This window comes from Pseudophryne corroboree, chromosome 1 (genome assembly GCF_028390025.1).
Source record: "Pseudophryne corroboree isolate aPseCor3 chromosome 1, aPseCor3.hap2, whole genome shotgun sequence".
Classification (NCBI taxonomy): Eukaryota; Metazoa; Chordata; class Amphibia; order Anura; family Myobatrachidae; genus Pseudophryne; species Pseudophryne corroboree.
The window spans coordinates 114,891,456-114,963,544 of NC_086444.1; the positions used below are offsets into that span (position 1 = coordinate 114,891,456).

The 72,089-nt window shown below is 46.2% G+C and overlaps 1 protein-coding gene across 1 annotated transcript; it reads right to left on the reverse strand.

The window, feature by feature from the left end:
- Positions 1-8,853: 8,853 nt before the first annotated feature.
- Positions 8,854-52,618, reverse strand: LOC134972877 (granzyme A-like). Its single transcript, XM_063946504.1, has 5 exons — positions 52,554-52,618; positions 48,752-48,911; positions 44,205-44,349; positions 42,397-42,669; positions 8,854-9,334 (listed from the first exon to the last, which is right to left on the reverse strand). Exons 1-5 carry the CDS (start codon positions 52,606-52,608, stop codon positions 9,170-9,172), a joined length of 798 nt encoding a protein of 265 aa, XP_063802574.1. The 5' UTR covers positions 52,609-52,618; the 3' UTR covers positions 8,854-9,169.
- Between the last annotated feature and the right edge of the window lie 19,471 nt (positions 52,619-72,089).

A 72,089-nucleotide genomic window follows, 5' to 3' on the forward strand; every position in this document is an offset into this window, starting at 1 on the left:
GTCCCTCCGCTAGGGGCCTTTGATACTAATCTCGGGGGTTGGGACGTGCCTACTGCTGTTTCTGATATGGTGGCTGCTAGAGAGAGCGCCGATATTGTTGCCGATTCGTCCTCTTGATCACACTCCTGGGGAAAGTTTAAAACAGGGTACAACTTGCACGGGTTAATACTTGCATTACTCATCTTATTCATATTATCCTTAACATTTATACAGTTACTAAGTGCCTGTTTATTACACATTAGTGCGTCATTCTCCGCAACCAACTTCTCTCCCGTTATGTAAGGTGGCGGTGGTGCCGTAGCTATCAGTTTCCTGATGGGGTTAGATCCCGCTGCCTGAGCCAATCCTCTCTGTATTTCACCCTCCTGTTGCCATAACTGTAAATAATCATAATGTTTGATCCGTCTCTTTGCTGATTTAATGAGACATATCCTTCTCCTTAGATTTAGTAACACATCTGGGCTAAAGCTGCCTACTCTTGGGAACTTCTCCCCGTCATGTACAGTCATTCTTTCCCATTCATCACATAAAACCTCTGTGTGTGAACCGTATTTTTCACACATTACATACCTTGCCGACCCGATTGGTCGGTTTACTGAATCAACCCGAACCGAGGTTGATCGCCCCCTACCTGAACAACTGGCCCCCATAACTTGCAGGTGTTGCTTTCACTACCTCTGACCTTAATCAGGGTCTTCAGCGAACCCTTACAAAAACCAAGATGTTCAAGATAGGCCGACGGTGGCGGTTTACCGAGTACCCCACTCACTCGCCCACGCCGACCAATATGCCCACACACTGCCTTAGCGCTGGCGTACTCGACCTAGGGCCCCTATGAACCTTTATTTACTGGAACATGTGATTGTGTGCTCCGCAGAGCATTGACCCTTTCCAGTAACTATTAGTTGTTGGATAGTCCTTGAGTGACCAGCGAACCTCCCTTAAAATAAAAAAAAATTCACAAATCACGTTAAAATGTACAAATAGCGTTTATGACCCCTCTAGCGTACGCAAATGGTACTGGGTCAAATTACTAACTAATGCACACAATTACGTGCGGTACAATCGTTCGGCACATAAGCAACTAATCTTATGTGCGGAGCGACCAGTGGAATCGAAAATTGCGGCTGCGAATTCCTTCAGCCAGAGCTTTAATGGCCTATATGGGTTCTGCACCAACCCCCTGGGTTGTGCTCTTTTCTCTATAGCGGACTTCTTAGTCTGCTGTACCTGGACCTCCTGGTCTGTTCCGGACCTCCTGGTCTGTGCTACAGTAGACCTCCTGGTCTGCTATACTCTAATGCTCAAATTTATGTTTAACAAGGGATGCCTCCCCAGCCACCATGCACGTCACTTACATGTATGTACCTCACGAGAACTCGACTTCTTGTGGTTCAACCCAAAAATTGTAAAAACATATATATACCAACACTCACTCACCACATGTACACTTTACTTTTGTTTCTATTTCTGCGCAGAAATTTCTTTCCTTTAGACCAGATGAGTCTTAAATTTAGAGAAGGATCTATTAGTTTAAATTTCGGACACTAAAATTGACTTGCGCTATTTATCGCGTTGCCACCTTTTCGCCTGTTAAAAATACTATCATGTGTTTTGAATTATGTGGGCGTACCCGGACGCTCCGTTGCGTAATATACGCTGCGTGCGTTGGCCTTTACGTTGCGTACACTAGTCTAACCCTTTTGTTAGAAACACGTGTATGCCAGCCAGATATGTCCACAGAAATACAATTAACACGTTTATCAATGTCTTTAACTGTAATCATCTACCGAGCACCACCCAGGTCTTTCCTTGTATCTTAGGCAAAGCTGTGTGCGTGCTTTACAAATTACCCCTTAATGTATTACTTTTACTCTTTAACTTCTAATAGCAACAAATCTTTCTTAGCACGTTATTAATTGTGAAATGGCAAACAGGAGAGTGATATGTGAAAATACACGAATGAAAAGAAATGCTGATATATGCGTGCGTGCGTACGCAAGACAGAAATAAACAGTTTTAAAAGACACTAGCGTATTGTTCTTACCTCCGGTTCCGGATTCCTTCAGCACCCTTTACTAAGCGAAGCAGATGCTTATCCAGTCAGCACTACGAGGAATATGACCTCCCGCCCTTTGCTGATGGATAATGTCTGCTGAAATTACCTAGTGCAGATATGTGAAGGACGGACGAGCAGCCAATTGATAAAGCTGAATATTTATCTTACTTAAAACCCTCTAAAAGGTGAAAGAACACAGTACGCTATTGACGTATGGTATACCGTAAGGGTACGCACGTTGCGTAACAATCGCTTAGCCGTAGTCGAGACGCTCGAGCGTCACGTTCGCTCACGGCCAAGAGATCACAGGCAGGCACGCTATAGGCTGCCGACTAACGTAATGATATGTTACTAGCGTAGCGGACGCTTGGGACCACGAGGAGATCACAAGCGGCGCTGACGCTCACAATGTTAAGCCTTTATAACTATACCATAAACAATGTATTTATGCAATAAACCTTGGTGCAGTGATAGGGTGTAAATGTAACACAGTGTAACCTTATTAACTTGAAAGCTGTACGAGCGTCTCCGACGCTCTGAGAATACTTAGAAATATAATGAATACACAGATACCGGTCTTAGGTTCTAACACCTTATATGAACGTTCTATTTGCAAAAGAATAATACAATACAAGTCATACACTACCAAAATAACATTGACCACCTAACCAGATAACTACACATGAAATACAATAACAGTACAATAACACTTAAGAGAAAGAGGAGAAGAGAGAGAGAGAGATATGGCTCACAATAACAATAAAGGCAATATGGTTGCGGAGAAACTTACGCTCAAGGGAAACAATCGCATGCGCCTCTGGATATCCAGCTCCCGATTATCAGTGGTGAGAACCGTTGAAGAGAATAGAGAGCTGGCCCAGGTCGGCTTGTCCTTTTATACCCTACACATAATACAGTACAATGGTCCCTATATTCTTATTGTTCATTGGACACAGGAATTCGTCTTCGCATTATAACAAAAGGTCATAGGTTGATTCATACAGGTGGGCTGTGACTATTTCCAACTGCTCAGGTGGGTGGGAAACTAGGTTTCCCGCCGCATGGATAATAAAGTGCAAATAATAGCAAATGTCCATAAACTTCTTATGTCCATAACTATTCGCACGAGCGATTAATCCGCTCCAAACCAACACCGGAATATTGCTAATTAAATACTCTTCCGATGGATACTAAACACCACTGTGTAACCCCTGTCTGACCCTTCGTATCAAACAAAGAGGGATCTCTTTGTCTATGAACATGCTACATTAACTAAACTTTCAGATTCTATCAAAGGGACCATAATCTACAAAATACATTATATAGTTAAAATATGTTACGAACGAGTCGCCCGCTAGACGCACATAAACTTTACCGTAAATGCGCACACCGTGCGCCTGCGGGTGCCCGCAGCGGCGAGTATGCGCACGCACGGCAGGGCTCATGAACGTGCAACAGGCACTCGCATGAGGTGCAAATATGGCAGTGTGTAGCGTGATATTTTTCTGACTTTGACAATATACCGATGGCGGAATCCCATCACCCGCTGCAATACCGGCTGGTTTCCCCACTTGGGTGGTGGTCCACGTAACCACCCGAGGGGGAAGGCCCGAAGCATGGTGATCACAGCGAGCTCGCGATGGGACATGCTGCGCTCGACACCGGTATCACGGCTGTTGAGCTCTTGGCGTCGGTCTCCTGATCGCGGGGATTTCTTACTGATCCCCATAATTCCTGTATATCACTGAATGCAATGGCAATAGCAGTGACATAAAACAGCTAACAAAATTAACATTATACAGTACCTTTATATCCTTGGTATCCCAAGGAAAAGGCATGACCACACAATAGAACCCCCAATTCAAATTACAGTACGCGGCAGCACAACCTTATTCACATTACACTGCACATGGTGTCACTTATACACGTTACATCACACAGTAGTACCCCTTATACATGTTCTGCTGCACAATAGTACCGAAGGTGGCAGGTGGTGACTGAGGAGTCAATAGGTGACAGAGAGCTAGAGGGTGACAGGGAGAAGGTGACAGAGAGTCAGTGGATGATGGGAGTTGCAGGCAGGTAGAGGCAGTGGGTGACTGGGTAGTCAGTGGGTGAGAGGAAGAGGAAGATGGAAGGCAGAGGGTAACAGCGAGAGAGTCTGTGTGTGATGAAGAGGCAGGTAGTGACAGGTAGAGATGAAAGGAAGAGGCAGTGAGTGACAAGGGAAAGGCAGTGGGGGAAATCGGGAAGCAGAGGGTGACAGGCAGTGGCATAGGGTGACAGTGGTAGACAGCGAGAGGCATAGGGTAACAGGGGAAGGCAGACGGTGACAGCGGAGGCAGTGGCAAACGCAGGATTTCTAGAGGGGGGTTTCCAATGCAATCAACAATCTTCCACTCTGCGGAACATTAGAGCAAGTATGGGAGTCTGGGAGAGTGGTAGAAGAACCTGGTAATGACCGTGGATATTAATGTAAACAATAACATTGGTCTTTCTATACACTGGATACTGTATGGAATACAGTATTAACATCTAACATAATAGTATAGGCTGTAGCAAACATATTTAAATAATACATAGATGCACAAACATAATAGAACCAGTACTGCACTTCCAAAGCATACCTTCTCCCACCTCATGGTAAGGCTCCTGTCTCTTCTTCCTGGTAGCTACACTTTGGTCCAGTGCACTGGTTGAGGACTCAGATTCACACATGACAAACTAGGTAAAATAAGCTGCTACCACTGGGCATATGCAGCAGCTCTGCTCTGTCCCTTAAACTGCATGTTGTGGCAGCAGCTCTAGTAATCGTATTATATACTATTGCTATTGTCACAATTTGAGCCACTGGCCAAGGGGAGGGGGGTTTCTGGGCAACCGGAACCCCCCCTGCGTTTGCCTATGCGAGGGGTGACAGTGAGAAACAAAGGATGATAGGGAGAGGCAGTGGGCAACTGGGGAAAGGTAGTGGGTGACTGGGGAGAGACTGTGGGTGACAATGACAGTGTTTTCACCAGAATATGTTTGAATCTGGCAGCATTATGAAGTACAGTAGGTGGGAAGAGAAGCAGGGTGGGGAGGGGTGGACCTGATGTCTGTGGTGGCACCAGGTCTCAGGGGTCCCTGGGGCCATGTTTGCCTTCACAAATATTATTGGGCTCTCAGGGGGCCGCAGGATGCGTGTGTGAGTGTGAGCAGGAACACAATCTGCTGCTGTGGCTGGGGACAGAGCGGGACTCCCTCCAGCGGCTACACTGGTAGGGCAGATGCAGGAGAGGAGATGATTTACAATACTAGTGATGCTTACTTCTGCGTCCGGGTCCTCATCGCTTCAGTTTCATCATTTCATCACTTTCACAGTGCTGGTGAGCCACCGACAGAGCGTCTCAGTGTGCAGGCAGGGCAGTTCTTCACTTAGCCACGATCATACCACTCAGGAGGCAGAGAGGAGGAGCTGGGGAGTGGTAAGAGGGGAGGTCCCCATTCTCTCTCCTCCTGACCTCCGTGACTCCGTCCTCCTAACCCAGGGTCCACACCGCTCACGGGAGGCTGGCTGACAGACTGGCAGCCACAGCGCAATGAATCGGATTGTCATTGACCGGCACAAGTTCCGCCACTAGGGTCATTTTGGTGTCACTCCATTTAAGGGTGACACTCGGGTGCGGGCCGCACCCCCCGCACACCCCTCTTGACGCCACTGTATGTATGTATGTGCGTATAGTCAGTGTTGGACTGGGGCATGTAGTGCCCACCGGGGGAATGCAGTGGTGGGGCCCATGTTTAGGGGTGTGGCCAGTCCACGGAGGGGGTGTGACCTGCCACCTCATTGGTTTGACTAACCATTAGAGAGTGCAACATCTGGGCCTCTTCATAAATATATACAGTATATTAAGCTGCTGCATGCATGATAATGTACCAGATTAATAACAGCAATGCTCTGTAGAAAATATACCATAGTCCAGTATAAGGTAACATATGTATAATGTATAATTCAAGTGTACAGTCTGGAACCTGATCCTTAAAGCAGGAGGTGGGCCCCCAGGCAGTGGGGCCCACCGGTGGTTTCCCCTGTGGGCCAGTCCAAGCCTGCGTATAGTCAATATGCTGGCTGTCGAGATCCCGGCGTTCAGGAGATCACCGCCAGAATCCCGACAGCGCGCATTTTCCCGACAAACGGAATCCCGGCACCTGCCCGATATTCACACTCGGTTGGTTGGTCCACACCACCCATTGAGTGAGAACAGAACATGTTGCGACCCACTGTGCTGGATGCGTTGTGAGCGAAGTGAGCCCGCGAGGGGACTCGCTGCCGGGATTGCGTCAGTTGAGACGCTGCTGTTGGTATAGTGACAGCCGGCATCCCAACTGCCAGGATATCATATGTATCCCGTATATATGTAAGTGTACATATATGTATGTATATTATATACATGTAGGTGTGTGTGTGTGTGTGTGTGTGTGTGTGTGTGTGTGTGTGTGTGTGTGTGTTGTGTATATATAGGTAGATAGATAGATAGATAGCCTGTATATAACTTGTGGATCTATATACACATGTTTAATTGGCCAGTTATATACTGGTTCACCTTAGTCTCAACCCCCATGCTTGGCTCCACCCTCTCCCCCAAACCCCCCCACCACCACCACCACCCTTCATATCCTGACGTTTATCCCTGTGTGCACCTGCTAGGTGACCTGGGAAACATAGACTGATGGGGTCCCGAGAGACGAGTTTGAGAACCACTGTATTAATACAATACATATTCTAATGTAACGCATACTGTACATTAGCCAGCACTTTAGAAATTGCTACACTCTCAGTCAGCAATGAATGATGTACACACTCCCTCTAGAGGTTACTGTGGTGTATAACTCATTTGGGAAAGACACAATCTAACAGTCTAGCAATGACAGAGCACTAAAACACAATGGAAAACCAATGTATGTAAAGGTAATATTCATGTAGTCCATGTGCTCCCAGGAGCCTGTGGATTATTTTTTATAATAGGGATTTGTGACACATGACATGACTCTGATTGGAAGGATATAATTACTTTGCAGTACTTGCTCACTATTCACATAAGTGAAAAAAAAATCAGTGTAAACATGCCTAATGGGTAATGTCCGTCCCCACACCCTCAATCAAAGGTTCCCAAACTCGATCCTCCAGGCACCCTTATTGGTTGGAAGTATGTCCATGCTCAGTGGTGCCGAGAGAGGGGGGAGATGGTACAAATTACACAGGCCCAGATCTGATGGAGGGGCCAAGTGAGGGTCCAGTAGGTGCCCAGGCCCTCTCCCCCATACCTGGCAGCAGCTGCAGCTCTTCTCCTCAGCCCAACACATGCTGCTGTGTACTGGGCTCCAGTGTGGCCAAGGAGGTATTTAAAATACTATTTTTTCTGTATTTTTTTCTAAGGGTACATGACCACACCTTCTGTGATTAGGCCACGCCCCTTGAAAAGTACCTGGGCCTGGCCCGGCTCTCGACTGCCCTGCCCATGCTTCATAATGTTAACAAAAACAGCAGGCAGCAAGAGGCAGAGGTACTGTACGTTGGTGATACTATAAGTAAAAATGAGAGTTGGGAGGTGGAACTAAGCTAGATGAAGAGGACTGGACAAGACCGGGTGGTGATGGAGTATGAACATTTCCAGAGGTATTGTAGGTATCCACCTACTCCCACCCCAAAGATGGTCAGAGAGACATCAAAATACCATCTGGACAGTATTATTTCACTACGTAACCAAGACCTTATTGATATTGATACAAATAATTGTTTTAAAATTGATTCCACGAAACTGCACATTTATTTTGCAAAGGACCATAAGCACTTTGGCAGCAGAGAAGCTACGTTTGCCTGGTGCTCACAAATGTGTAATACAATTTTAACATGAGAATGTTTTTAAACTTTGATTCTATGAAATATTGTATATTTTCAATTATTGCATTTGCTATATATTTCTCTTATTGGTTGCGCGCAATGTCGCTGCTGGAAACAATTGAGCCACTTTTCTTATTACTGTACAAGCTACACTGTGCATATGTGCAGAGTCCATGCGCACAGAGCCCCAGTTGCGATTGAGACACGCGGTCTCAGAAATATATTGGGAATTGCTGGGCAATGACTGGGAGGTGGCTAAGTGAGTGCACGGAGATGGACTGTCTTATAGGTGTGTTTTGGTAGTGTCACAGGTGTGTATCTGAATTAGTGGCATATACAGACGCTTATTCATTTACATAGGAGGCCATAATCAACAGCGGTCAACACCTACCATAGGGATGGTGCAAATTTCGTTAAATATGAAACATTCTGGAGCAAATTATTTGCATAGCGATGCCCCCCTGCTCCCCCCCCCCCCCCCCAACTCTCTCTTGTACAGTAAACCAATTTGTCTATGTAGAGCCACTGTGGGCGCTTTGTCAAGGATGTGGGCGCTTGACAAAGCACCAGCAGTGGCGCAAAACGTATAGGTCTGTTGAAGGCTTTACTGAGAGACTGTGGTTCCAGCGCTTGGATACTCCCCGCTACATTCAGTGCGGCCATTGACATCATCGATACATGCCACGGCTGTTGCACGCTGCCGAATACAGCGCCAGGCTGAAGTAGAAGGAGAAAGAAGACCCCGCTGGCTAGGGTAAAGGATAGGGACAGCGCAAATACAGCTCACACTGTGTTACCAACGCATCCCCAGGATTGTGCCTTGCCAACTGCACTATTCCCTAATAGCATTCTTAAGAACAGCCGTAAACATACTGAATTCTATTATTTTTAATGTATTTATTTTTCTTGTCTTGCTTTGTTCATTTTCTCAACACACAGTACAACTTTGTCATTAGCGCTTGCCTATCAACAATTAAGTATACAAGAGCCCACTAGGCGTCAGCACTCTATGGGCCTATATAAAGTCGATGTAGCGATTTCTCTGACAAGATAACTTCCTACAGCTTCATGATGTCACAAAAATAAAGTGAAGTTAATTGTGCACAATCTATGCTCTTGTTAGTACATTTATTCCGATGAATAATTCTCATATATTTCATATATTCTCTCTACTATGTTTGTTCAGAGGTCTGTTTAATGCATTGGTGACAGCATGACACTAGACGTCAGTGTGAATCTCCACCAGTTGTATCGATTATCCACTTGAGATAGCTGTTTGTTAGCCGTGTATAGACTCCTGGTATTTTGGGATCACCACATTTATTAAAGGGCCCAAACGAGACAATACCGGTGTATCTGTTGTTACATATCAATGGACCACCAGAATCACCCTGAAATAGAAAATATGAAACAATAAGTTCACACATTTTACATTCTGCTCTAACAATCAGGTGTGGAGTCAATAGACAAATGTATGCAAAGACGAAATTGGTCAAAACACTTTCATGACTAATCATGTACTGTATGCCAACCACATTGTACTCTAGAACTTGTGTATCTGCACAGTAAGCTGGTCATTACTAGGCTGCATATTAAGTTGGTAATTGCTGGACTATATTTTATGTTGTTCAATTCTGACGTGTACAGTCAATCCAGCAATGACCAGCATTTGGACAGTCCAGGAGTAATGGCTAGGCTGTACATTATTTTACATTATTTGATATTGTTATATTGTAGGATACATGCCAGGCCGTAGAGAGGTTCGCTGGGCACAGGAAGTGGTACTGTATGCAAGAGCAGGTATAACCCCCCCAAAAAAAAATTTTTTTATAATAATCATATTTATATATATATATATATATATATATATATATATATATTTATATATAGCAACAAAGAACGAGGCGGCACTCGGAGACTATACAACAAACGTGTATTCAAAGAAAGTGCAATCAACGTTTCGGGGACCAGTTCCCCTTCTTCAGGATAAAGTGACAGTGCAAAAACAAGTGTTTAAATAACAATCCCAGTACTTACCCACCCCTCAACGTGCAAACAGTCCTTCTGGCGTTTCCAGCTGGTCACTCCGTAGGAGCTTCCGCCCGGCGCCTCCGTTCGCGTCAGCGTAACCAGGAAGTGACATCGCGGGAACCCCCCGTGCGACCATGGTAACGCTGTAAACAAAAACATACGTATATTAAGACATGAAGTGCCTATGCCACATAACATAATATAGGATGACCGATCAGGTCAATAAAGTGCTAAGTGCTATTATTTCAGCAATGTTGAAGCCTGAATTAATCCCATGCACCAATAGATATCGCCAAATACAGTTTAAAAACATATAATGAACACATCTCTTCACGAAAAACATATTGCATCATGTAACTCAATGCAACCCTGTTAATTATACATGACATCCATGGTTCACTTTTAAATGATGTATACCTCATTAGAAATATATGATCATTTGAGGTATACATCATTTAAAAGTGAACCATGGATGTCATGTATAATTAACAGGGTTGCATTGAGTTACATGATGCAATATGTTTTTCGTGAAGAGATGTGTTCATTATATGTTTTTAAACTGTATTTGGCGATATCTATTGGTGCATGGGATTAATTCAGGCTTCAACATTGCTGAAATAATAGCACTTAGCACTTTATTGACCTGATCGGTCATCCTATATTATGTTATGTGGCATAGGCACTTCATGTCTTAATATACGTATGTTTTTGTTTACAGCGTTTCCATGGTCGCACGGGGGGTTCCCGCAACGTCTCTTCCTGGTTACGCTGACGCGAACGGAGGCGCCGGGCGGAAGCTCTGACGGAGTGACCAGCTGGAAACACCAGAAGGACTGTTTGCACGTTGAGGGGTGGGTAAGTACTGGGATTGTTATTTAAACACTTGTTTTTGCACTGTCACTTTATCCTGAAGAAGGGGAACTGGCCCCCGAAACGTTGATTGCACTTTCTTTAAATACACGTTTGTTGTATAGTGTCCGAGTGCCGCCTCGTTCTTTGTTGCTGTCTACATCAGAAAGGAGACCCTCGGTAGGGGAGGGCACCGGAGCAAATCGTACCCGGAGTGGATAACTAGAGTGCCAGGGTAACTGCCCAGATAGATATAGATATATATATATATATATATATATATATATATATATATATATATATATATATATATATATATAAATCCATGTAGGGTCGCACTCACATCAATGATCATTTAGACATCCACTTGGGTTGCTCCCAATAAATCCAAAAATGTATCTGGACATCCACATATAGAGAGGCAAATAGAGGGGCACTCACCAGATTTTTGCACTTAAAAAGTAAGAGGTTTTAATTCATACTTATTAGCATAATAGTACAGTTTATCAATCCAATCAACGTTTCGATCCATTCAGGATCATCCTCAGGATACACAACTGTACAGCACATACAGCCTATATCAGCTGTCTATATTCACCAGTGTCAAATGGACAAGGCCTGACAGACCCCTTAAAATACTCACAGTGATCTCAAAAATGGCACCAAAAGACTGTGCACCAATCAGCATATACCGATCATACCACATTATCACCTAAATCATTATTTTTACTCAGTATTTACCACAGATGGAGAAGGGAAGGGGCCACAGTTAGGCTGCAAGGACATTCATAAAAATAAGGTAGATGAAAGTACATTTACAGAGAAGGTCCTAACAGAACTTTCAAAACTAAAAGTAGATAAATCAATGGGGCCAGATGGGATACACCCAAGGATACTAAAAGAGCTAAAAGATGTGCTGGGTGCAGCATTATCAGAATTATTCAACCAGCCACTAAATACAGGTGCCATTCCAGAGGACTGGAAAAGAGCGAATGTAGTTCCACTATACAAAAGTGGAAGCAAGGAAGAAGCAAGTAACTACAGACCAGTAAGCCTTACATCAGTAGTAGGGAAAGTAATGGAACAACTATTAAAAGACTTGTGGAATATCTTAAATCAAACAACTTACAGGATCCAAAACAGCATGGATTTACTGGTGGGAGATCATGCCAAACAAATATTAATGACTTTTTGACTCTGTGATTAAAATAATAGATCATGGGGATCTCAGCCACTATTGTCACTCTTTAAAGCTAAATTACATTATCTATTTAGAATGCAGTGGATTGAGGTAACTTTGGATAGGGAGGCTAAGGTGGAGAGGTTTTTCCTCACATGGGAGACATACATAGCCACTTTATCATTGCCAATACGAACACAAATTCACAATAGTCTAAAAGACACGACTCGGTACATGTTACAAGTGGCAGCAAATGACCCTCCGATTCCTCTGTAATACTATACTTTAATGAACAACAGAGGCGGGAGGGGGTGTCTTCAATGAGGCCTGTTCCGGCCGGGGGTGGCGAGGGGGGAGATGGCGGGACACTGGTGACGCGGCAAACATTGAATATGACTGTGATATTTCTGGTTTTGGTACAATTACAGAGCGTGCATATGTATACACATATCTAATAACCCACTGCTGTGACATTGTATCACCCAACTGTGCGATGAGGTTTCTTATTTCCTGTTCATGTTTGATGACCTTTTGTAATCTGGAAAATCTCATTACGATTTGTCACAATGTCTGAATAATAGTTTATTGATGCTTCAATAAAAAATTTTGAAAAAAAAAATTAATAGATCATGGGGGAGCTGTAGATGTAGCATATCGAGACTTTAGTAAGGCATTTGACACTGTCCCACATTGCAGACTCCTAAATAAACTTGAAAGCGTGGGGGTGGATTATAAAACAGTTACATGGATAAGAACCTGGTTGCAGGATAGGAAACAGACAGTTGTAGTAAATGGAGTGCAATCTTTGGAAGGAAATATTACCAGTGGAGTACCCCAGGGATCTGTACTTGGACCAGTTCTCTTTAATATCCTTGTTGGTGACATTGCAAATGGTATTAAAGGGAAAATATGCCTTTTTGCAGATGATACAAAGATTTGCAACAGGGTAAACACACCGGGAGGGGTAAAACATTTTTAGAAATGGTCAAGAACGTGGCAACTACAGTTTAATGCTAAAAAATACAAAATCAGGCACTTGGGTCTCAAAAACCCAAAGGCTAAATATAGTATCAAGGGTACTGTAATGGAAACTACTGAGGGGGAAAGGGATTTAGAAGTCACTATTTCAGGTGACTTAAAGGCAGGAAAGCAATGCAACAAAGCAATGAGAAAGGCAAGTCAGATGCTTGGTTATATAGCAAGAGGAAGCAGTAGCAGGAAAAAAGAAGAAATAATGCCCCTGTATTGGTATGGCCTCATCTTGAATACTGTGTCCAGTTCTGGAGACCATATCTCCAGAAGGATATAAATACATTAGAGAATGTACAAAGAAGGGCAACTAAAATGGTGCATGGCCTACATCACAAAACTTACCCGGAAAGGCTAAAAGATCTTAACTTGTATAGCTTGTAGGAGTGAAGGGACATGGGTGGGACATGATAGAAACTTTCAAATATACCAAGGGTTTTAACTAGAGATGAGCGGGTTCGGTTTCTCTGAATCCGAACCCGCACGAACTTCATGTTTTTTTCACGGGTCCGAGCAGATTCGGATCCTCCCGCCTTGCTCGGTTAACCCGAGCGCGCCCGAACGTCATCATGACGCTGTCGGATTCTCGCGAGACTCGGATTCTATATAAGGAGCCGCGCGTCGCCGCCATTTTCACACGTGCATTGAGATTGATAGGGAGAGGACGTGGCTGGCGTCCTCTCCATTTAGATTAGGGTTGAGAGAGAGAGAGAGAGATTGACCAGAGGCTGTGATACTGTAGAAGAGAGTGCAGAGTTTAGTGACTGACGACCACAGTGACCACCAGACAATGCAGTTGTTTGTTTTATTTAATATATCCGTTCTCTGCCTGAAAAAAACGATACACACAGTGACTCAGTCACATACCATATCTGTGTGCACTGCTCAGCCCAGTGTGCTGCATCAATGTATATATATATCTGACTGTGCTCAGCTCACACAGCTTATAATTGTGGGGGAGACTGGGGAGCACTGCAGTGCCAGTTATAGGTTATAGCAGGAGCCAGGAGTACATAATATTATATTAAAATTAAACAGTGCACACTTTTGCTGCAGGAGTGCCACTGCCAGTGTGACTAGTGACCAGTGACCTGACCACCAGTATATATAATATTAGTAGTATACTATCTCTTTATCAACCAGTCTATATTAGCAGCAGACACAGTACAGTGCGGTAGTTCACGGCTGTGGCTACCTCTGTGTCGGCACTCGGCAGCCCGTCCATAATTGTATATACCACCTAACCGTGGTTTTTTTTTTCTTTCTTTATAGTCATACTAGTTACGAGTATACTATCTCTTTATCAACCAGTCTATATTAGCAGCAGACACAGTACAGTGCGGTAGTTCACGGCTGTGGCTACCTCTGTGTCGGCACTCGGCAGCCCGTCCATAATTGTATATACCACCTAACCGTGGTTTTTTTTTCTTTCTTTATACATACATACTAGTTACGAGTATACTATCTCTTTATCAACCAGTCTATATTAGCAGCAGACACAGTACAGTGCGGTAGTTCACGGCTGTGGCTACCTCTGTGTCGGCACTCGGCAGCCCGTCCATAATTGTATATACCACCTAACCGTGGTTTTTTTTTTTTTCTTTATACATACATACTAGTTACGAGTATACTATCTCTTTATCAACCAGTCTATATATTAGCAGCAGACACAGTACAGTGCGGTAGTTCACGGCTGTGGCTACCTCTGTGTCGGCACTCGGCAGCCCGTCCATAATTGTATATACCTCCTAACCGTGTTTTTTTTTTCTTTCTTTATACATACATACTAGTTACGAGTATACTATCTCTTTATCAACCAGTCTATATTAGCAGCAGACACAGTACAGTGCGGTAGTTCACGGCTGTGGCTACCTCTGTGTCGGCACTCGGCAGCCCGTCCATAATTGTATATACCACCTAACCGTGGTTTTTTTTTCTTTCTTTATACATACATACTAGTTACGAGTATACTATCTCTTTATCAACCAGTCTATATATTAGCAGCAGACACAGTACAGTGCGGTAGTTCACGGCTGTGGCTACCTCTGTGTCGGCACTCGGCAGCCCGTCCATAATTGTATATACCACCTAACCGTGGTTTTTTTTACTTTCTTTATACATACATACTAGTTACGAGTATACTATCTCTTTATCAACCAGTCTATATATTAGCAGCAGACACAGTACAGTGCGGTAGTTCACGGCTGTGGCTACCTCTGTGTCGGCACTCGGCAGCCCGTCCATAATTGTATATACCACCTAACCGTGGTTTTTTTTTCTTTCTTTATACATACATACTAGTTACGAGTATACTATCTCTTTATCAACCAGTCTATATTAGCAGCAGACACAGTACAGTGCGGTAGTTCACGGCTGTGGCTACCTCTGTGTCGGCACTCGGCAGCCCGTCCATAATTGTATATACCACCTAACCGTGGTTTTTTTTTCTTCTTTATACATACATACTACTACGACATCTCTTTATCAACCAGTCTATATTAGCAGCAGACACAGTACAGTACGGTAGTTCACGGCTGTGGCTACCTCTGTGTCTGCACTCGGCAGGCAGTCCGTCCATAATTGTATACCACCTAACCGTGGTTTTTTTTTCTTTCTTCTTTATACATACATAGTTACATAGACATCTCTTTATCAACCAGTCTATATTAGCAGCAGACACAGTACAGTACGGTAGTTCACGGCTGTGGCTACCTCTGTGTCTGCACTCGGCAGGCAGTCCGTCCATAATTGTATACCACCTAACCGTGGTTTTTTTTTCTTTCTTCTTTATACATACATAGTTACATAGACATCTCTTTATCAACCAGTCTATATTAGCAGCAGACACAGTACAGTACGGTAGTTCACGGCTGTGGCTACCTCTGTGTCTGCACTCGGCAGGCAGTCCGTCCATAATTGTATACCACCTAACCGTGGTTTTTTTTTCTTTCTTCTTTATACATACATAGTTACATAGACATCTCTTTATCAACCAGTCTATATTAGCAGCAGACACAGTACAGTACGGTAGTTCACGGCTGTGGCTACCTCTGTGTCTGCACTCGGCAGGCAGTCCGTCCATAATTGTATACCACCTAACCGTGGTTTTTTTTTCTTTCTTCTTTATACATACATAGTTACATAGACATCTCTTTATCAACCAGTCTATATTAGCAGCAGACACAGTACAGTACGGTAGTTCACGGCTGTGGCTACCTCTGTGTCTGCACTCGGCAGGCAGTCCATAATTGTATACTAGTATCCATCTCCATTGTTTACCTGAGGTGCCTTTTAGTTGTGCCTATTAAAATATGGAGAACAAAAATGTTGAGGTTCCAAAATTAGGGAAAGATCAAGATCCACTTCCACCTCGTGCTGAAGCTGCTGCCACTAGTCATGGCCGAGACGATGAAATGCCAGCAACGTCGTCTGCCAAGGCCGATGCCCAATGTCATAGTACCGAGCATGTCAAATCCAAAACACCAAATATCAGAAAAAAAAGGACTCCAAAACCTAAAATAAAATTGTCGGAGGAGAAGCGTAAACTTGCCAATATGCCATTTACGACACGGAGTGGCAAGGAACGGCTGAGGCCCTGGCCTATGTTTATGGCTAGTGGTTCAGCTTCACATGAGGATGGAAGCACTCAGCCTCTCGCTAGAAAAATGAAAAGACTCAAGCTGGCAAAAGCAGCACAGCAAAGAACTGTGCATTCTTCGAAATCCCAAATCCACAAGGAGAGTCCAATTGTGTCGGTTGCGATGCCTGACCTTCCCAACACTGGACGTGAAGAGCATGCGCCTTCCACCATTTGCACGCCCCCTGCAAGTGCTGGAAGGAGCACCCGCAGTCCAGTTCCTGATAGTCAGATTGAAGATGTCAGTGTTGAAGTACACCAGGATGAGGAGGATATGGGTGTTGCTGGCGCTGGGGAGGAAATTGACCAGGAGGATTCTGATGGTGAGGTGGTTTGTTTAAGTCAGGCACCCGGGGAGACACCTGTTGTCCGTGGGAGGAATATGGCCGTTGACATGCCAGGTGAAAATACCAAAAAAATCAGCTCTTCGGTGTGGAGGTATTTCACCAGAAATGCGGACAACAGGTGTCAAGCCGTGTGTTCCCTTTGTCAAGCTGTAATAAGTAGGGGTAAGGACGTTAACCACCTCGGAACATCCTCCCTTATACGTCACCTGCAGCGCATTCATAATAAGTCAGTGACAAGTTCAAAAACTTTGGGTGACAGCGGAAGCAGTCCACTGACCAGTAAATCCCTTCCTCTTGTAACCAAGCTCACGCAAACCACCCCACCAACTCCCTCAGTGTCAATTTCCTCCTTCCCCAGGAATGCCAATAGTCCTGCAGGCCATGTCACTGGCAATTCTGACGATTCCTCTCCTGCCTGGGATTCCTCCGATGCATCCTTGCGTGTAACGCCTACTGCTGCTGGCGCTGCTGTTGTTGCTGCTGGGAGTCGATGGTCATCCCAGAGGGGAAGTCGTAAGCCCACTTGTACTACTTCCAGTAAGCAATTGACTGTTCAACAGTCCTTTGCGAGGAAGATGAAATATCACAGCAGTCATCCTGCTGCAAAGCGGATAACTGAGGCCTTGACAACTATGTTGGTGTTAGACGTGCGTCCGGTATCCGCCGTTAGTTCACAGGGAACTAGACAATTTATTGAGGCAGTGTGCCCCCGTTACCAAATACCATCTAGGTTCCACTTCTCTAGGCAGGCGATACCGAGAATGTACACGGACGTCAGAAAAAGACTCACCAGTGTCCTAAAAAATGCAGTTGTACCCAATGTCCACTTAACCACGGACATGTGGACAAGTGGAGCAGGGCAGGGTCAGGACTATATGACTGTGACAGCCCACTGGGTAGATGTATGGACTCCCGCTGCAAGAACAGCAGCGGCGGCACCAGTAGCAGCATCTCGCAAACACCAACTCTTTCCTAGGCAGGCTACGCTTTGTATCACCGCTTTCCAGAATACGCACACAGCTGAAAACCTCTTACGGCAACTGAGGAAGATCATCGCGGAATGGCTTACCCCAATTGGACTCTCCTGTGGATTTGTGGCATCGGACAACGCCAGCAATATTGTGTGTGCATTAAATATGGGCAAATTCCAGCACGTCCCATGTTTTGCACATACCTTGAATTTGGTGGTGCAGAATTTTTTAAAAAACGACAGGGGCGTGCAAGAGATGCTGTCGGTGGCCAGAAGAATTGCGGGACACTTTCGGCGTACAGGCACCACGTACAGAAGACTGGAGCACCACCAAAAACTACTGAACCTGCCCTGCCATCATCTGAAGCAAGAAGTGGTAACGAGGTGGAATTCAACCCTCTATATGCTTCAGAGGTTGGAGGAGCAGCAAAAGGCCATTCAAGCCTATACAATTGAGCACGATATAGTAGGTGGAATGCACCTGTCTCAGGCGCAGTGGAGAATGATTTCAACGTTGTGCAAGGTTCTGATGCCCTTTGAACTTGCCACACGTGAAGTCAGTTCAGACACTGCCAGCCTGAGTCAGGTCATTCCCCTCATCAGGCTTTTGCAGAAGAAGCTGGAGACATTGAAGGAGGAGCTAACACGGAGCGATTCCGCTAGGCATGTGGGACTTGTGGATGGAGCCCTTAATTCGCTTAACAAGGATTCACGGGTGGTCAATCTGTTGAAATCAGAGCACTACATTTTGGCCACCGTGCTCGATCCTAGATTTAAAGCCTACCTTGGATCTCTCTTTCCGGCAGACACAAGTCTGCTGGGGTTGAAAGACCTGCTGGTGACAAAATTGTCAAGTCAAGCGGAACGCGACCTGTCAACATCTCCTCCTTCACATTCTCCCGCAACTGGGGGTGCGAGGAAAAGGCTCAGAATTCCGAGCCCACCCGCTGGCGGTGATGCAGGGCAGTCTGGAGCGACTGCTGATGCTGACATCTGGTCCGGACTGAAGGACCTGACAACGATTACGGACATGTCGTCTACTGTCACTGCATATGATTCTCTCAACATTGATAGAATGGTGGAGGATTATATGAGTGACCGCATCCAAGTAGGCACGTCACACAGTCCGTACTTATACTGGCAGGAAAAAGAGGCAATTTGGAGGCCCTTGCACAAACTGGCTTTATTCTACCTAAGTTGCCCTCCCACAAGTGTGTACTCCGAAAGAGTGTTTAGTGCCGCCGCTCACCTTGTCAGCAATCGGCGTACGAGGTTACATCCAGAAAATGTGGAGAAGATGATGTTCATTAAAATGAATTATAATCAATTCCTCCGCGGAGACATTGACCAGCAGCAATTGCCTCCACAAAGTACACAGGGAGCTGAGATGGTGGATTCCAGTGGGGACGAATTGATAATCTGTGAGGAGGGGGATGTACACGGTGATATATCGGAGGGTGATGATGAGGTGGACATCTTGCCTCTGTAGAGCCAGTTTGTGCAAGGAGAGTTTAATTGCTTCTTTTTTGGGGGGGGTCCAAACCAACCCGTCATATCAGTCACAGTCGTGTGGCAGACCCTGTCACTGAAATGATGGGTTCGTTAAAGTGTGCATGTCCTGTTTTGTTTATACAACATAAGGGTGGGTGGGAGGGCCCAAGGACAATTCCATCTTGCACCTCTTTTTTCTTTTCTTTTTCTTTGCATCATGTGCTGATTGGGGAGGGTTTTTGGAAGGGACATCCTGCGTGACACTGCAGTGCCACTCCTAAATGGGCCCGGTGTTTGTGTCGGCCACTAGGGTCGCTAATCTTACTCACACAGTCAGCTACCTCATTGCGCCTCTTTTTTTCTTTGCGTCATGTGCTGTTTGGGGAGGGTTTTTTGGAAGGGACATCCTGCGTGACACTGCAGTGCCACTCCTAGATGGGCCCGGTGTTTGTGTCGGCCACTAGGGTCGCTAATCTTACTCACACAGCTACCTCATTGCGCCTCTTTTTTCTTTGCGTCATGTGCTGTTTGGGGAGGGTTTTTTGGAAGGGACATCCTGCGTGACACTGCAGTGCCACTCCTAGATGGGCCCGGTGTTTGTGTCGGCCACTAGGGTCGCTAATCTTACTCACACAGCTACCTCATTGCGCCTCTTTTTTTCTTTGCGTCATGTGCTGTTTGGGGAGGGTTTTTTGGAAGGGCCATCCTGCGTGACACTGCAGTGCCACTCCTAGATGGGCCCGGTGTTTGTGTCGGCCACTAGGGTCGCTAATCTTACTCACACAGCTACCTCATTGCGCCTCTTTTTTTCTTTGCGTCATGTGCTGTTTGGGGAGGGTTTTTTGGAAGGGACATCCTGCGTGACACTGCAGTGCCACTCCAAGATGGGCCCGGTGTTTGTGTCGGCCACTAGGGTCGCTTATCTTACTCACACAGCGACCTCGGTGCAAATTTTAGGACTAAAAATAATATTGTGAGGTGTGAGGTATTCAGAATAGACTGAAAATGAGTGTAAATTATGGTTTTTGAGGTTAATAATACTTTGGGATCAAAATGACCCCCAAATTCTATGATTTAAGCTGTTTTTTAGTGTTTTTTGAAAAAAACACCCGAATCCAAAACACACCCGAATCCGACAAAAAAAATTCGGTGAGGTTTTGCCAAAACGCGTTCGAACCCAAAACACGGCCGCGGAACCGAACCCAAAACCAAAACACAAAACCCGAAAAATTTCAGGCGCTCATCTCTAGTTTTAACAAAGTTCAGGAGGGAAACATTCTTCAAAGGAAGAGGAGTATTAGAACTCGAGTACATACACTGAAACTGGAGGGAGGCAGGTTCAGGGGAAATTTAAGTAAAAATTACTTCACAGAAAGGGTAGTGGACAAGTGGAATAGCCTCCCATCAGAGGTGGTAGAGGCTAAGACTGTAGAGCAATTTAAACATGCTTGGGATAGGCATATGAATATCCTTACAAAGAATTAAGGTTCAAAAAGGGTTGAGATTACCTAAAGGATAAAAAAGAGGCAGACTAGATGGGCCGATAGTGGTTCTTATCTGCCGTCAAATTCTATGTTTCTATGATACTATACAACTGGCTATTAGCATAATTTTGTTTTAACAAAATGAGGCAAGCGGCACGCCTCTTACATGTAGTACTCACTGCAATCAGCAGCACCCATAGCCAAAGGACAGATGGCTGTGTCCGGTGTGCGTTCCACCAGAGCCCAGTGGAACGCACACTACTTCCAGTAAACAATGCACATGTGAGACCGCGTCACTTCCGGCGGCCGCGTCATGCATACTAACACTGCATCAGAGGGCGCACCTCCCGCCAATCACTGGTGTGACAGCAGCACTTGATGTTAGGTAACGCCCCCCCAACTGATCGTATGTAAAGAACCGGGCTATAAGATACTTAGCAGCGCTACTTAATTAAAACAACTAGAGCATCAGAGTATAGGTAAATCTATATGTATCAAACTAGATCATAAACCAATGAGATATCTATAAGATATCCGAAGCCCGTCAGGAAGAAATATCCGATTGTGTGTACAAACATATAAAGGGGGGAATTCAAATGTTTGAAAAGTCGGTTGGGTGTCTGTTTTTTCCTGTCTATCAGATAGGAAAAACAGACATCCAACTGACTTTTCAAACATTTGAATAGCCCCCATAGAGTTAATGAGGTCTAATACAAAGACCGAAAACTATATAAAAATCCACTACAGACATAATACAAACTACAAAACACATTAATATAACTAAGGTAAGTATTAGAGAGTGTGTTGGCCAAAAATACATTATTGCTCAGTTTAACCATAAATAAACACCTTCATGTATGAGAACATACATGTATATAGGTGCATAAACCAGATTATAATAATCTGTATGACAATACATCCTGCAGAAAATAAAGAATTCTTCTGAGAAGAATATAAATAATTCTGAGAAGATGACCACGTGTGTCTTCCGGGAGAAAATGGCCAACCACAGGATGGCTACTGGGGTAACTGATAAACCACTGGCTCACCACTTTATGACATATGGACATCAGATCGCAGCACTACAGTGTCGCTTTATTGACTGGGTACCGCCTTTGTCACAAGGCGGGGATAGGTCATTGATTTCTAAGAAACTTGAGGTGAGGTGTATTTTCTGCCTAGGGACTGTATCACCTCATGGTCTAAATAAGTGTAATCCCCTTAATGTTTTTCTACATTGACTCTCTGCAATAATGACATTGTTTCTCAGAAGAATTGGAAGAGGCACAAACACGTGGCCCATCTTGGAGTGGCACTGCAGTGGCAGATATGATGGCAGTTCTAAAAACTAGGCCTCATAGAGCACATAATGCAAAGAAAAAAAGAGGTGCTAGATGGAATTGTCTTGAGCCCAATCACACACCCTTATGTTGTTCAAACAGGACATTCACAGTTTAATAAACCCATCATTTCAGCGACAGGTGGTCCCCTGGAAAAAGCTTGCCAAGTTCTCAGAATCAGAGCTACTGTAGCTACAAACAAACCACCCCCATATTTGACTTTATATATTATGACAAGAGCCAAGAGGAAGAGGACAGTGTCAAGAAGGTGATTTATAATTAGAGAGGCATGTGCAATCAGGAACAACACACAGGCTTTCACCTCCACTCCTATATTGGTGTGGAACAGAAAAGACTTTAACCAAGCAAATGTACAGTATAATTACCACATTACTGGACAAACTGAAAAACTAGGGGCCAAAGCCTCCGAATTTGTACCCCTTCTCCATTTTCAGGGATTATGATAATCTCTCATTTAAGGCTGGGATTCAAATAAACTGGTGTATACCACAGGATCAAGATTGGATATTTTCCCCTCCACAGAGTCTGGAGACTTATTTTGTGAAAATCTCGTGGGTTTCATTTTTCCATTTTTTTAATTGCATTTTTATTTGCATATTTTGTGGCAGATGCCTTATTTTTGTTTTTCACAGCTCCCGGTCACATGCATGTAAGCATACCTGTGTGTCCCAGTTAGACGCATGTGAGCATACCTGTGTGTCTTATTTATTTTATTCATATATTTTTTTTAAATAAAGCAGCCACTTAGAAGTTTTAGCAGCCCCTCTTGAGCCCCCACAGCAGCCACGGATCAGGCAAATTGAGTTCAGGTGGGTACGGTACAGTACTGAGCAGGACTGTGCAGTGAATTTTTTGTTATTCATCCCCTGCCGTGGTGGAGTTTACCACTCTACAGTCCAAACTCATTACATATTACAAGTAGGACTGTGGGAGGAAGCAATGCTAACCTCTGTGCCAACAGCATAACTCAGCCTGGCAAGCCAAACATCTTCCTGGCTGCAAGCCACCATGAGACTCCATACTGGGCCTTATTCAGTAAATATTTGTGCCTCACAGGAGCTCCTGGCCCATCTAGTGCTGCAGTGCAATGGAAAGCTGATACAATGCAAGATCACTGAAACTCTGTTCTTCTAACACCGCAAGGTCTTGCGATAACTCTACCCAACCCTTACACTGTACAATTATTAAGGAGAAAACATTTACAAAATAAAGGAAAAGAACCCTGTACAACAATTGTGCATCTTGTAAAATAATCCCAAAATGTGGAACATTAATGATAAATCAAAATTAAGGTTGACTAATTGCAGCCACTCATTTGAGTCCTTAACATGAAATAATTGAGAAGAACCTCTCTCTAATGCTGGGCACACAGTGCACACTAGAAGATATATCTACTAGAGATGAGTGGGATCAGACAGGGCACCCCTGGTATTAAATGGCAAACATATAGACATAGGTGTGTTTGGAAAATCTATTTTTCCCCGGCAGTGGCCAGAGAAAATGAAGTAGGAGATGTTGCCATGTCACGTTCCACTGGATTATGATTCTATCTTTTCTGAGTCTGACTGACTTTGGCCACAAATGTGGTCTCTCCCCCACTTTATTAAAAAACACTTCGTCAAAATTGCAATTTCCATTTCCACCTTTAAGTCTATATGTTTTCATAAATCTAGTTGTAATGTTGAAGCATGTTTCATACTCTGCTCTAGGCTTTAATTTAAACCTAGGCTCAAGTACAGCAACACCCCTGGAATTATACGGCAGCACCTCTGGACTTATACAGCAGATAGGCAGCTTCGCTGGACTTATACAGCAGATTGGCAACACCCATGGACTTATGCAGCATAGGCAGCACCCCTGGAGAATTACACAGAACAGCAGACAGACAACAGCACCCCTGGACTTAAACGGCAGTGGGGCAGCACCCCTGGACTGATAGGGCAGAGCGGAAGCACCCCACATAGGGCAGCACCCCTGTGGTAGACAAAGAAAAGACGTGCAAGATGGAATTGTCCTTGGGCCCCCCACCCACCCTTTTGTTGTATAAACAGGACATGCACACTTTAACAAACCAATAATGACAGGGTCTGTTACACGACTGTGGCTGAAATTATTACTTTGTTTGGGCCCCCACCAAAAAAGAAGCAATTAATCTCTTTTTGCACAAACTGGATCTACAGAGGCAAGATGTCGTCCACATCCTCCGATTCCTGACTCCCTTCAGTGTTTATATCCTCATCCTCACAGAGAAATAACTCTACACCGAAGAGGTGGATTTCTTACCCAGGCATGACAGTGGGCATTTTTCATCCCATGGCCAACAACTGTCTCCACTGGTGCCTTATTCAAACAAACCACATCACCAACAGAATCCTCATCGTCAACGTCCTCCTCAGCGCCAGCTATACCAATATCCCCCTCATCCTGGTGTACTTCTACAGTGACATCCTCAATCTAAATATCAGCAACTGGACTGGCGGTGCTCCTCCCAGCAGTTGCAGAGAGCGTGAAAATGATTGTAGGAGCCTCCTCTTACCACACAGCATTGGTAAGGTCATGTCTAGACATCGCAACCGTGGACACGCTTCAACTCTCCTTGGGAATTTGTGATATCTCTAAACGCCTGTGCTTTAACAAGCTTTATTTTATTTATTTTTCTAAAGGGAGAAGGGCTTACATCTTCATTAGAAGCTGAACCACAAGTCATGAACATAGGTCAAGTCCTTAGCCTTTCTTTGCCACTTCGTATCGTGAATGGCATAGTGCAAATTTTACGTTTCTCATCAGATAATTTCTTTTTATTTTGGTTATTCATTTTAGCTTCTTGGATTTTACATGACCTCTATGACATTGGGCATCGGCCTTAGCAGACGACGTTGATGGAATTGCATCATCAATGTCATGACTGGTGGCAGCAGCAGCTTCAGCACTAGTACTAGGAACTGGAGGTTGTTCCTGATCTTTCATTATTTTTTTTGTCCGAATTTTTGTTCTCCATTTCACGGGACAGCACCCCTTTATTACAGCACACAGAACAGTGCCCCTTTATTTTCACAGCACCCCTGTATATTTACAACATACAAGACAGGGCCAGTGTACATTTATTTTCACAGCACCCCTGTATTTTTACAGCATACAGGACAGGGCCAGTGTACATTTATTTTCACAGCACCCCTGTATTTTTACAGCATAAAAGACAGGGCCGGTGTACCTTTACAGCACCCCTGTATTTTTTACAGCATACAGAACAGGGCCAGCACCCCTGTATTTTAACAACACCCCCATAATTTGACAGCATACAAGACAGGGCCAGTTTACATTTATTTTCACAGCACCCCTTTATTTTTACAGCATAAAGGACAGGGCTAGCACCCCTGTATTTTAACAACACCCCTTTAATTTTACAGCATACAAGACAGGGCCAATGTACCTTTATTTTAACAACAGCACGCCTGTAATTTTACAGCATACAGGACAGGGCCAGCCCCCATGTATTTTCACAGCACCCCTGTATTTTTACAGCATACAAGACAGAGCCAGCAATTAGGTCGACACCCATTATGTCTACAACCATTGGTCGACAGTGGGTAGGTCAAAACTAGAAATAGGTCGATACAGACATTAGGTCGGCATGAAAAAGGTAGACATGAAAAAAGGTCAACATGAGTTTTGTATGTTTTTTTGGTGTCGTTTTCTCCGTCAAGTGACCGGGAACCCCAATTAGTGCACCGCGTCTCCTTGCAAGGCTCACTTCGCTCGCCATACTGCTTCACTCACCTCACTCCACTACCGCTGCGCTCGGCACAGGTTACCGTTCCCGATCGTAGTCCACGTGGATTGTAAAGTACGAAAAAGTCCACAAAACAATTTGAAAAACTCACGTCGACCTTTTTTCATTTCAAAATTGTTCATGTCGGCCTAATGGCCACGTCGACATATTTCTAGTGTCGACCTATCCACTGTCGACCAATGGGTGTCAACCTAATGTGTATCGACCTAATGGGTGTCGACCTTGAGTCCGGATACCCTCTGGTGTATGTACAGTATATATGAGTCTTGTACATAAAACCAAATACAAGCAGACACACTGTTCTTTATATAGCAATCAGTAATATGTATAATCCAGTCATACAGAGAGCTGCTGAATCACTCGGATACCCACATACTCACAATGCAAAACCACAGACTTATCCTGCAATGCACATATTTATTTGTGAAGTTAGCCAGTCACACTTGTGTTGTGCAATGTGGAGCGTGCTAATGCCTCCGCTGTCTCTTTGTATTCAGTGTAAGACAGGAAGTAAAACATACTGTTCTGTACCTTCTGTAATACAGAGAGAGGAAGGACAGGACAGATACAGTACCAATAAGATTATAGCGTATCTGGCATTAAGGGGAGAATGCAGAAAAGGGGAAGAATAATAAAGGAAAGGCATGTTAGACACAAATTGGAGATAAGAGAAGGACAAAGTTTAGTCACTGGCCCCTTTATAATTAAATATTGCAGATTTTGTTAAATATTTAAATGTAGATGCCATTTAAAAGTAGCAATGTAATTCAGGTGAGTGGACTCGGTTCGAGTCTTTGGAAACTTTGGACAGCTTCTGATTAATCAATATAGCCCCTACAGTCTGTACTACAAATACGTGACGTGATGTGTCACATGACGCTGATGAGTTGACTCTGAGCCCCTCTGCACTGTATGCCCTGTGCATGCAGAACACAGAGCCACGGCAGCCCCCTATTAGTGCTAGGCTGTAGGAGAGAAGGGTTAGTGTTAGGCACTATGGGGATGGTTACAGTTAGGCTGCAGGAGAGGTGGGTTCGGGTTAATCTTAGAAGCATATCTAGGGGCAGTGGTGGAACTAGTGAGCGGTGGGCCCAGGTGCAGCAAAATGCTTTGGTCCCCCCCTCATCCCATCCAAGTCCACTCCCTCACCCCTGGAGAGGATCTGGTGAGGGGGACCTGCTCAGGGCCAGGGAAATGGATACCTAGCAACAGTGCCGTAACTAGACATTTTAGCGCTGTGTGCAAGAAACGGCATCGGAGCCCCCCCTGTGGCCACAAAATAATACCATTTCATATAACATGCACAGTAGTCTCCATTATTCAAATTACACCGAATAGTAGAGCCACTACTCCAGGTAAAGCCCCTTTTACACATTACAGCGGACAGAGTCCCCTAGCAAAGTAGGGACAGGCGCCCCCCCCCCCCCCCCCCCCTCATATTTGAAGTATGGAAGTCACCAAAAAAGGAGCGTGGCCACACAATAGTACCCTTAATTCATATTGCACAACACAGTAGTGTCCCTTACTCACATTACACCGCACAGTAATGTTCGTTATTCACATTATGCTACACCTTGTCTAATATCCCATTTCTAACATTAACAGGAAGACCTGTGAGTGCCGGCAGCTACTTTACTACAGTATATATATATATATATATATATATATATATATATATATATATTATTATTATTATTATTATTATTATTATTATTATTATTATTATTATTATTATTATTATTATTATTATTATTATTATTATTATTATTATTATTATTATTATTATTATTATTATTTTTCTCATACGTCCTAGAGGATGCTGGGGATGCTTCAAGAACCATGGGGTATAGATGGGAGGAGACATGGGCACACTATAAGACTTTGAATGGGTGTGAACTGGCTCCTCCCTCTATGCCCCTCCTCCAGACTCCAGTTAGATTCTGTGCCCAGTGAGACTGGATGCACACTGAGGAGCTCTCCAGAGTTTCTCAGAAAAATACTTTTGTTAGGTTTATTATTTTGAGGGAGACCTGCTGGCAACAGGCTCCCTGCATCGTGGGACTGAGGGGAGAGAAGCAGACCTACTTCTCTGAGTTCAAAGGCTCTGCTTCTTAGGCTACTGGACACCATTAGCTCCAGAGGGTTCGATCAATTGGTGCGCCTAGCTGCTTGTTCCCGGAGCCGTGCCGTCACCCCCCTCACAGAGCCAGAAGACAGAAGCCGGGTAAGTATGAGAAGATCAGAAGACTTCAGTGACGGCAGAAGACGGCGTTTGAGGTACCGCGCTGCGGCCGCGCTGCGCGTCATGCTCCCACACATAACACGGCACTGCAGGGTGCAGGGCGCAGGGGGGGCGCCCTGGGCAGCATGAAAACCTCTAACAGCACTGGCATAAGTAAAAAAACAGTGCCTAGGCACTAGTTAAGGGACCCCCGCCAGTATAAATATAAATTTAAGCGGGACTGAAGCATGACATGTAGTGGGCGGGGCTTAGCCCACACAGCTCTGACCAGCGCCATTTTCTCTTCACAGAAGCTGCAGAGACGCTGGCCCTGACCTCCACACTGCTGTACAAGTAACAAGGTGCAAAAGGGGGGGGGGGGGGGCACAAGTGATTTGGTGCAAATTGATATATATATAAAGCGCTAACAGGTCTGTGCAGTCTTTTTACTCGCTTCAGTACCGGGATAGGCGCTGGATTGTGAGCTGGCAGAACTCCCTCTGTGTCTCTCTTACAGGCTTTGTTGTGGGTCTGTCTCCTATAGCCTCAGTGTGGTTGTGGTGTCGGTACATGTGTGTCGAGCATTGTGGATTGCTGACACTGACTCTAAGAAGGCGATGGAGTCTCTACCATTTAACGGTAGGGTCTTGTTTGGTGACGGCCTCACTGACCTGGTGTCTACGGCTACCGCGGGTAAGTCTTAATTTTTACCTTATGTTCCTGCACAGCAGAAGAAAACGCCTCACTATCAGATGCAGTCCTTTCGGCCCAATAAATACAAGAAAGGACGAGGGTCCTCCTTCCATGCTGCGAGGGGAAGAGGAAGGTGAAAAAGGTCACAGGCTGTGGCAAGTTCCCAAGGGCAGAAGTCCTCTCCGGCTTCTACCAAATCCAATGCATGACGCTGGGGCTCCTCTGCGGGAGTCCGCACCGGTGGGGGAACGTCTCCAACTCTTCAGTCAGGTCTGGGTGCACTCGGACCTGGATCCTTGGATAGTAGAAATAGTAACCCAAGGATACAGGATAGAGTTTCAAGACGTGCCCCCTCACCGATTTTTCAAATCGGCCTTGCCAGCTTCTCTTCTAGAAAGGGAGGTAGTAAGCGATACTAAAGTTGTGTCAAAATCAAGTAATTGTCACGGTGCCCCCGTCACAACAGGGGGAAGGCTTTTATTCGAGCCTGTTCGTGGTCCCGAAGCCGGATGGCTCAGTCAGACTGATTCTGAACCTAAAATCCTTCAATTTCTTTCTAAAAAAATTCAAATTCAAGATGGAATCTCTCCGAGCAGTGTTCTCCAGTCTGGAGGAGGGGGATTTTATGGTGTCGGTCGACATAAAGGATGCCTACTTACATGTCCCCATATATCCTCCACATCAGGCTTACCTGAGATTTGCTGTTCAGGATTGTCATTACCAATTTCAGCCGTTGCCGTTTGGTCTGTCCACGGCTCCGAGGATTTTCACCAAAGTAATGGCGGAAATGATGGTTCTCCTGCGCAAGCAGGGAATCACAATTATCCCGTACTTGGATGATCACCTCATAAAGGCGAGATCCAAGGAGCGACTGCTGAAAAATGTTGCCCTTTCACTGACGATTCTGCAACAACATGGTTGGCTCCTAAATTTGCCAAAATCACAGTTGGATCCGACGACATGGCTGTCGTTCCTGGGTATGATTCTGGATACAGAATTGCAGAGAGTTTTTCTTCCAGTGGAAAAATCTCTGGAAATACAGGACATGGTAAAACAGATTCTGAAACCAGCAAAGGTGTCAGTTCTTCAATGCACTCGGTTGCTGGGGAAGATGGTGGCGGCCTACGAGGCTATTCCGTATGGCAGGTTCCATGCCAGGGTGTTTCAGTGGGACCTGTTGGACCAGTGGTCCGGGTCTCACCTGGAGATGCACCGGAAAATAATTCTGTCTCCCAGGACCAGAATCTCCCTTCTGTGGTGTCTGCACAGCTCTCACCTTCTGGAGGGACGCAGGTTCGGATTTAGGATTGGATCCTGGTGACCACAGATGCAAGCCTCCGAGGCTGGGGAGCAGTCACTCAGGGAAGAAACTTTCAGGGAAAGTGGTCAAGCCAGGAAGCTTGTCTACACATAAACATTCTGGAATTAAGGGCCATTTACAACGGCATCCTGTAGCAGAACATCTTCTTCGAGGTCTGCCTGTCTTGATTCAGTCAGACAACATGACAGCAGTGGCGTACATAAACCGCCAGGGCGGAACAAGGAGCAGAGCAGCGATGGCCGAGGCCACGAAGATTCTTCGCTGGGCGGAAAGACATGCCAGCATTCTGTCAGCAGTCTTCATTCCAGGAGCGGACAACTGGAAAGCAGACTTCCTCAGCAGACACGATCTCCATCCAGGAGAGTGGGGTCTTCATCAAGAGGTCTTTGCAGAAGTGACAAGTCGTTGGGGAGTTCCTCAAGTAGACATGATAGCGTCCCGCCTCAACAAGAAACTTCAGAGATATTGTTCCAGGTCAAGGGACCCTCAAGCGATAGCGGTGGATGCCCTAGTGACACCGTGGGTGTTTCCGTCGGTATATGTGTTCCCTCCACTTCCACTCATTCCAAAGGTGATAAAAATTATAAGAAGAACAAGGGTTCAGGCGATACTCATTGTTCCGGATTGGCCAAGAAGGGCTTAGTATCCAGATCTTCAGGAGTTGCTCATAGAAGATCCCTGGCCTCTTCCTCTTCGGGAGGACCTGTTGCAACAGGGGCCGTGCATGTATCAGGACTTACCGCGGCTGCGTTAGATGGCGTGGCGGTTGAATGCCAAATCCTAGCCTGAAAGGGTATTCCCAGTGAAGTCATTCCCACACTTCTTCAGGCTAGAAAAGAAGTAACGGCAAAGCATTACCACCGTATTTGGAGAAAATGTGTGTCTTGGTGTGAATCCAAGAAGGCTCCTATGGAAGAATTTCACCTGAGGCGCTTGCTCCATTTTCTACAAGCAGGTGTGGATGCGGGCCTAAAGTTAGGCTCTATTAAAGTACAGATTTCGGCCTTGTCGATCTTTTTTCAGAAAGAATTGGCCTCCCTTCCAGAAGTTCAGACCTTCGTGAAAGGCGTGCTGCACATCCAACCTCCATTTGTGCCTCCTGTGGCACCGTGGGATCTTAATGTGGTGTTGCAGTACCTGCAATCTCATTGGTTTGAACCTTTACGTAAGGTTGAGTTGAAATTACTTACTTGGAAAGTAGTCATGTTGTTGGCCTTGGCATCCGCAAGGCGAGTGTCTGAGTTGGCGGCTTTGTCTCACAAAAGCCCCTATTTAATTTTCCATGCTGATAGAGCGGAGTTGAGAATTCATCAGCAATTTCTACCGAAAGTGGTTTCATAATTTCACGTGAACCAGCCTATTGTGGTGCCAGTGGCTACTGATGCCTTGGCGGATTCAAAGTCTCTCTATGTGGTCAGAGCTTTGAAGATCTATGTCGCCAGAACGGCTCAGATTAGGAAAACAGAGGCTCTGTTTGTCCTGTCGGCTCCCAACAAGATTGGGGCTCCTGCTTTTAAGCAGACTATTGCGCACTGGATTTGTAATACGATTCAGCAGGCTCATTCTACGGCAGGTTTGCCGTTACCGGAATCGGTAAAAGCCCATTCTACCAGGAAGGTGGGCTCATCCTGGGTGGCTGCCTGTGGAGTCTCGGCGTTACAACTTTGCCGAGCTGCTACTTGGTCAGGATCAAACACCTTTGCGAGGTTTTACACATTTGATACCCTGGCTGAGGAGGACCTCTTGTTTGGTCAATCGATGCTGCAGAGTCATCCGCACTCTCTCGCCCGTTCTAGAGCTTTGGTATAAACCCCATGGTCTTGAAGCATCCGCAGGATCCTCTAGGACGTATGAGAAAATAGGATTTTAATACCTATCGGTAAATCCTTTTCTCTTAGTCCGTAGAGGATGCTGGGCGCCCGTCCCAGTGCGGGCTGTATCTGCAGTTTGGTTATAGTTACGCTCATGTTGCCTTGAGTTCAGTCAATCTGTGACTGTGGTTGTTCATGCAGTTGCATGCATTGTTGTTGAATGCCATGTTGTACGGCGTGTTTGAGGTGTGATCTGGTATGTGTCTCACCTTAGTTTAAAATAATTAAATAAATCCTTTTCCTCGAAATGTCCGTCTCCCTGGGCACAGTTCCTATAACTGGAGTCTGGAGGAGGGGCATAGAGGGAGGAGCCAGTTCACACCCATTCAAAGTCTTATAGTGTGCCCATGTCTCCTGCTATACCCCATGGTTCTTGAAGCATCCCCAGCATCCTCTATGGACTAAGAGAAAAGGATTAACCGGTAGGTATTAAAATCCTATTATTTTTTTTTATACATATATATATATATACATACACATATAAACCACTCTCCGGGTGCGGCACTCCTGGCTTCACAAAGACGCAAGACACTGGCGTAGTAAATAACGTTTCAGTTGTATTCAACTGTCATCAGATTCTGAATCTGATGACAGTTGAATACAACTGAAACGTTATTGACTACGCCAGTCGCCAGTGTCTTGCATCTTTGTGAAGCCAGGAGTACCACACCCAGAGGGTGGTATGAAAACAGTATTGTGAGAGCACCGGCTGCATGCATGCATTTTTTAAGGGAGTGCCGTCCTTTTGCAGTGTATCTCTCTCTCTCTCTCTCTCTCTCTCTCTCTCTCTCTCTCTCTCTCTCTATATATATATATATATATATATATATATATGTATATACACACACACACACACATATATATATATATATATATATATATATATATATATATATATATATATATATATATATATATATATACACATTGCTCTTTGAAGAGGAGGCACCTGTGTCCTCATCAATGTCCCCCCTCCTGGGGCAGTTCCTCACACACAGGGATGCCCGGCAATGACCACAGAAGGCAGCAGCAGCCACTGTTCTTGGCGTGGCGCCGAGGTCCGGCACCCCTCCGCAGTCGCACTACATCAAGTAACTGCAAAACTACAGCTCCCGGCAGCTCACAGCAGCTGGGAGCTGTAGGTTTGCAGAGTTGCTTGATTGTAGTGTGGACTGCAGAGCGGTGCCGGACCCCGATGCCAAGTACAGTGGCTGCCGCTGCTGCCTTCTGTGGTAATTGCCGGGCATCCCTGTGGGTGGGGGACACAGGGGCACAGTTAATCTATCATGGCCGTGGGTGCACAGCCGGGCAGCGCCCTTCCTCAGCTGGTGCCCCTGGTGAGTGCCGTCCTGGCCAATGGGTAGATACGCTCCTGGTTAGGCACTAGAGGGAGGGTTACGGTTAGGAACTAGGTGGAGTGTTAGGGTTAGGCTGTAGGAGAGGAAGGTTAGTGTTAGGCATTAGGGGGAGAGTTAGGCTGTATGAGAGGAGGGTTAGTGTTAGGCATTAGTGGGAGAGTTAGGCTGTATGAGAGGAGAGTTAGTGTTAGGTACTAGGGGGAGTATTAGGGTTAGGCTGTGTCAGAGAAATTTGGACACCTTATGATGGGACTGAATGGTTACAGTGTTAAACTTTGTGTATCAATGTCATTTTGGGTGCAGGCAGGGCCGTAACTAGGTGTGTGCGGAGGGGGCACCGCACATAGCGCTGCAAGGTAGGGGGCACTGTTGGTGGCAATTGTCAAGTATGTGTTTTAATTACTTTCACTTTCAGTTTCCCCCCCTTTTTGAAGCCCAGCATCTCCTGACCACCCGTCTCCTTCCCCCACCTCTTCTGTCGCTAATACCTATACATTTATAAACTCACCTTGAGATTTCTTTGTTATTCAGTCACACTGTCCTTTATTACATTTCAAGATGCTGACATACCTGGGATTCGAACCCATTGCCTGTGGCATTACAGTCAGACACTCTATTCATTGAGCTATCTGCCCTTGTATAGAAAGTTAGAGAGTTCAAACTATTTGAAGCTTTGTGAAAAAATGATCAGCATTGCGGCGGAGTAGATCTATGTAGTGTGTGGCTGCAAGGGATTGAATATGAGGCTGCACACTACATAGATCTGCTCAATTGCAATGCTGATTATTATTTTTTACAAAGTACCAGTAGCTTCATATAGTGTTCATAGTTTTTATGCAGAATCAAATAGCTTAATGAGTAGGGTGTCTAATTAGGATTCAACAAGTCATAGGTTTGAATCCTGGGTATGGCAGTATATTGAAATGTGTTATTTAAATAAGAATTTACTTACCGATAATTCTATTTCTCGTAGTCCGTAGTGGATGCTGGGGACTCCGTAAGGACCATGGGGATTAGCGGCTCTGCAGGAGACTGGGCACAAAAATAAAAGCTTTAAGACTACCTGGTGTGCACTGGCTCCTCCCCCTATGACCCTCCTCCAAGCCTCAGTTAAGATACTGTGCCCGGACGAGCGTACACAATAAGGAAGGATTTTGAATCCCGGGTAAGACTCATACCAGCCACACCAATCACACCATATAACTTGTGATCTAAACCCAGTTAACAGCATGATAACAGAGGAGCCTCTAGAAAAGATGGCTCACTACAGCAATAACCCGATTTTTTTTTTTGTAACAATAACTATGTACCAGTATTGCAGACAATCCGCACTTGGGATGGGCGCCCAGCATCCACTACGGACTACGAGAAATAGAATTATCGGTAAGTAAATTCTTATTTTCTCTGACGTCCTAGTGGATGCTGGGGACTCCGTAAGGACCATGGGGATTATACCAAAGCTCCCAAACGGGCGGGAGAGTGCGGATGACTCTGCAGCACCAAATGAGAGAACTCCAGGTCCTCCTCAGCCAGGGTATCAAATTTGTAGAATTTTACAAACGTATTTGCTCCTGACCAAGTAGCTGCTCGGCAAAGTTGTAAAGCCGAGACCCCTCGGGCAGCCGCCCAAGATGAGCCCACCTTCCTTGTGGAATGGGCTTTTACAGATTTTGGCTGTGGCAGGCCTGCCACAGAATGTGCAAGCTGAATTGTACTACAAATCCAACGAGCAATAGTCTGCTTAGAAGCAGGAGCACCCAGCTTGTTGGGTGCATACAGAATAAACAACGAGTCAGATTTTCTGACTCCAGCCGTCCTGGAAACCTATATTTCCAGGGCCCTGACGACGTCTAGCAATTTGGAGTCCTCCAAGTCCCTAGTAGCCGCAGGCACCACAATAGGTTGATTCAGGTGAAACGCTGAAAACCACCTTAGGGAGAAACTGAGGACGAGTCCTCAATTCCGCCCTGTCCGAATGGAAAATCAGATGAGGGCTTTTACAGGATAAAGCCGCCAATTCTGACATGCACCTGGCCCAGGCCAGGGCCAACAGCATGACCACTTTCCATGTGAGATATTTTAACTCCACATATTTAAGTGGTTCAAACCAATGTGACTTTTGGAACCCAAAAACTACATTGAGATCCCAAGGTGCCACTGGAGGCACAAAAGGAGGCTGTATATACAGTACCCCTTTTCTTTTTGGAAGAAAATTGACAGGGCCGAAATTTGAACCTTAATGGACCCCAATTTCAGGCCCATAGACACTCCTGTTTGCAGGAAATGTAGGAATCGACCCAGTTGAAAATTCCTCCGTCGGGGCCTTACTGGCCTCGCACCACGCAACATATTTTCACCAAATGCGGTGATAATGTTTTGCGGTTATATCCTTCCTGGCTTTGATCAGGATAGGAATGACTTAATCCGGAATGCCTTTCTCCTTCAGGATCCGGCGTTCAACCGCCATGCCGTCAAACGCAGCCGCGGTAAGTCTTGGAACAGACAGGGTCCTTGCTGGAGCAGGTCCCTTCTTAGAGGTAGAGGCCACGGATCCTCCGTGAGCATCTCTTGAAGTTCCGGTTACCAAGTCCTTCTTGGCCAATCCGGAGCCACGAATATAGTGCTTACTCCTCTCCATCTTATGATTCTCAGTACCTTGGGTATGAGAGGCAGAGGAGGGAACACATACACTGACTGGTACACCCACTGTGTTACCAGAGCGTCTACAGCTATTGCCTGAGGGTCCCTTGACCTGGCGCAATGCTTGTCGAGTTTTATAAACATGTGGAAGACTTCTGGGTGAAGTCCCCACTCTCCCGGGTGGAGGTCGTGTCTGCTGAGGAAGTCTGCTTCCCAGTTGTCCACTCCCGGAATGAATACTGCTGACAGTGCTATCACATGATTTTCCGCCCAGCGAAGAATCCTTGCAGCTTCTGCCATTGCCCTCCTGCTTCTTGTGTCACCCTGTCTGTTTACGTGGGTGACTGCCGTGATGTTGTCCGAATGGATCAACTCCGGGTGACCTTGAAGCAGAGGTCTTGCTGAGCTTAGAGCATTGTAAATGGCCCTTAGCTTCAGGATATTTATGTGAAGTGATGTCTCCAGGCTTGACCATAAGCTCTGGAAATCCCTTCCCTGTGTGACTGCTCCCCAGCCTCGCAGGCTGGCATCCGTGGTCACCAGGACCCAGTCCTGAATGTCGAATCTGCGGCCCTCTAGAAGATGAGCACTCTGCAACCACCACAGGAGAGACACCCTTGTGCTTGGTGACAGGGTTATCCGCTGATGCATCTGAAGATGCGACCTGGACCATTTGTCCAGCAGGTCCCACTGGAAAGTTCTTGCGTGGAATCTGCCGAATGGGATTGCTTCGTAGGAAGCCACCATTTTTCCCAGAACCCTTTCATTGATGTACTGAGACTTGGCTCGATTATAGGAGGTTCCCGACTAGCTCGGATAACTCCCTGACTTTCTCCTCCGGGAGAAACACCTTTTTCTGGACTGTGTCCAGGATCATCCCTAGGAACAGAAGACGAGTCGTCGGAATCAGCTGCGATTTTGGAATATTGAGAATCCAATCGTGCTGCCGCAACACTACCTGAGATAGTGCTACACCAACCTCCAACTGTTCCCTGGATCTTACCCTTATCAGGGAATCGTCCAAGTAAGGGATAACTAAAATTCCCTTCCTTCGAAGGAGTATCATCATTTCGGCCATTACCTTGGTAAAGACCCGGGGTGCCGTGGACCATCCATACGGCAGCGTCTGAAACTGATAGTGACAGTTCTGTACCACAAACCTGAGGTACCCTTGGTGAGAAGGGTAAATTGGGACATGAAGGTAAGCATCCTTGATGTCCCGAGACATCATGTAGTCCCCTTCTTCCAGGTTCGCAATCACTGCTCTGAGTGACTCAATCTTGAATTTGAACCTCCGTATGTAAGTGTTCAAGATTTTAGATTTAGAATCGGTCTCACCGAGCCGTCCGGCTTCGGTACCACAACAGTGTGGAATAATACCCCGTTCCCTGTTGCAGGAGGGATACCTTGATTATCACCTGCTGGGAATACAGCTTGTGAATGGCTTCCAAAACTGCCTCCCTGTCAGAGGGAGACATCGGTAAAGCCGACTTTAGGAAACGGCGAGGGGGAGACGTCTCGTATTCCAATTTGTACCCCTGAGATATCACCTGAAGGATCCAGGGGTCTACTTGCGAGTGAGCCCACTGCGCGCTGAAATTCATTGAGACGGGCCCCCACCGTGTCTGATTCTGCTTGTAAAGCCCCAGCGTCATACTGAGGGCTTGGCAGAGGCGGGAGAGGGCTTCTGTTCCTGGGAACTGGCTGATTTCTGCAGCCTTTTTCCTCTCCCTCTGTCCCAGGGCAGAAATGAGGAACCTTTTGTCCGCTTGCCCACGAAAGGACTGCGCCTGATAATACGGCGTCTTCTTATGTTGAGAGGCGACCTGGGGTACAAACGTGGATTTCCCAGCTGTTGCCGTGGCCACCAGGTCTGAAAGACCGACCCCAAATAACTCCTCCCCTTAATAAGGTAATACTTCCAAATGCCGTTTGGAATCCGCATCACCTGACCACTGTCGTGTCCATAACCCTCTACTGGCAGAAAAGGACAACGCACTTAGACTTGATGCCAGTCGGCAAATATTCCGCTGTGCATCACGCATATATAGAAATGCATCTTTTAAATGCTCTATAGGCAATAATATACTGTCCCTATCTAGGGTATCAATATTTTCAGTCAGGGAATCCGACCACGCCAACCCAGCACTGCACATCCAGGCTGAGGCGATTGCTGGTCGCAGTATAACACCAGTATGTGTGTAAATACATTTTAGGATACCCTCCTGCTTTCTATCAGCAGGATCCTTAAGGGCGGCCATCTCAGGAGAGGGTAGAGCCCTTGTTCTTACAAGCGTGTGAGCGCTTTATCCACCCTAGGGGGTGTTTCCCAACGCACCCTAACCTCTGGCGGGAAAGGATATAATGCCAATAACATTATAGAAATTATCAGTTGTTATCGGGGGAAACCCACGCATCATCACACACCTCATTTAATTTCTCAGATTCAGGAAAACTACAGGTAGTTTTTCCTCACCGAACATAATACCCCTTTTTGGTGGTACTCGTATTATCAGAAATGTGTAAAACATTTTTCATTGCCTCAATCATGTAACGTGTGGCCCTACTGGAAGTCACATTTGTCTCTTCACCGTCGACACTGGAGTCAGTATCCGTGTCGGCGTCTATATCTGCCATCTGAGGTAACGGGCGCTTTAGAGCCCCTGACGGCCTATGAGACGTCTGGACAGGCACAAGCTGAGTAGCCGGCTGTCTCATGTCAACCACTGTCTTTTATACAGAGCTGACACTGTCACGTAATTCCTTCCAACAGTTCATCCACTCAGGTGTCGACCCCCTAGGGGGTGACATAATTATTACAGGCAATCTGCTCCGTCTCCACATCATTTTTCTCCTCATACATGTCGACACAAACGTACCGACACACAGCACACACACGGGGAATGCTCTGATAGAGGACAGGACCCCACTAGCCCTTTGGGGAGACAGAGGGAGAGTTTGCCAGCACACACCAGAGCGCTATATATATATATATACAGGGATAACCTTATATAAGTGTTTTTCCCCTTATAGCTGCTGTATTATTTAATACTGCGCGTAATTAGTGCCCCCCTCTCTTTTTTAACCCTTTCTGTAGTGTAGTGACTGCAGGGGAGAGCCAGGGAGCTTCCCTCCAACGGAGCTGTGAGGGAAAATGGCGCCAGTGTGCTGAGGAGATAGGCTCCGCCCCCTTCTCGGCGGCCTTATCTCCCGTTTTTCTGTGTATTCTGGCAGGGGTTAAATTCATCCATATAGCCCAGGAGCTATATGTGATGCATTTTTTTTGCCATCCAAGGTGTTTTTATTGCGTCTCAGGGCGCCCCCCCCCAGCGCCCTGCACCCTCAGTGACCGGAGTGTGAAGTGTGCTGAGAGCAATGGCGCACAGCTGCAGTGCTGTGCGCTACCTTGTTGAAGACAGGACGTCTTCTGCCGCCGATTTTCCGGACCTCTTCTGTCTTCTGGCTCTGTAAGGGGGCCGGCGGCGCGGCTCTGGGACCTATCCATGGCTGGGCCTGTGATCGGTCCCTCTGGAGCTAATGTCCAGTAGCCTAAGAAGCCCAATCCACTCTGCACGCAGGTGAGTTTGCTTCTTCTCCCCTTAGTCCCTCGATGCAGTGAGCCTGTTGCCAGCAGGACTCACTGAAAATAAAAAACCTAAACTTAAACTTTTCACTAAGCAGCTCAGGAGAGCCACCTAGTGTGCACCCTTCTCGTTCGGGCACAAAAATCTAACTGAGGCTTGGAGGAGGGTCATAGGGGGAGGAGCCAGTGCACACCAGGTAGTCTTAAAGCTTTTACTTTTGTGCCCAGTCTCCTGCGGAGCCGCTAATCCCCATGGTCCTTACGGAGTCCCCAGCATCCACTAGGACGTCAGAGAAATAAAGGGTATTGTAACTGAATAACAACAAGCTCTCAAGTTAAGTGCATGAATGTGGTGTAAAGAGGATTTGTGTCCAAATCCATTTTCTTGCAGTGTATATATAAAATGTGGGAAAGGGCATCATAGCATGGGCTTTCTCTGGGATAAATCTTGGCATGCCCCTTACCCACGAGGCATGCACCTTATGCAGAGCCGGCCATAGCTATAGGCAAACTAGGCAATTGCCTAGGGCATTTGATATGCCTAGGGGCATCAGCAGCTTCTGCTGATTAAAATGATATGCGGCATGTCTATATTCTGTGTGTAGCATTTCATATGAAGATACAGCCACAGTCTCACACAGTATATAGGCATGCTGCATATCATTTTAATCAGCAGAAGCTGCTTGTGCATCCTAGCCACATAGCAATGCACATTAGATGAATTTTCATAAAAAAAAGGTGCCTGACGTTAGCATTGATGCAAGATTTGTGAGGACACATCTGTATCCAAGCAGAGGCAGAGGTCACAGTGTTAGTGGCAGTGTGAGTGTTGTGTGCATGTGAGTGGGTTAGTTGTGCAGTAGTGTTCGGAATATGTGTAAGGAGCATTATGTGTGTCATGTAAAAATGCACTAGTAATGTGCAACATATGTGTAAGGGGCACTATGTGTGTCATTATGTGTATAAGGGCATTAATAATGTGCGGCATATGTGTAACAGGGTACTACTGTATGTGTGTCATTATGTGTATAGGGGCACTAATAATGTGCAGCAAATGTGTAGGGGGCACTATACATGTCATTATGTGTATAAGGGCATTAATGATGTGCGGCATATGTGTAAGGGACATTATGTGTAAAAGGGCATTAATAAAGGTTGTCATAATGTTTAAGGCGAATTATGTTTATAAGGACATTAATAATGTGTCTCATATGTGTAAGGGGCATTACTGTGTGGAATTATGTGTATAAATCCATTACTAATGTGTGGCATTATGTGTATAAGGTGCTCTACTATGTGGCGTTGCGTATAGAAAGGACACTACTGTTTCATCTAATGTGAATAAAGAGCAATAGGGTGTGGTGTAATGTGAATAAGGAGCAATTCAGTGTGATGTAATGTGAATAAGGGGCTCTACTGTGAGGAGTAACGTTTATAAGGTAAAGTGATACTACTGTGGGATGTAATATGAATTATGGACACTATTGCATGATAAAATGTGAATAAAGTTGCAGTACTATGTGGCGTAATTGGAATTGGGGTTACTATTGTGTGGCCATGCCCCTTGCCATCAAAATCACACCCCTTTTTGGGCTGTGCGCTAAATGTGCGAACTGTTCCTATTTAAAATATAGGGGGTACAAACCCCAAAATAAGGACTGCTATGGGTGAGGGGTGATGGTGCTGGGAAAGAGGTGCAAGGTCAGAGGCGGAACCAGCGGTGGTGCTAGGGGGGCACCAGCCAAAATCTTGCCTAGGGCATCATATTGGTTAGGGCCGGCTCTGACCTTATGTCCCTGTTGGGAAAATGTGGGGGAGGTGGAGGGCGACATTTCTCTCTCTGGCACAGGGCACCAAAAAGTCTAGTTACGGCTCTGGGTGCCGGCAACATGTATTCTGAACAGTATATAAAAGTGTTCATCTCTCCCTGCACCTGTTTTCTGCTAATTGTGCTTTCTGTGCATGACTTGCTAAAAAGGGCCTCTTTCCGTCATTAGGGGGCTAAGAGTGGTGGACAGTGCTCTATTACTAACTCGTGGCCCCTAAGTGACTGCCCGGGGATCTTTCCATGCTCATAATTAAGAATAAGTATCGTGTCTGGATGTCAGTAATAAAGATGGATTGTATTCTCTGTCGTGTAGCCATTTCTGATGTAATGTGTATTGTTTGCTCTATAAACTGTGAGCCCTGTAAACCAAATTGTCTCTCTGAGCCTGCGCGCTCTCAGACACCCATCTAGGCCTAGATGCGAATAAACCATATGTGCTTTTTCATCTGATCCTGGCATATCTCGTATTTATCTTGCGACCACAGCTGTAAGAGAGGAGGGTTAGTGTTAGGCACTAGGGGGAGTTTTAGGGCGAGGCTGAAGGAGAGAAGGGTTAGTATTAGGCACTAGGGGGAGTGTTAGGGTTAGGCTGTAGGAGAGCAGGGTTAGTGTTAGGCACTAGGGGGAGAGTTATAGTTAGGTTGCAGAAGGGGAGGGTTTTGATTGTAGACGTTCGTTTCTGCATGACTTATTTTGAAAATTTGCTTGCTAAATACACCCTTATATACAGTAGAGAGATATCACCTAGTGTAAAATCATTAACTCTTACCTGGCATGTGTCATCATTGTGTCTCTTAAGGGGCCCTGCACATATCATGCTGCTGGTTATTTGCGGCTTGCCTTTTTGTTTACTGTATATTTTACTGCATTTTACACTGTCTACTACTGTCAGATTAGCCTGTCGAAGAACATCTGACATTGTCTTCTGTTTAGTCAGTCCCCATCCGGCCGTGCTGCACATTGTTCCAGGCTTGATGTTTTCTTCATTTTTTGGAAGAGATAGAAGTGCCACAATCTTGTTCAGCTTTGCAGGTTTTTCTAGCTGCAACATAGAAACCCACATGTAAATTCGTTGGGTAAAAAAACCATATTATACCTCCCAGCATTCTTCATTTAATCAGATATATTAAAATGTACCATCATACAAAAATAATACGTATATTTTTTTATTAATGTTAATAATTCATAAGCTGATTTCCAATTTGTTATATAATATTTAAATTAACTTTATATAAAAAATAAGCACAGATGAAAGATTAGCTGAGGTATATCTGTCTGAGTTGCAATGACAAATATATGGGGGGGCTCCTTGGACTGCACACCCTAATTCCAAACACAATCAGAGGTGCTATCATGCTTGAAGTTCCACACAGAAAAGAGAAAATGCAGATGCGCACTCTATAGTACTAAGCACAACTAATCAGAATAATTATAATAAACTGTGCAAACACAGAGCAAAAAAGAGGTGCTTAGCATAATTTTTGGGCAAAACCAACCTTGAACCTTAGTGTTAGGTACCCATCAGGTTAGATCACTTGGTCGCGGTTGGTAGGCCCATATATTTTTTCCAAAAATTATGCTAAGCACCTCAATTTTGCTCTTTGTTAGATTCCAGAGTTTACTATAATTATTCTGATTAGAAGTGCATAGCACTATAGAGTTGCGATGACAACAACGATGTTAGGGTTTTCTAAACTTGGGTACATACAGATGTGGGGAGTTAGCGATACAGCAATGTGATATACCATTATACCACAGCAACGTACACACTACACGATCCGCCATACAACATTGCAATATAATGTTACATGCTTAATGTAACAACACTGCCTTGTCCATGGCATCATCCCACCTGAAGTGCAGCGCATCAGATGGGATGATGCAACCATCCAATTAATCAAATGGGTTGGTTGCCCTTTGTGAATGCTGTGCGTGCAAACGGTGGTGTGGTTATGCCTAAGTAGTATACCTGGGTCCCCAGAGACACCTGGATACTCTGTATCTGCTCCCATCTCAGTGCCCCTAGGTAAAGCTGGGTACACACCGGGCCAATGGGTCAGCAATTCGGCTGATCCGCTGACCTAACTAACAATTGGTAAGTGCATACAGACTTAACAATATCCGCCCGATGTGTTGAGGCCGATGCCACTTGCCTGACATCACAACTGGACAGGCATTAAAATGTGCCCACCTAGTTAAGATGTCAGTCACTGGCGGCCTCTGCAGTAAGTGTACGAGCAGTCGGCGGACCACCCAGATACACAGCCAGATGCAAGGATATATCTATATATATAGCTACTTCAGGTCTGGGCAGCCAGTCTTGATACTGTGGGCCCTCCCCTAATAATTGCGGCAAATGAGGCATTTCTTGCCAGGTGCCTCAGTAATATCATTAAGAACTAGAGAAGTAATAGGTTAAACATGATTTCAGCCCAAACATTGCGGCCTTTATCTCAGATTTTTAAGCTTTCATTGTTTTGTTTTTTTTGTCAACACATACAGGAGACCACTTATTACATGAACAAAATGAAGAGGTTGGTACTTTATTATAATATCTAATTATGTCATCATCATCACCTGTACAAGTTGAATGTCATTAACTTTTGTTTTATGATCAAAACAAGGGTGTTGAATAAACCGTTTGATCCCATATATCTGCTGCTGCTGCTGTGTGTCCTTTGTCAGAGAGTGGGCACCGAGGGTAACCTTCGTCTTAGTCCCACTGGAAACCAAAAAATGTAAATCAGTTCAGGTTAAATGGTAATAAAATCTTAAATGGACACTAATATGTTTTAAATTGTTTATACTTAAATACAAGACCACCTAACTCACCATATCATTGCAACTGAAAATAAGTGGGAAAAGCAGAAACAAAGTTACTTTGGCAAGGCATCGTGTTGGCAGCCGTGTCAAGTAATCTCTCCAAACTGCTATCTATTTCACTTAGCTGCAGATACCATCCTTAAAAGCTGCTTTGGAGGACTGTACTTCTTTGATTTGTCCAATGCCAACATCAATTTGGTAATTATATACCCCCACTCCCCCAACCTTCCTATTTTTGGCAAGACAGTCCCACTTTATGAGACACTGTACCGCTGTCCTGCCTACAAGTATTGGTGTCCCGTCAGGAGGAGGCTGATGAAGCATTGGCTCATCATTACACTGCATGGCATGCACATGACATCTTAGTGCATGGGTGAGCCCCAGGCATACCCCCAGAGTGATGAAAAAGCCCCCTTTTTACGCTAGGCCATGCTTTTTTAAGGCTTAAGTTTATGGTGCGCAGAATTTTCCACTTCCATTCTCCTATATGAGATATGTAATTAAGCTTCTGAATTTGTCTTGCTGCTTCTCCATTACATTTAGCAACAGGCGCATACAACAGCAACATTACTAGAATTTTTGTGAAATACAGTACATTCAGGGTAAGCCTGAACACAACACTTACCTATGTGTTGCATTAGACCCTGATGAAATTGCTATGTTGTTAGACTATTCAGCATAAAGGCTACAACTTGCCTCAGATACTGTAATGTCTCCTAAGAGCCACATACCTGTACACACTGGGTTTGAATCTGAGGTGGGTGCTCAGTCCTGCCTGGGCCATTAACCCAGTGACGTAATCAGGAATGTGCGATCACCACCTCCCCACGGCACTTGGTTTTGCCTAACAGGGTGACTGGAACGCATCCTGCACCTAGTAAAACAGCGTCAGTGCCACCAATAGGGGGGTATTCAATTGTTTGAAAAGTCAGTTGGGTGTTTGTGTTTTCTATCTGATAGACAGGAAAAAACAGACACCCAACCGACTTTTCAAACATTTGAATTCCCCCCATAGTGTCCTTTGGATGCTACAGGCAGGCACCCTGCAATGTATAAAGGTGAACAGAGTGTCTTCTAGACACTCTATGCACTGCTGTACTTCCGTGTGCTGGCTGCCTCCGCCCCATATGCGCGTCATCGCGACTTCATGAGAAATGGAGGCAGGGCCGGAACAGTGGTGCATTAAAGCCCTGTTACGGCTCTGCCATACCCTGTTGGAAATATGTGTGTACAAGAATGAGAAGTGCTGAAAGTAGGGTGGTATGGGGTGGTACGGACTACCATTAAGAAATTTGGTGGTGGTACGCAGTACCATCAGCCCTCCACTGGTGCATAATTTATAAGGGGCATTTTTGTGTGTAGGACATAAAATGGTGTCAGTGGCATAACTGTGTGTGGCATAATATGTAATAGACATTACGGTGTGTGGTATAATATGTAAGGCATTACAGTGTTTGGCATAATGTGTAAGGGGCATTATGGTGTGTGGCCTAATGTGGCCATGCCCCTATTGTCATATAGCAACTCCCCTAATTTTGTGTGACCACGCCCCCATGACACATGACCACACCCATTTTAACTATCAGTACCACTAAGAAAAAACTTCTGCTTGCACCACTGAGCATGAGTATGTAGCAGTTACTGTACACACCAGTGGATAGCTTACAACTACGAATAGCCCATAAACTTTTACAGTGGAGTGGTTTTATTAGAGATAAAGCAGATACAGCCGTACTCACTGTTATACACATTGGTAGTTGAGCGAAGCAGGGTGTCATACAGCTCACAAGCCAGTGACGAAACATCTAAGCCGATGAATATATGTAGGCACCGGGTAGTGTTGCAGGGTGCTGGAAAACGTTGTGGATCACTAATAAATGCAGGTCTGAAGGGAGCTAAGTGAATAACAACTGTCTACCACTATGGCACTCTTCACAGTCACAAGATGGCTCTGTGCATGCTTAGTAGTAGCCTCGTGGCCATCTTGGAACATGGAATGAAGCTTCCCTTGAGTATTAGCACCATGTAATCTGCACAGTAGCACACAGTGCCACACACCACTTTCAACATTTTTGCCTAAACGCTCCTCCTCGTGTAGCAAAGCACACGTTTTCCTAAATATTGTGTCTTAGTCAGATTGTAACCACATACAAAGCCGCTCACAGTGTAACAGAGACGCTAGGTAAGAACTGGCAGGAAGAATGGCTGTGGCAACTTTCATTGGAACCTTTTCTAGCCAGATTTGCAACTTTGTAGCACACAGAAGTACAAGTACTGCCAGCCCCAGGGGTCATGGTATGCCCAGAGCAAGTTTATGTTTTGACGCCCACTTTCCTGAACTGAATTGGCGGCCAACTAACCAACTACTGTACATCTTGTGGAGCTCAGGGCGAAAGTTTCCTTTGGGTGCAGCCAATGTTTAGAATAGGGTCAGTGTGTGCCAAACGCTTGCAACAATATTATAAGGGCATGGCAGTAAGGACGGTGCAATGGATAACATTACTGCCTCACAGCACTGAGGTCATGGGTTCGATTCCCACCATGTGTGGAGTTTGTATATTCTCCCTGGGCTTGTGTGCTTTTACTCCGGGTACTCCGGTTTTCTCCCACAATACAAAAATATACTAATTAATTGGTTCCCAACAAAAATTGTGTGTGTGTGTGTGTGTGTGTGTGTGTGTGTTGAGATGGGGGGGTAAGGGATATAGGCCCTCATTCCGAGTTGTTCGCTCGCTAGCTACTTTTAGCAGCAGTCCAAACGCTAAGCCGCCACCCTCTGGGAGTGTATCTTAGCTTAGTAGAAGTGCGAACGAAAGGATCGCGGCGCTGCTACAAAAAAAAATTGTGCAGTTTCAGAGTAGCTGCAGACTTACTCCTACCTTGCGTTCACTTCAGACTATTTAGTTCCTGTTTTGACGTCACAAACACGCCCTGCGTTCGGCCAGCCACTCCCCCGTTTCCCCAGCTACTCCTGCATTTTTATCTGGCACGCCTGCGTTTTTTTACACACTCCCCGAAAACGTCCAGTTACCACCCAGAAACACCCACTTCCTGTCAATCACTCAACGATCAGCAGTGCGACTGAAAAGCGTCGCTAGACCTTGTGTAAAACTGCATCGGCTTTTGTGAAAGTACGTCGCACGTGCACACTGCGCCTTATACGCATGCGCAGAATTGCCGATTTTTAGCCTGATTGCTGCGCTGCGAACAACGGCAGCTAGCGATCAACTCGGAATGACCCCCATAGATTGTAAGCTCCCATGGGTCAGGGACTGATGTGAATGGCAAAATATTCTCTCTAGAGTGCTGCAGAATATGGGGGCGGTCATTCAGATCTGATCACTGGGCAGCGATTTTTGCAGCCCTGCGATCAGATAGTCGCCACCTACAGGGGGAGTGTTTTTTCGCTGTGCAAGTGGCCGATTGCATGTGTAGCAGAGCTGTACAAACTGATTTTGTGCAGTCTCTGCGCAGACCAGGACTTACTCTTCCAGTGCGATGAGAACAGGCTGATTGGGACTAGAGCTGACGTCAGACACCCTCCCTGAAAACACTTGCTCTCACCTGCGTTTTTCCGGACACTCCCTGTAAACGGTCAGTTGCCACCCACAAACGACCTCTTCCTGTCAATCTCCTTGTGACAGTGAGACATATAAAGAGGGTAGCAGAGCTCCGGCATGTGCCGGCAGACCGTGTCTTCTGCTGTCCCCTCTGGCCTGCCCTGTTCCCTACCTAGTCTCAGAGTCCGACTCAGTGTGCGCCCCCTCCTCCTGCTGCTCTGTGGCTGCCAGTGGCCAACAGGAAGGGTAGGGCAGCGCGCCCTCTAACTTTTTTGGCGCCCGGAGCTCACGCTCCACCGGAGCCACCCTTGCTACAGCCCTGGGTATGCCTGCAAAGTAGTTTTGTCGCTTTAGTAGTTCAAATAAGGTGCACATTTTAAGGAGAACAACGATTGGCGCAATTAAGTCACAAAGTCTGTGGCACAGCAAGCAGTGGTACTATTTGGCGCGAAAAAGAACAAACATGTATGATGACATATCTGTAATTAGGGCATAATTGGTTAACACAGCCCAACAGTAACCATTATTTACATATTTGGCCACACCCCTGGGTGGGCAATATTTATTTATGTAAATGTAAATTTTTGAATTCAGTTGTCATTTCATTTTCTGCAGAGATTTTATTGTAGATTTGGATCATAGCATATTAGAAAGGCATGTCATATATTTTGTTTTTCTGTGTACCCAGCCCTAATATTAGACTGTAAGCTCATCTAGGCAAGGCATGTGTAACATACTTACAAAACGCAATGTGCTGCAGTTAGCACCCAATTTGCTTTAATGAGAGCTCCTCCGCATGATGATAATGACTTTTTATCCTTAACTGGCGTTGTGATGTAAGCCATATACGGTCTGGAGTGTGGAACAACCTCATTTCCTCCAATAATATCCATACACTCATCTGTAGATTAAAGTAGGCTGTGAATGTTACATAACAAAAGAGTAGCTCACAATTAGCAACCTGACATCTTCCAATTACTAGTATATGTACAGATGGAGCAAAGCTGTGTTCGATGAGCAGCAAGAAAAAGTGCCAGCCTGACAATTCATTGCCCCGCCTATATGACCAGGTACTTCCGGCGGCACCGGAGTAGGGAATCAAAACACAGCGATACTGGGGTCAAAGGAGAGGGTAGTTGTGCAAAATTTACAGTGTCTACAAAGGTTAGTCTATGCATATTGCGCCAGGGTCGGACTTGAGCATGAAGGGCCCACCGGGGGAATGCAGTGGTAGGGGCCCATGTTTAGGGGTGTGGCCAGTATCCATAAGGGGTGTGGCCAGCCATCACATTGGTTTGCCTAACCATTAGAGAGTGAATGGTCTGGGCCCCTTGATAAATATATACAGGGTGATTCAAATGTCGCAGTACACCCTTTTGTTTCAAAAACTGTCCTGAAAATGGGAAAACTGACTTAGAGTCAAGATGGCGCCCATGTTTGGTACATACCTTAAAAGATAGCCCATCTCACTCATACCTTACTGGAGTATTGAGTTTTCCCATTTTCAGCAGAGTTTTTGAAACAAAAGGGGGCACTGCGTCTTTGAATCACCTTGTATATATAGTAAACACTGCTAGTGCCTACGTGACAATGTACCAGATAATAACAGAAATGCACTGTAAAAAATAGACCAAAGTCCTGTGCAGTATAAGGTAATATATGTATAATTTAAGAGCACAGTCTGGAACCTGATACCTGGAAGAAGAGGTGGGCCCCTAAGTAGCTGGGCCCACAGGGGGTTCCCCATGTACCCCTGTGGGCCAGTCCAACACTGTATTGCCCTACCCTTCATGACCACACTCGGTTATATGTTATGCAGATGCTTATTTCCTGCATATCATATGTTGAGTCATATATGTCCCCAGTTAATTGTATTCATATCTGTTAATCTATGCTATTTCCGTCAAATGCACAAATCAAAGTGTAAGTACATTAGTGTCATGATCTCTACTGGTTAATACAGTTGATTCAACACAGTTGAAGCGGATCCTGTATAATTATACCTATCTAGTAATATGCAATTTGAAAAGACCCTGCTTCAGGGGCATTTTAAGAGAGAAGAAAGCCTGTGTGCTGGCTTCGTGTGCCCCCCTCCACTCTTGAAGCGAGTAGACTCTGGCCTTATGCTAGACTCTGGATGTGAAAAGCAAGTATGCAAGGAGTAGAGGGGGATATTTAATAAAACGTAATTATTTCATAAAAGCTGGAAAATATGATATTTATGTTTCTGGAGATGAAGATAAATATCTCCTCTCCAGTGGCAGTTGTAGAGCAGTCCACAATTCAAATAGTAGAGCCACACCAACTGTCACCCCAAACACTGCCAGACATTGCTGTTCAGGACTCACTGGCAGTTGGTGTGTCTCCACTGTTGGAATTTTGGGCTGTGCTGCAACTGTCACTGGAGAGGAGATATTTATCTCCATCTCCAGAAAACATAAACTTGCAATATTGGCACTACTGTAATTTCCTGATATGTGCGTAACATGGCATCATAGCTATAACCAGCTGCACTACCCACAGAATTGAATACTCTTCTTATACATATTAAGATAAAGGTAGGAGTATCATGGTGTAGAGATAGACTATGGCATAATGGCAGTGGTTCCCAAAGTAAATTGTGTTTATAAATCATCCTTAGGTTCAATTGTGTAGTGAGGGACTGGATTCACTTCTGTTTGTCTACATATTTTCTGATTGACAAATACCTGGTTTTGCCTATTATGTTGACCATAAATAATTTGAATTGGCCCTGGAACACCAATCTGGGACACCCCTGAAGTCTCCCAAGGCACCCCAAGGTGCCATGGTACACAGTTTGAGGACCACTGCACTACGGGGTTGATGTATCAAGCAGTGAAAATAAGTGAACCAGTGGAGAAAGTGATCATAGCAATCAATCAGCAACTACTTATCATTTTATAGACTGTACTTGATAAAAGCTACTGCAAAGCTTATTGGTTTCTATGGGCAACTTCTCCACTCTTGATACATAAGGCCCTCGGCGGAATGTAATGGAGTCTGAGATAGCCAGAGGTGCGGGATGCCGGCGATCTCAGACATTTTTTTAAAGGGGCAAACACTTACAAGGCTAAACCATGCCTTGTAAGTGATTGCCCCTTTAAAAATATGTCCGAGATCAGCCGGCATCCCGCACCTCCGGCAGTCTCAGACTCCATTACATCCCGCCGCCTATGTCATTTAGTCATAAAATGCTTTTATTCCAGAAAAAAGACTCAGATCTGTTTCTAGGGCAGCTGATACAATAGTTACAGACAAATTAAAAGGGAGTTGCAGCCCCTGGCTTTAGCAGACAAATGATCGGTATATATATTGGATAGTGACAATGTCGCATGAGCGTGTCAAACACGTTTGATGTCGACATGTTCATGACGTCAACAATGACCATGTTAACATAGATGTTATATTAGCATTGCTAGAAAATCAACATACTAGTTTTCTTCTCATTCTAATGGTAGCCCTAATACTAACCCCAACTCCATCGGGAACACCAGCCCTAACATAAGCCCTAATGCTAACCGTATGCTTCTGGGAAATGTCAATATTAAGATAATGACACTGACACAGTAACTGCATACCATTTTGGTGTACTACAGTACAGTGCATGAGGTGGTTAAGTACAGCACAGGAACCTGAGGTAAGTTCAAGAGAGGCTTTTCTACAATGAGAGTCATCAATACAGGTTTAAAGGACAAGGGAAATGGCAAAATGGCATACATATCTGTCCATAAAAAAAAGACTCAATTGCAAAAAAAGGGGCAAGATATAATAAAGGAAAATGTAGCTGACTTATCACTAAGTTATAGGGGGGTATCCAATTAGAGGTGAAGAAATATCGGGTGTGAAAAACAGATGGTTCAGTGAAACCTGTGTGTTTTCGGGTAAAAAATGCAAATGTGCTGTTCCCAGGGATTTGGTTTCTCCTGCCCTTATCGGGGCTAATAGGATAACTCCGGCTGGACAATCAGCCGTGGTAATAACTAACTGTGGCTAATTGGATACCCCCCATAGTGTTTTATGGATGGATAGATAGATAGATAGATAGATAGATAGATAGATAGATAGATAGATAGATAGATAGATAGATAGATAGATAGATGGATTTACAAATAGAAAATAAGTGTTTTGTACTTTTTAATAGGGTATGATTCATACAGTATATGCCAATTTGTATACATATTTTATGTGTTGAATACTTATAACACAGCAGTTATGATATTTTCTATGTTATGTGGCAGAAATATGTTTATATGTTGTTTGGCAGAAATGATGGTTGATTGATGGGCATGACAACCGTATATTGTATGCCGCGTTGTAAAAATTTGAGCTTGACCTGTAATGTTTCTTCTTATAGTATTTCCCACCCCTACTAATAAATGCAAATAATAATCTCTGTGTAGCATAATATGCCATATTCTCTTTTAAACGGTAATGCAAGAAAAAAGTGCAATGAAACCATTTGTACAAGCTACAGTAACATCCAGAGTATTTAAAAAATGACACTAACTCTAAGTTTACTTACATCCACGGATATGAAAGTAGAAGGACAACACAGAAAGGAAAACAATGTGCTTCATTCTTAGTGATCTCTTTGTTCTTTGTGAACGGATACTCTTCTTTCAAACATATATAGGATTGAATAAGTGATGTGGTTTCACTTCTGAGAAATGTGACCTCCTCATATGTGGTTTGTCGCTCAATGTGGGTGACCTGTCTGTCTCATCCCCCTTGAAGGGACAATGATACCAAACTGTCTGTCTCGTCACCCTTCTAGTAAACATCATACGAGCACTATGTATTCCATTGCCCTTCCAGGGTTAAACTTTTACCTGTCCCTTATACATGACTGTGCTGCTGTATAGGAAACAGCCCTAGGGTATTTCAGTTTTAGTACTGTATTTTTAGTCAGGTTTTTCTGGCAAAAAAGCAAAGGCAATAAAACCAAAATGTATTATTTGCAATTAGATAAAGGGGGTCATCTAAGTTGCAGCCGTTTTAGGTAGCGGATATCGACTTTGCAGGCAGGCAGAGAATTCGGCAGGACCTCAGGTAGACTATGGGGGTAATTCAGAACTGATCGCAGCAGCAAATTTGTTAGCAGTTGGGAAAAACCATGTGCACTGCAGGTGGGGCAGATATAACATTTGCAGAGAGAGTTAGATTTGGGTGGGTTATATTGTTTCTGTGCAGGGTAAATACTGGCTGCTTTATTTTAACACTGCAATTTTGATTTCAGTTTGAACACACCCCTCCCAAATCTAACTCTCTCTGCACATGTTATATCTGCCCCATCTTCAGTACACATGGGGGCTAATTCAGACCTGATTGTAGATGTGCTAAATTTAGCAGATCTACGATCAGCTTCCCTGAAATGCGGGGGGACGTCCAGCACAGGGCTAGTCAGCCCCGCATGGCAGTCCCTGCCTCGTCGCACCAGTACAAAAGCATTGCACAACGGCGATGCTTTTATACTTGAAGAGTAGCACACTGGCAGGGAGCTACTCGTCGCTGCTCGGGTCGCAGTAGCTGCGTGTGATGTCACACAGCCGCCGCGCCCCCCCCCAATGGCGCTGGCCCACCCCCTCCGCCCAGCGGCCGCCTCTGCCTGTCAATCAGGCAGAGGTGATCGTAGGGCTGAGACAGCCGTTGGCTGTTGGGTATGCGCCGGTGCACTGCGGCGCCGGCGCATGTGCGGTTCAGGCCTGGTCGCTGCTGTGCAAAAACACACAGCATCGATCAGGTCTGAATCAGCCCCATGGTTTTGCCCAACTGCTAACAAATTTACTGCTACGATCAGGTCTAATTTACCCCCTATTATAGGCCACATGTAGCTTTATCACATAAATCCTTTCCAAGTCTAATATTTGAATTAGTAACATAGAAACACAGAAGTCTAATGGGCCCTACACACTGGCCGATTAGCCACCGAGGTGCCCGACAGGCAATACGGCCAAACCGGTGGCGGAAGGGGTGACGGGGGGGAGTGACGTTTCTTCACTCCCTTACATCACCTGGCCCCATAGCCCTGCATGCTAATATGGACAATATTGTCCATATTGGCTTGCAGGTATAAATGACCCGCCACCAATGAAGAACAACCGTGGGGCCGCGCATCATTCATCATTGGTGCCTACACACTGAAAGATATGAACAATTTCTCGTTCATTACTGAACGAGATTGTTCATATCGGCCACACACATCGGCCAGTGTGTAGGGACCTTAACAGTAACCATCCCCGGTGGTGCCTAACCCTAACCCTCTCCCCACCAGCAGCCTAAACCTAACCCCCCCTTCCCCCATGGCCTGACCCTCAGCAGGCCCGGGATCCCGGTGTTTGGGTTTCCAGCATCAGCATTGAGATCCATGTGTCACGACTGTAGTTTTGTGAACCCGGCGTGTATGTGAAGTCCGTGTGGGTAACTGGTGGACTGTATGTATATTGGTTGGTCTGTGGGAATCAGTTAGATCAGGCATGTCCAAACTGTGGCCCTCCAGATGTTGTGAAACTACATATCCCAGCATGCTCTGACACAGTTTTGCTGTCAGAGAATGCTAAAGCTGTGTCAGGGCATGCTGGGATGTGTAGTTTCACAACAGCTGGAGGGCCGCAGTTTGGACATGCATGAGTTAGATGAAGAGCTCAGGGAAGACTATAATCAATGAAGTAGGTACAAAAAGTAAGATTTAATGGAGTAATGATAATTCACAGAGGCTGAGGTTACCCCAATGACTGAACTGAAGAATGGAGTTCAGAATTGTAAAACGATGCTGTAGTATTCAGTATGAAGAACAATGACTGTGGCTGTAACTTTAAGATGAAGCTGAAGAAGAACTGAAGACCGTGGCTGTGACTTTAAGACGAGACTGAAGAATACTGTAACTGTGTCTTTAAGACGAGACTGAAGAATACTGCGGCTGTGTCTTTAAGATGAGACTAAAGATTACTGCGGCTGTGTCTTTAAGATGAGACTGAAGAATACTGCGGCTGTGTCTTTAAGACGAGACTGAAGATTACTGCGGCTGTGTCTTTAAGACAAGACTGAAGAATACTGCAGCTGTGTCTTTAAGACCAGACTGATATGGGATATAACTGGTAACACAACTGTAATCCGGATTGGGTAGCAAAAGAGCAGCGTTTTACAGGATCTAAGGTAATAGTGTTACCTCTTAGGGAGCTCAGCTACCAAGCTCACATTGAGCTGTGTGACTCAAGGAACTGGCAGCTTCTGTAACACAGGTCTCTCTACTTATACCTCTTGGTCCTTGATTATTGGTGATTGGAGTCAGGTGATTCAGGGAGTCTCAGGCTGGCACAGGATTGGATAGCTCTATGTCAGGTCAGTACACTGTCATGTCAGTACTCCAGGTAAGGCTCTGATGTGGAGTGAGACCTAGTAGGCCAGAAAAACACTGAAGCCTAAACTCCTAAAATAAACAGAGGATGCTGACTTTTAGGCCCAAACACCAGAGAGCTGAGCACAGTCGAGAATGTATCTGGTGAACACTGGAGTCAGAGAGGCATATAGTATAATGACAACAATGATTGCTGTGTAGGCACAGCACAGAGAGACTTGCTGAATTCAGTATTCAGACAGGAGGTTAATCAACACAGGTGCAGCTCGTTAACTCACTCTCCAGGCAGAGAACTCAGCACTCAGGGAACTAATGGTACTGGCAAGCTGTTTATCCCAGTGAGCAGAAAAGACACAGGATCCTGGACAGATGGCAGAAAAAAGTCACAAAATATGAGACAGTCAGGATCATGACACTATGTAGGCATCCTGGCATCAGTTTTCAGAGCAGTGTCAGAATCCTGAATGCTGGGATCCTGACTAGATCCCATGAAGACTTGTTGGAGGTTCCTTATTGTGCATTGTGTGGTTGTGGTAATGTCTGGGTACAAGGCCATGTAATAAACCTCAAGGATAAGACCAATTGGCTTTATTCCCTATGCACACCAATTAATAATCATTTTGGGATCGATTCAAAGCAGCTAGCTCGGTGAGAAAGTGTGGCTTTACCCATAGGGTAAGATTGGGTCTCAAGGGGGTGCAATTTCAGCTGCCATTTACATGCTCCCACCCCCTTCCCCCCCTTCAATTCGTGGCTAATTGAATTGACTATCCTACGTAAGGCCACGCACAAAAGAGACTCTTTATAGTGGGCCATTACTGGACTTTTACATTATCCAAGGGCAATACCTGGAACGGATCCCACAGGTTTACTATATTATATGTCCTGAACCAACATCTAGGGTAAACTCTATCTTTTTATGAGTGCATATGGCATAATATTATTGCACAGAATATTGTTGTTTTTTAACGAGCCAGCTTTTATTAAATTGTTTTAAAATTAACACATTTAGTGAATGATATTGTTCTTTCCTCTTGGAGCGCAGCATCCCCCCCTTACCTATTTCTTTTGTCTATTACTCAAGTCTGTGTCTTTTTGCTAATGCTAGTACCAGCCCTTTCCAGGTATACAGCATGTATCTCACTGTGCAAGGACTGACACACCCACTTTGTGCATCTTTAGATGCAACAATCCCGCTTGGCGAGTCTTTAGACGCAACCATCGGTTACACCATGGAAACTTGCACCTGCCCTATGGTGGGTGCAGATTCCCCATCAGAGTATGGCCTTCTATGTGAGCAATTAGGGGCCTAAATCAGATCTGATCGTAGCTGAAAATTTGTTAGCAAATGGGCAAAACCATGTGCACTGCGGGGGGGGGGGGGGGGGGGAGCAGATATCACATGTGCAGAGAGAGTTAGATTTGGGTGGGGTGTGTTCAAACTGAAATCTAAATTGCAGTGTAAAAATAAAGCAGCCAGTATTTACCCTGAACAGAAACAATATAACCCACCCAAATCTAACTCTCTCTGCACAGGTTATATCTGCCCCCCCTGCAGTGCACATGGTTTTGCCCAACTGCTAACAAATTTGCTGCTACAATCAGGTCTGAATTAGACCCTTAGGGGTCTATTTACTAAGCCTTGGATAAAGTACCAGCCAATCGGCTCCTGTCATTTTTCAAACACAGCGTGTGGCACAGCAGTTAGGAGCTGATTGGCTGGTACTTTATCTCCAGCGACTTTATCTCCATTCAAGGCTTCGTAAATAGATCCCATAGTCTCTAAATTCACATCAATTTTTAAACTTTAGATTATCTGTAACTGGGACACCGACCCATGCCAATAGATATTGGGCTTAGGGAGAACGGATGTTAATGGCAGGATATCTCTTTTACGGTATTAGCAGATGTGACATGCATGGGAGAACGGTGGGTGGTTTGTACCTGGAAGATTAGTAATATTCTTCAGAAATATATATGATTGTCTCACTTCATGTAGCCCCCCCACCCAACATAATCCACATTAGGTTACCAGATTGCTCTCACACATACACTATTGCCCCCTTGTATTGTCGGCGTTGCTGAGTCAATGTGACCATACAAACTGATGTCACAACCACATTTCTGGTTTATCTACAATGCTAATCTGTCAGCAGGCAGCCAGGTGGTCTCAGCGCAGTGTGGTTAGCTGAACACTGGAACATAACAATGTTATTAATAACACACCGTAAACTTCACAAAAGTCATACTGTGTCATTTATGGGAAGTGGCGTCTGCACATTATTTACACATATCTTTGCTGGTAAAAATATAAATCGTAACCTTTGTTATATTAGATACACTGATGCTCCGTGCAAGTAGTAGTAGTAGTAGTAGTAGTAGTAGTTTTATTAGTATTCTTTTATCTGTGCAACTACAGTTACTTGAATTTCCACAATGTAGATGCTACTAAATGCTAGGATATAGGGAGTCATTCTGACCCGTTCGCACGTAGCGGTTGTTCGCTGCGGTGCGAACGGGTCAGAACTGCGCATGCGCGACATGCGCATTGCGAAAACGTGTGCCGATGCCCGGCGACAGACGTCGCCAGGCAACGGAGCGCCTAGCGAGAAGAAAAGACACAGCGCTGGACGGAAGAAGATTGACAGCGGAGAGGCGGTCCGGGGCGGATAGTCACTGTTGGAGGCCGTTTTCGGGGAGTGGTAAGAAGAACGCAGGTGTGACCAGGCGAACGGAGGTCGGATGTCTGACGTCAGGACCGGGACCTTCATCGCTGGATCCGTCGCACTGGGTAAGTAGCTGCAGGGCTGGTCTTGTTTTGCAGAAAAAGTTTTAAGCATAGCAGGGCTGCAAAAGTGATCGCAGCCCTGCTATGCTAAAATACACTCCCCCATAGGCGGAGATTAGTTGATCGCAGCAGCAGCAAAAAGTTGCTGGCTGCGATCAACTCGGAATAACCCCCATAGGACACCGAATAATGAAATGAAAAGTGTAGCAAAACCTTTTATATATCATTCTCACCTTTCCCTGCAGTATAGTGTACTCAAGGCCTGACTGAGTGTATGCGAAAGCATTCACAGCTGTGTTTCCGTATACAGGGGCCATGCGAAGATATGCAACGGGCAGTACGGACGGTGTAATGGTTAGCATTACTGCTTCACAGCACTGAGGTCATGGGTTCTATTCCTACCATGGGCCTAACTGCGTGGGTTTCTTCCTGGTTCACCGGTTTCCTCCCACAATCCAGAAATATACTGGTAGGTTAATTGGCTCCCAACAAAATGAACCCTGGTGAATGTTTCTGTGTGTACATGTGATAGGGAATCTAGCTTGTAAGCTCCACTGGGGCAGAGACTGATGTGAATGGGCAAATATTCTCTGTAAAGCGCTGAGGAATATGTGTGCGCTATATAAATAACTGGTAATAATAATAATAAATAATAAATGTCACGGCCACCATGATTAGTACTAAAATGCCCACTGGTGGTATCGCAGGCTTGCCACTACTGTATGACCACACACCCATCATATTCTAATCTGAGTAACCCTATGGTTGCACAGCATGTCTATCAGAAGTAAGACGCTGGAGCAACTATAACTGCGCACAGGATTATAGCTGCAAGCTGTGACCTGCCCCTGAAATACAGTAGTCCTGATACCAGTGCCGTAACTAGGTGTGTGCAGAAGGGGCATTGCCCACAGCGCACATCTAGTTAGAGCGCATATTCCCCCTGCGCTCCCATTGCTCGTCTGCCAGTGCATGGTGAGTCAGCCCTGGACTTTCACCCGCGCTGGCTTGTAAATTGTGACCTCAGAGGCAGAATGGATGCGTGCAGACAGGGGAGTTAAATAGAACTGCCCCTGAACGATATGGAACGGTGACGAGCCCAGCGTGAGGTGATTAGCTGTAAGGCAGCAGCAGCTCCCTCCCACTCCACTGCACTCCGTCAGACTCCGCCTCACTTCATGCACCGTGCCTGAGGTGAGGCGGAGTCTGACGGAGCACAGTGGAGTAGGAAGGAGCTGCCGGAGGGTGTCGGGAGAGGCAGTGCTGTGGCACGTACAGCGCTAAAAGTGACGCTTTTATCAGGCGCTGGGGTTCTAATTAAGAGCAGGACTGGGCCAGTAATCCTTCACTGCGTCTGGTGTCCAGCCCCAAGGAGGAGTCAGATCAAAGGCAATCAGCAAGAGGCGGAAAAGTGAGCTCACCACCTGCTGTGCCTGAAATAGATTGAAGCCTGCAGAGCTGGACTTGAAGACTGCGGACAGGTCTGTTACATTATGCCACTTCTTACATAGAGTGATACACGTGTTAGCCCTTATCAGTGCCGTAACTAGGTGTGTGCCGGCGGTGCCTTGCACACAGCACACATGCACTGTGTGCGCAGGACCCGCCGGCAGCACCCGCAGGGCCACAATGTGCTATTCTTTTAATACGCTGCCCTGGTCCCGTCAGCTACAGCGCTGCCCGCTGTCAGGTATGTAGCTGTGCGCTCAGCTGCATCGCCACTGGGCACACCACTACACACATTTCCGTGGACAGCGCCGCAACTGCATGCCCGCATACTCCGTCTCCTCCTGGCTCACGAGTCTCATCCACCTCCGGACGCAGCTCGAGCTCTGCAGCGGCTGCAGCCCTCCCTCCTCCACAGGCAGCTCGGCACCGACACTGCAGCCAGCGCTGTATTATTTAGGGCAGCCGCAGCGTGCTTGATTGCGCTGGGCTGACTTGCAACTTCATTGCCGGCCAGCTGTAAATTCAGTGATTCTGGCGGCAGGTATGTGAACGACGCTCTCCTTCTTCTCATCTTCCTCTTCCATTCACTGCTATCCCCTCTGGATAGTAATGTGTAAAAAGGGGAGGCTGTCTGCCGTAATATGTAAAAAGGGGGAATGTCTGCCGTAATGTGTAAAAAGGGGGAATGTCTGCTGTAATGTGTAAAAAGGCACGCTGTCTGCCGTAATGTGTAAAAAGGGGACGCTGTCTGCAGGACCGGATTAAGGTCCACATTAGCCTGGGGCTGAAAATGATCAAGGGCCTATTGTGAGAAGTTGAGGAGGTGTGGCTAATGCTGTGTGGGTGTTGATGGTGACATATGGGCATGTAATATAAGCCCCAATGTCTCACAAAATACGTAAAAGTAGAAAAAAAAGCATCACTTTGTGAGGAAATTAGAAATATAATTTTAATTCTTATGATTTATGGCAACCATGTGACCAGCTGGGAATCATGCAGTCATGATGATGGGCCTAGTTTTATCTGGGGCCTGGAGCTGTAGCTCCATCTGCTCCATTGTTAATCTGGCCCTGTCTGTCTGCCGTAATGTGTAAAAAGGGGGACTGGCTGCCGTAATGTGTAAAAAGGGGACGCTGTCTGCTGTAATGTGTAAAAAGGGGGATGCTGGCTGCCGTAATGTGTAAAAAGGGGACGCTGTCTGCCATAATGTGTAACAAGGGCACGCTGTCTGCCATAATGTGTAAAAAGGGGGATGCTGGCTGCCGTAATGTGTAAAAAGGGGACGCTGTCTGACATACTGTGTAACAAGGGCATGCTGTCTGCTGTAATGTGTAAAAAGGGGGATGCTGGCTGCCGTAATGTGTAAAAAGGGCATGCTGTCTGCCATAATGTGTAAAAAGGGGGACTGGCTGCCGTAATGTGTAAAAAGGGGGACTGGCTGCCGTAATGTGTAAAAAGGGGGACGCTGTCTACAGTAATGTGTAAAAAGGGGACGCTGTCTGCTGTAATGTGTAAGGGGGATGCTGGCTGCCGTAATGTGTAAAAAGGGGACGCTGTCTGCCATAATGTGTAACAAGGGCACGCTGCCTGCCGTAATGTGTAAAAAGGGGGATGCTGGCTGCCGTAATGTGTAAAAAGGGGACGCTGTCTGACATACTGTGTAACAAGGGCATGCTGTCTGCTGTAATGTGTAAAAAGGAGGATGCTGGCTGCCGTAATGTGTAAAAAGGGCACGCTGTCTGCCATAATGTGTAAAAAGGGGGACTGGCTGCCGTAATGTGTAAAAAGGGGACGCTGTCTGCCGTAATGTGTGTTAAAAAGGGGGACACTGTCTGCTGTAATGTGTAAAAAGGGGACGCTGTCTGCCGTAATGTGTGTTAAAAAGGGGGACACTGTCTGCTGTAATGTGTAAAAAGGGGACGCTGTCTGCCGTAATGTGTGTCAAAAAGGGGGACACTGTCTGCTGTAATGTGTAAAAAGGGGACGCTGTCTGCCGTAATGTGTGTTAAAAAGGGGGACACTGTCTGCTGTAATGTGTAAAAAGGGGACGCTGTCTGCTGTAATGTGTAAAAAGGGGGATGCTGGCTGCCGTAATGTGTAAAAAGGGCACGCTGTCTGCCATAATGTGTAAAAAGGGGGACTGGCTGCCGTAATGTGTAAAAAGGGGGACTGGCTGCCGTAATGTGTAAAAAGGGGGACACTGTCTACAGTAATGTGTAAAAAGGGGACGCTGTCTGCCGTAATGTGTGTTAAAAAGGGGGACACTGTCTGCTGTAATGTGTAAAAAGGGGACGCTGTCTGCCGTAATGTGTGTTAAAAAGGGGGACACTGTCTGCTGTAATGTGTAAAAAGGGGACGCTGTCTGCCGTAATGTGTGGTAAAAAGGGGACTCTGTCTGCCATAATGTGTAAAAAAGGGGACGCTGTCTGCTGTAATGTGTAAAGAAGGGGACGCTGTCTGCCGTAATGTGTGGCAAAAAGGGTACTCTGTCTGCCATAATTGTAAAAAAGGGGACGCTGTCTGCCGTAAAAGTGTAAAAAGGGCTCTACATGGTATAGTGGCGCTACTGTGCGGCGTAATTTGAATAATGGAGACTACTGTGCACCGTAATATGAATTGGTATTATTTTGTGGCCACACCTCTTCCCCATGAAGCCACACCCCTATATGTTTGACGCGCGCCCACGGCGTGCACTGCCCCTGTTTTACATAAAGGGGGGGGGGGCGCTGATGCCGTTTCTTGCACACAGCGCTAAAATATCTAGTTACGGCACTGCCTGATACACCTGCATTTCTGTGGTCCCCCCACCCCATTGCTGACCACAAATGCTCCCTGTCAATCACTTGCAAATAAATCCACACGGTAACCACTGACGCGAGACCATTGTTCACATGCGCTTATAATGTAAATCCATGCACAGTGGCAAACCATTGCTCCACTGCATCCAAAATCATCTCTGAATCAGGCCCCATATTCCTAATGAGCATTCCCATGGGAGTACATTGTATTTCTGCAGAAATATAACAATACTGAAAGCTACAGGCAATGCCAAAATCATTTCTTGTCAAACAATTACATACCGCCTAACTTTTCATATGGGAGATCCGGGCTGCGTTCGATGCGAAAAGGGAGCGTGGCCCCGGGAGGGAGGGTGTGGCCTTAAGGCACGGTCCCCTTTTCCAGCCTTTTTAGGGGCAGGCCCAGCGCTCCCTGATCAGCTGGACAGCCCCCTGCTCACCTGCCAGCACTGAATAGATGCCGCGCACAGCATCTATTCAGAGATCACTCGCTGCTTTGCAGAGCAGCAGGTGATCATAGGATCTCCCAACTACCCTATGGGGCAGCGAGCATTTATGAGTGAGTTTGTGCCACCGCAATGTTTCGCTCTCGTGATATCATCGTGGCTAAGTGCATTGACCCCTCATATGAAGCATTCTTTATTTGTGTAAAACAATTGTGCGCTGCAGTGACTTTTAAAACACAATTGCTCCTATGTCAGTGTGTTTGTATAAATGGGGATATTTGTAACTTTTGCAAACAATCAGACACAGCCATCATGGCTGCAGGTTTAGGTCGAGCACCTGTGGCCGGTAGAGCACTCACTGACCTGCAGCCACCGATCTGTGTGAAAGTCCCTCTACCTTTGCAGTGGTCGCAGAATTGATTGAATCCTCCATGTCTAAGTGTTGCCTATTTTTCCATCTTCACTCCCCTTCCTGACAAATCTGGCTAAGCCACTGGTTCGTTTCAACATACAATATACTTATTCCTACGATGGGAAGACATTTCTGTCTATTGAACTATACTCAATCAATTTCATTTCATTATTATCGTTGCTCTCAAATAGAATAGCAACATAATACAAGAAGAGTAAAATGCAGTGCGAAAGGGCTCTCTGAGCGTAATCCTAAGGGGTGATCCAGACCTGATCGCTGGGCTGCTAACTTTGCTGTCCTGCGTTCAGTGTCGGACTGGGGCATGTAGGGCCCACCGGGGGAATGCAGTGGTAGGGGCCCATGTTTAGGGGTCTGGCCAGTCTCTAGTGGGGGTGTGCCCAGCCACCACATTGGTTTGCTTAACCATTTTGCAAGTGTTGGTCCCCTAGATAAATATATACAGTAAATACTGTGCAAGATAATGTACTAGATTAGTAACAGCACAGTCTGGAACCTGATCCCTAGAGGAGGGGGTGGGCCCCCAGGTAGTAGGGCCCACCGGTGGTTTCCTCTGTACCCCTGTGGGCCAGTCCAACCCTGCCTGCGTTCATCTAGTCGCCGCCCAAGGGGGAGTGTAATTAGGTTGTGCAAGTGTGCGATCGCATGTGTACGCTGAGCAGCAAAAATCCAATGTGTGCAGTCTCTACGCAGCCCAGGACTTACTCCTACAGTGCGATGAGAACAGGCTGATCGGGGCCGGAGCTGACGTCAGACACCCTCCCTGAAAACGCTTGGGAACGCCTGCGTTTTTCTGGACACTCCTAGTAAACGGTCATTTACCACCCACAAACGGCTTCTTCCCGTCAATCACCTTGCAAACGCCTGTGCGATCGGAATTTTCGCACATCCTGTCACTGACCAGCGATGCCCATTGTTGTTGGCCAAAGCGCGTGCGCATTGCGTTGCATACACATGTGCAGTTTATTGCTGATCGCCCACTGTGCAAGAACAGCGATCAGGTCTGCATCACCCCCCATGTTTGTACATACATACCTGCGCAACTGCAACTGCAATTTTTATAGCTACAAAACTGTTAAACATCGCAAGTTATGCTGCCGCCCAGAAAAGGATATAGATGCCAACTCCGAGCCATCACAAATCCCCAGCAACTGCGTACACATATGCAGCACTGACGCAACAATGAGACTAGTTGCAGGAGTAGCGATGCTAGTGCCATGTTTCTCTACATTCATGGTCACCTCTGAAGGCAGATGCACGCACCGAAAAAGCCGTGACACACTGCATTTTTGCCGACACTCCCTATTACCTCCCCAAAATGGCACCTTCTTGTCAATCACTCTGCACATAAAATGTCAGTTCGAGCAGCATCGCAGAGGTACAGTACCTGGAGGCATGCACCATGCGAGTGCGTCACGTTCATATTCTGCTGATAATCGCTCCAATTGAAAACATTGGCATAGCATACAAACATGAATTAGGTCCTCTGTACAGTAAGCTGACCACGGGATCAGTACGAAATCCCGCTGGACGGGATCCCGGCAGTCGAAATACCGACACCGGAATCCCGACCATCACAATCCCGACAGGGGTGGGGAGCAGAACGCAGCCCCTTGCAGGCTCGCTGCGCTCGCCACTCTGCGGGCACACTAATTTATTCTCCCTCTATGGGTGTCGTGGACACCCACGGAGGGAGAATATGTCGGGATTGTGCCAGTCGGGATCCGGTGTCGGTATTTCGACCGCCAGGATTCCGTCCAGCAGGATCTTGACCGCATCCCCTGACCACATCACTTAAGTGGGCCTAAAGCTGCAACCACGTTTTTTGACTAAGGGGATAATTCAGATCTGATCGCAGTAGCAAAATTGTTAGCTAATGGGCAAAACCATGTGCACAGCCGGGTCGACACGGGTCACTGTGCAATGTGAAAGGGGCCCATGAGAATTCCCGGGTCGCCTGACCCGGTAATTCAACCCGGGTAAAAAGTAGGGTTTTTCCCGGGTTGAATACCGGGTCAGTGGCACTGTAAATGGGTTTCCGGGTCGATGCGTCCCAGCACCCGTTTACTACATAGGGAGAGGTGGCGCGGAGATGAGCTCATCTCCCAGCGCCGCCTCCGCTTCCGGCTCCGTCCCCCGCCGCTAGTGCAACAGACCCGGCAGACTACCGGATCGGGAAGCCAGCGCTTAGGCTCCAATTCCAGATCCCACCCGGGAAGGACCCGTTTGCCAATTCCCGGGTGGGATCCGGCATTGGAGATGTGAAAGGGGCTTTATATTGTTTCTGTGCAGGGTAAATACTGGCTGCTTTATTTTACACTGTAATTTAGATTTCAGTTTGAACACACCCCACCCAAATCTAACACTCCCTGCACATGTTATATCTGCCCTCTCTCCCCCTGCAGTGCATATGGGGGGTGATTCAGACCTGATCGCACGCAGGCGTTTTTTTCCAGTGCTGCGATCAGGTAGTTGTCACCTACAGGGGGTAGTTGATGTGCAGGGGTGCGAACGCTTGTGCAGAGAGCTGCACAAACAACAGTTTGTGCAGTCTCTGCACAGCTCAGGACTTGCTCAGCCACTGCGATGATCCGGCAAGGAGTGGGCATCAGGAATCCTCCCTCCAAACGGCTGGACGCGCCTGCGTTCTCCCGAACACTCCTTAAAAACGGTCAGTTGACACCCACAAACAGCCTCTTCCTGTCAATCTTCTTGCGATCGCCGGTGCGATTGCTTTCTTTGTTAAATCCGTCACTGTGCGGCGATCCCTGTCGCTGGCGGCTGATGTGCCTCCACATTGCGTAGCTTACGCATGCGCAGTTCAGACCCGATTGCAACGCTGTAAAAAAAAGCTAGCGTGCGATTGGGTCTGAAAGAATACCATGGTTTTGCCCATTAGCTAACAAATTTGCTGCTGCGATCAGGTCTGAATTAGGTCCTAAATTGATTCTGCGTCTATACGCTGATATTACCTGTTTGCCTAGTCTGATGCAGGCTTGTGTACTATGGGGGGTCATTCTGACCCATTCGCACGCAGCGGTTCTTCGTCGCGGTGTGCATAAAGTAATCGCAGCGGCGATCGCTTGAAGACTGACAGGCGGGAGGTGTTCTGGGGCGGATACTCACCGTTTTCAAGGCGTGGTAAGGCGAACACAGGCGTGTCCAGGTGTTTGGAGAGTGGATGTCTGACGTCAATCCGGGGACCTTCGCTGGATCCGTCGCACTGGGTAAGTAGATCTGACCCTGGTCTTGTTTTGCAAGAAACTTTTTTAGCATAGCAGGGCTGCACAAGCGATCGCTGCTCTGCTATGCTAAAATACACTTCCCCATAGGCCGCGTCAAGTTGATCGCACGAGCAGCAAAAAGTTGCTACGTGCGATCAACTCGGAATGAGGGTCTATATCACTGAACCTTTAACCAAATCTGAATAACCCCCATAAAATGTATGTTTTTATGCTGCACGATTAGGAACCAACATCCCAGTGTTTTCAATTGGCAGAAATATGAACTGTAATTTACAAAGCAGCATAAAGAATGTTCCCACACCTATATACTGCAGGGACATGCGGTCAGGGTAGGCATTTTATATATAAAAAAAAAAACAATTAGAATAATACAAAGAAGATATTTATAACAAACATCTTCTTTATTGTAATCCTTTTTATAACTAACACTCAGAAGCTTTGTGGAGATCCCTAGAGCTGCAGGGAGAGGGAAGATGAGGCAGCAGCAGCTCTGGTTAGGTTCTACAGTCAGACACTGCTTTACAGAGCTGGGGGCGGGGCCACATTACCGTCAGTAACACTTAACAAAAAAGGAGCTAATAGAGGCATGACTCTGATAGGCCCTACACACATGCCGATTTTTTTGAAAGATATGAACGATCTCGTTCATAAATGAACGAGAACTCGTTCATATCTTTCAGTGTGGAGGCTCCAGCGATGAACGATGCGCGGCCCCGCGCTCGATCATCGCTGGTCCCCCGTCGGCTGTGCATGCAGGCCAATATGGATGATCTCGTCCATATTTGCCTGCACTTCAATGGAGCCGCGTGATGGGGGGAGTGAAGAAACTTCACTCCCCCCGTCACTGCCCCCCCGCCACCGGGTCGCTCGTCGGCCGTATCCGCCGTCGGGCAGCTCGGCGGCGGATCGGCATGTCTGTAGGGCCCATGAGAGTGGGAGCGGGACTTGTGCACTGATGGACACTTGGATGTGTCATGTGACCAGGAAGTGCACTGTAGTAGGAGCTCAGTTAGCAGCAGCAAGAGAAGACACAGAGATGCAGGTAGGAAACTCAATGGATACTGTAGCTTAGTGTAGTGAGGGGAGAGTTACAGTGAGTAGGGGGTGAGACAGGCTCCCAGCATTTAGACCCATCCCCATGTGTGCCTCCTCAGTCAATCACCTCACCGCACGTCACTGTTATACTGTGTATGTTACATATATTAGTTTAGAGGGAACGCAGCTCAAACTAGACTCCACTGAGCTGACCTTGGTTATAGTTCTGTAATTAAATACAGAGATTCTAGGGTCTGATACTATAGCCACTGCAGGCTGCCCATGGTCCATGTTCCCAACATTCATCCCACCTTCCCAGTCCTAGTGACCGACAATATAACAACTGCCTACCACCCTATAGGGAAGATGATTTAAGCCATATGGGTAAATTTACTAAGAAATTATTTTAGATCGTTTTAAAATCAATCAACATCGACAGAGTGTTTCAGATATGTCGATTCAGATGCGCCTACAGTCAGCCAGTTTGTCCACTTCAAAATCAACTGCAAATAGACAGAAAAATTGCTCTACTTCTGGTTTGTGTACATCTCTGATAGTGGGGAACCTGCAATGGTTTGTGTACATCTCTGATGGTGGGGCACCTGCATTGGTTTGTGTACATCTCTGATGGTGGGGCACAGGCAATGGTTTGTGTACATCTCTGATGGTGGGGCGCCTGCAATGGTTTGTGTGCATCTCTGATGGTGGGGCACCTGCAATGGTTTGAGTACCTCTCTTATGATGGGGCGCCTGCAATGGTTTGTGTACATCTCTGATGGTGGGGCACCTGCAATGGTTTGAGTACCTCTCTGATGGTGGGGCACATGCAATGGTTTGTGTGCATCTCTAATAGTGGGGCACCTGTACATCTCTGATGGTGGGGCACCTGAAATGGTTTGAGTACATCTCTGATGGTGGGGCACCTGCAATGGTTTGTGTACATCTCTGATGGTGGGGCACATGCAATGGTTTGTGTGCATCTCTGATGGTGGGGCACCTGTACATCTCTGATGGTGGGGCACCTGAAATGGTTTGAGTACATCTCTGATGGTGGGGCACCTGCAATGGTTTGTGCACATCTCTGATGGTGGGGCACATGCAATGGTTTGTATACATCTCTGATGGTGGGGCGCCTGCAATGGTTTGTGTACATCTCTGATGGTGGGGCACATGCAATGGTTTGAGTACCTCTCTGATGGTGGGGCACCTGCAATGGTTTGTGTGCATCTCTGATGGTGGGGCACATGCAATGGTTTGTGTGCATCTCTGATGGTGGGGCACCTGTACATCTCTGATGGTGGGGCACCTGCAATGGTTTGAGTACCTCTCTGATGGTGGGGCGCCTGCAATGGTTTGTGTACATCTCTGATGGTGGGGCACCTGCAATGGTTTGAGTACCTCTCTGATGGTGGGGCACATGCAATGGTTTGTGTGCATCTCTAATGGTGGGGCACCTGTACATCTCTGATGGTGGGGCACCTGAAATGGTTTGAGTACATCTCTGATGGTGGGGCACCTGCAATGGTTTGTGTACATCTCTGATGGTGGGGAACATGCAATGGTTTGTGTGCATCTCTGATGGTGGGGCACCTGCAATGGTTTGTGTACATCTCTGATGGTGGGGCACAGGCAATGGTTTGTGTACATCTCTGATGGTGGGGCGCCTGCAATGGTTTGTGTGCATCTTTGATGGTGGGGCACCTGCAATGGTTTGAGTACCTCTCTGATGGTGGGGCGCCTGCAATGGTTTGTGTACATCTCTGATGGTGGGGCACCTGCAATGGTTTGAGTACCTCTCTGATGGTGGGGCACATGCAATGGTTTGTGTGCATCTCTAATGGTGGGGCACCTGTACATCTCTGATGGTGGGGCACCTGAAATGGTTTGAGTACATCTCTGATGGTGGGGCACCTGCAATGGTTTGTGTACATCTCTGATGGTGGGGCACATGCAATGGTTTGTGAGCATCTCTGATGGTGGGGCACCTGTACATCTCTGATGGTGGGGCACCTGAAATGGTTTGAGTACATCTCTGATGGTGGGGCACCTGCAATGGTTTGTGCACATCTCTGATGGTGGGGCACATGCAATGGTTTGTATACATCTCTGATGGTGGGGCGCCTGCAATGGTTTGTGTACATCTCTGATGGTGGGGCACATGCAATGGTTTGAGTACCTCTCTGATGGTGGGGCACCTGCAATGGTTTGTGTACATCTCTGATGGTGGGGCACCTGTACATCTCTGATGGTGGGGCACCTGCAATGGTTTGAGTACCTCTCTGATGGTGGGGCACCTGCAATGGTTTGTGTACATCTCTGATGGTGGGGCACCTGCAATGGTTTGAGTACCTCTCTGATGGTGGGGCACATGCAATGGTTTGTGTGCATCTCTAATGGTGGGGCACCTGTACATCTCTGATGGTGGGGCACCTGAAATGGTTTGAGTACATCTCTGATGGTGGGGCACCTGCAATGGTTTGTGTACATCTCTGATGGTGGGGCACATGCAATGGTTTGTGTGCATCTCTGATGGTGGGGCACCTGTACATCTCTGATGGTGGGGCACCTGAAATGGTTTGAGTACATCTCTGATGGTGGGGCACCTGCAATGGTTTGTGCACATCTCTGATGGTGGGGCACATGCAATGGTTTGTATACATCTCTGATGGTGGGGCGCCTGCAATGGTTTGTGTACATCTCTGATGGTGGGGCACATGCAATGGTTTGAGTACCTCTCTGATGGTGGGGCACCTGCAATGGTTTATGTGCATCTCTGATGGTGGGGCACATGCAATGGTTTGTGTGCATCTCTGATGGTGGGGCACCTGTACATCTCTGATGGTGGGGCACCTGCAATGGTTTGAGTACCTCTCTGATGGTGGGGCGCCTGCAATGGTTTGTGTACATCTCTGATGGTGGGGCACCTGCAATGGTTTGAGTACCTCTCTGATGGTGGGGCACATGCAATGGTTTGTGTGCATCTCTAATGGTGGGGCACCTGTACATCTCTGATGGTGGGGCACCTGAAATGGTTTGAGTACATCTCTGATGGTGGGGCACCTGCAATGGTTTGTGTACATCTCTGATGGTGGGGAACATGCAATGGTTTGTGTGCATCTCTGATGGTGGGGCACCTGCAATGGTTTGTGTACATCTCTGATGGTGGGGCACAGGCAATGGTTTGTGTACATCTCTGATGGTGGGGCGCCTGCAATGGTTTGTGTGCATCTCTGATGGTGGGGCTCCTGCAATGGTTTGAGTACCTCTCTGATGGTGGGGCGCCTGCAATGGTTTGTGTACATCTCTGATGGTGGGGCACATGCAATGGTTTGAGTACCTCTCTGATGGTGGGGCACATGCAATGGTTTGTGTGCATCTCTAATGGTGGGGCACCTGTACATCTCTGATGGTGGGGCACCTGCAATGGTTTGTGTACATCTCTGATGGTGGGGCACATGCAATGGTTTGTGTGCATCTCTGATGGTGGGGCACCTGTACATCTCTGATGGTGGGGCACCTGAAATGGTTTGAGTACATCTCTGATGGCGTGGCACCTGCAATGGTTTGTGCACATCTCTGATGGTGGGGCACATGCAATGGTTTGTATACATCTCTGATGGTGGGGCGCCTGCAATGGTTTGTGTACATCTCTGATGGTGGGGCACATGCAATGGTTTGAGTACCTCTCTGATGGTGGGGCACCTGCAATGGTTTGTGTACATCTCTGATGGTGGGGCACCTGTACATCTCTGATGGTGGGGCACCTGCAATGGTTTGAGTACCTCTCTGATGGTGGGGCACCTGCAATGGTTTGTGTACATCTCTGATGGTGGGGCACCTGCAATGGTTTGAGTACCTCTCTGATGGTGGGGCACATGCAATGGTTTGTGTGCATCTCTAATGGTGGGGCACCTGTACATCTCTGATGGTGGGGCACCTGAAATGGTTTGAGTACATCTCTGATGGTGGGGCACCTGCAATGGTTTGTGTACATCTCTGATGGTGGGGCACATGCAATGGTTTGTGTGCATCTCTGATGGTGGGGCACCTGTACATCTCTGATGGTGGGGCACCTGAAATGGTTTGAGTACATCTCTGATGGTGGGGCACCTGCAATGGTTTGTGCACATCTCTGATGGTGGGGCACATGCAATGGTTTGTATACATCTCTGATGGTGGGGCGCCTGCAATGGTTTGTGTACATCTCTGATGGTGGGGCACATGCAATGGTTTGAGTACCTCTCTGATGGTGGGGCACCTGCAATGGTTTATGTGCATCTCTGATGGTGGGGCACATGCAATGGTTTGTGTGCATCTCTGATGGTGGGGCACCTGTACATCTCTGATGGTGGGGCACCTGCAATGGTTTGAGTACCTCTCTGATGGTGGGGCGCCTGCAATGGTTTGTGTACATCTCTGATGGTGGGGCACCTGCAATGGTTTGAGTACCTCTCTGATGGTGGGGCACATGCAATGGTTTGTGTGCATCTCTAATGGTGGGGCACCTGTACAT

Excerpts from the sequence above, each read along its gene's own strand:
- LOC134972877 (XM_063946504.1), bottom strand. The coding sequence starts at position 52,608 with ATGAAGCACATTGTTTTCCTTTCTGTGTTGTCCTTCTACTTTCATATC. Across the intron at positions 48,912-52,553 it reads CTACTTTCATATCCGTGGAT|ATGAGTGTATGGATATTATT; the intron begins GTAAGTAAACTT and ends TTTAATCTACAG. Across the intron at positions 9,335-42,396 it reads ACAATGATGACACATGCCAG|GGTGATTCTGGTGGTCCATT; the intron begins GTAAGAGTTAAT and ends TTTCTATTTCAG.